This window comes from Vigna angularis, chromosome 11, assembly GCF_016808095.1.
Source record: "Vigna angularis cultivar LongXiaoDou No.4 chromosome 11, ASM1680809v1, whole genome shotgun sequence".
NCBI lineage: Eukaryota > Viridiplantae > Streptophyta > Magnoliopsida > Fabales > Fabaceae > Vigna > Vigna angularis.
In genome coordinates, this window is record NC_068980.1 from 19,748,748 (window position 1) to 19,820,836 (window position 72,089).

The 72,089-nt window shown below is 34.1% G+C and overlaps 5 protein-coding genes across 7 annotated transcripts; 2 read left to right on the plus strand and 3 right to left on the minus strand.

Moving 5' to 3' along the window:
- The first annotated feature begins 19,694 nt into the window (after positions 1-19,694).
- LOC108334165 (probable WRKY transcription factor 2) lies at positions 19,695-24,407 on the plus strand. The gene is made up of 6 exons (XM_017569853.2): positions 19,695-20,023; positions 20,618-21,094; positions 22,024-22,212; positions 22,455-23,326; positions 23,413-23,568; positions 23,652-24,407. Exons 2-6 carry the CDS (start codon positions 20,645-20,647, stop codon positions 24,223-24,225), a joined length of 2,241 nt encoding a protein of 746 aa, XP_017425342.1. The 5' UTR covers positions 19,695-20,023; positions 20,618-20,644; the 3' UTR covers positions 24,226-24,407.
- A 1,596-nt stretch (positions 24,408-26,003) lies between these two features.
- LOC128194836 (uncharacterized) lies at positions 26,004-36,208 on the minus strand. 3 transcript variants are annotated; one of them, XR_008246268.1, is made up of 3 exons: positions 36,051-36,186; positions 35,831-35,901; positions 26,004-26,244 (listed from the first exon to the last, which is right to left on the minus strand). XR_008246268.1 is itself a non-coding variant. In XM_052871252.1 (2 exons), exon 2 carries the CDS (start codon positions 32,996-32,998, stop codon positions 32,222-32,224), a length of 777 nt encoding a protein of 258 aa, XP_052727212.1. In that variant the 5' UTR covers positions 32,999-35,901; positions 36,051-36,208; the 3' UTR covers positions 30,576-32,221. The 3 variants fall into 3 exon arrangements, 1 of the variants encoding a protein (XP_052727212.1); XR_008246267.1 differs by lacking the exon at positions 26,004-26,244 and adding an exon at positions 33,627-33,981; XM_052871252.1 differs by lacking the exon at positions 26,004-26,244 and having other exon boundaries at positions 30,576-35,901; positions 36,051-36,208.
- LOC108334320 (nucleoid-associated protein At2g24020, chloroplastic) lies at positions 28,149-38,202 on the plus strand. Its single transcript, XM_017570094.2, has 7 exons — positions 28,149-28,392; positions 28,957-29,111; positions 36,463-36,563; positions 36,639-36,678; positions 37,174-37,245; positions 37,859-37,915; positions 38,003-38,202. The coding sequence occupies exons 1-7, from the start codon at positions 28,302-28,304 to the stop codon at positions 38,075-38,077; spliced, it is 591 nt and encodes a 196-aa protein (XP_017425583.1). The 5' UTR covers positions 28,149-28,301; the 3' UTR covers positions 38,078-38,202.
- Positions 38,203-38,820: 618 nt separating this feature from the next.
- Positions 38,821-40,927, minus strand: LOC108333069 (UDP-glycosyltransferase 88F5). Its single transcript, XM_017568399.2, has 2 exons — positions 40,055-40,927; positions 38,821-39,693 (listed from the first exon to the last, which is right to left on the minus strand). Exons 1-2 carry the CDS (start codon positions 40,845-40,847, stop codon positions 39,005-39,007), a joined length of 1,482 nt encoding a protein of 493 aa, XP_017423888.2. The 5' UTR covers positions 40,848-40,927; the 3' UTR covers positions 38,821-39,004.
- A 3,390-nt stretch (positions 40,928-44,317) lies between these two features.
- LOC108332538 (UDP-glycosyltransferase 88F5) lies at positions 44,318-47,753 on the minus strand. The gene is made up of 2 exons (XM_052871253.1): positions 46,976-47,753; positions 44,318-45,127 (listed from the first exon to the last, which is right to left on the minus strand). Exons 1-2 carry the CDS (start codon positions 47,730-47,732, stop codon positions 44,448-44,450), a joined length of 1,437 nt encoding a protein of 478 aa, XP_052727213.1. The 5' UTR covers positions 47,733-47,753; the 3' UTR covers positions 44,318-44,447.
- Positions 47,754-72,089: the final 24,336 nt, after the last annotated feature.

Here is a 72,089-nt window from a genome sequence, read left to right on the forward strand (position 1 = left end):
TCATAAGACAATAAAATTTGGGTCCAAGAGGCCCTTTTAATCTTCCATCTCTATCCGCTTTTTCTTTATCATGTCCTTTTCAGTAAAGCTTTCTCCATCACCCACCTCTATTGCTTGTTTAGTAAAAGCTAAACACACAAACTTTCATTATATTTCTAATTATAATCTTTGCTATTTATTAATAAATGTGCTTTTTTCTTAACAAAAATTATTACCTTAATTGGTATTTAGCATTTAATCATCAACTCAATAATAGAGTCACAACTTCAACTCTAACTTTCTCTTACAAATGAATCACCCCATTGAAAGAGGGATTCTACCTCTTCACTGTAAAAATAAAAAAGTATATATATATATATATATATATATATATATATATATATATATATATATATATATATATATATATATAAAGGTGGAAAGAAATATAAAAATCATGAGTTTCTTACATAACATACTGCTATTAAGATATGGATTCCTAATTTATGCATTTTTTGCTTTGATTTGATAGTTAATGTTGTTTCTAAATACACTCATCATCATGTGATTATATATTATTTGAAACTCTCATTTCTGTTTTTCTTAAATTAAATTTCTTTTTAATTTAACTTATATCTTTATTGTTTATCTTTCTCAATTTCTTATCTATTTTTAGATGAAAAAATACTATTAAAAAAAATATGTTTATATATTATGTATACATGTATGTATAGAGAAAGAGTATGGATTTTTAATTAGTCAAATTCATCATGGTATTATCTCTATCTTTATTATCTTTCACAGGTTTCTTAAATATAAAGAATAAATTATCATTGATTAAATAGATTTTTGTAATTGTTTTATAATTTAAAATGATTTCAATTTGGTTCATATTTTTTTTTAAATTCAATGTAATATTTTTTACTAAGATGACATGTGTGATTTATTACTTATGTTAATTAGTCAATTTTAACTCATAATATATTATTCATTATTCATTCTTGTATTGAACAAATTTGACATAAGATATTTTATGGATTCGTTTAAAAATAAAATTAAAAACAAATTAAAAATTAAAATAATAATACGAAAATGAAAAAATTATGATAATAGTAATAAAGAAAAAACTATTTAACGTGTTTCTCTATCCATACAACTTCTTAATTTTAAATATTTATTTATTTATTATCTCTTTTAATTTTTTATTGGTTCATCCGAATAACAATTCTTGTTTTTATACAAGTACAATAAATTAGTAATATTTTTATATATTAGATTGGAGTCCATTTAAAATAAAAAATTATAACAATAGTGTCACTACCTCTACGTTACTAAACAACATTAGACTGGAGAATAACTATCTCTATCTCTATAAATAAACATTGATAATATCATTAAAGGAAAATAGACACACTTTCTTATTAAGGCTTTTACTTCAACTTTAATAGGAACACTCATCTATACCTAACAACTTATCCCTTACTTACCTAAAGGTGTTCATAAATTTTTCAATAAAAACTATTAATAGGCAAAGTTAGGAAATTATCGTATCAAATCATCATCGTATTGTAAAAGAAAAAGCAACTGTATGAAAACCATAAGTTCTCCAATTAATAATTAATGAAAGACATGAAACCGAATTAAAGCTTTACTAATGAATTTTAATAAAGAATTAGTTGCTCTCTTTCTTATAGATATGTTTGTTCCAAACAGTCACTTTCCATTTATCCTTTTTTTTTTTTTTGTGAAACTTATTATTCAAACTCCTCCATTTATACATAATTATTATATATTCTTATAAATGTGAACTTAGTCAATATTTTATAGATTAGTCCTATTCTATCTTTTATTAACCTTTCTTCTAGGTAAGGGGATTAAAAAATAATTCTAATCTCTAAATGAGATGGACCAACCTATGTCATAGGTCGAGAGGAACTAATTAAAATCAAACGTTGAGACAGATTGGCCCAGGCCGAAGGTCGAGATATGTTGGCTCGAGTTAAAGGTCGAGAAAGGTCCATACAGACTAGCCTTGACCGAAGGTTTAGACAAACTGACCTAAGTAGAAGGTCGAGACGGGCTAATCTGGGTCGATGGTCGAGATAGGTTTGCCTGAGTCGATATGGTCTTGCTAGAGCAAATGTTGAGATAGGTCAGTTTAAGCAGAAAGATGACACAAGTCAGCCTAAGATGAAGGCCGAGATAGGTCAACCCGAATTAAAGGCCTTGACAAGCTCACATGAGCTGAAAGATGAGACGGGTCAGGTCGAGTTGATGGACGAGAGGGGTTGTTATGAACTGAAGATCAGGACGAGCCATCCCAAATCGAAGGTTAAGACAAGCAAGACCAAAGTTCGAGACGGGTCAGGTCGGGCCAAAGCTCGTGACAAGTTGGGTTAAGTCAAAGGTCGAAATAGGCCAAAGGTCCAAACAGACTAGCCTAGGAAAAAGGTCTAGACAGGTAGATTCTGGTTAAAGGACGAGATAGGTTGGCTTAGGTTGAAAGCTGAGATGACAATCCAAGTCGAAGGCCAATATGGGTCAGACCAAGCCAAAGGTCGAGACATGTTGGCTTGTGTCGAAGGTCAAGACAGTCGGGGCCGAAGACCGAGAAGGGTTGCCCCGAGCTAAAGATTAAGATAAGTTGACTTGGGATGAATGTCAACACAGGCCAGTTCGGGCTAAAGGTTGAGACAGACTAACATAAGTGAAAGGTGAAGACAAGTCAGTTCAGGTTGATGATTGAGACGAACTGATCCAGGCCAAAGATTGGGATGGGCCGACCTAGGCCGAAGGACAAGACGAGCTAGCTCAAATTGGAGGACGAAACGAGTCGGCGATAACCAAAGGACGAGACAGACTGGCTTGGATCAAATGACAAAACGAATTGACTCAAATCATAGGACGAGATGAACCGACCTAAGCCGAAAGTTGCCTGAGCTTAAGATCATTCTTGACAATTTAGATGAAAGTTAAAACAGGTTGACCTACACCAAAAATTTAATAATATACTTAAAAGTATAATGTATTTTTCAGGTTTAAAAAGAAACTCATACATTTGGCATATTGGTGGACTTTTTTTACCTAATGAACTTTTTTATCAAGAACATTTTTTGCTGTATGGATATTTTTGTCTCAATTTACATAGACTAGACAACTCTATATATTTTCTTCCTTCTCCTTTATATATATTTTTTATAATTTCAGTATTACAACATAAATATTATAATTTTATTATTTAGTTTTGTTATATAATATTATTGTAAAAAAAATTAATTTTCACCTAGGTAAAACTACCAATTATGTGAAAATGTATCACAAAGAAAAAGTTTTAAATATATATATATATATATATATATATATATATATATATATATATATCTTTTATTTTCATTTTTATGATATGTATTATCATTTAGTTAGAAATTTTATGAAATAATAAATGCATGAAAATTAAAAGGTTGATGTAAAATACATGAAAAAAAGATAATAAGATGAACAAAATGGCAACATTTAAATGATAAAATATACCATTAAAGTTAAACTTTCTCAAAGTACTTTAGGGAAAGAAAATTAAAAAAAAAATGTTAGAAACCATTTTATATTATCTACTTAAAAGATGACTTTAATCTGTGTACAAATTAATTTTAATTTATAAATAATTATTTTTTCTAAACGTGCTTATTATAACTATTTATATAAAAAAAAAAGGTTATGTGGTTATCATGAAAACATATCTTTTCGTGATGTGCAATTTAGTGTTGGGAACTCCGGAAATTTAGTATGTTAATTTGTCTTTATTCACAAACCCTTAAGATTACGAATGATTACTATTTAACTTAAATAAACTGTCTAACATTTCTTATTTTTAATAATTTTTAACTCTATCTTTACAAATAGAGTAGTCTGTAAAAGAAAATATAATGTTTAAGGATTAATATTAATAAAATTAAAAGTTTTACTTATTTATTTATAGCTATGATAAAACTTAAACATATATGGAAATTGCATTCAAATTTGAAGTATCTATTTAAAAATAAATTTAGGAAAGTTTACTACTGTGATGTTTATTATTAAAAGATGTAATGATTAATTTTTTCTATCTTTAACAACGTAATATATTAAATATTAAAAAATGGACTCAAGTGACATTTATAATTTTGGTCACACTATCTTTCTTGATAGATAATTTTGTTCGAATCACTGCTAAATTTAAAAAATATATATATATATACTACTTAAAATATGATTAAGATATACTCGGAATAAAATTAAAATAGTATAAAAATAATATGTTATTAATATAATTTATTGGACTGTAGATTTTAATGTATTATATTATCAGCATATTATATTAAAATTAGAAACTATGTCTAAATTATTTTTTATGACTTTGAATACTTTTTCCACACCAAATCAATTTATCAACTGCATAACTAAGCTTAAATACATTTGTTAGCACACCTTAACACTTTAGATTACTCTCATCCCATCTATTTTAAAATCTCACCATATAAAACATTAATTTGAACTAAAAACATTCAAGAACTCACTCTAAGATGACACCAACTACTCTATACCATATTTTTCTCATTTAATAACTTAGACAAGTCCTAATAAGTCTCATATCAACATCCCAACTATCCAAAACTGTTTACACTCATTACTTCAAAATCTCACTCCTCAAAACCCTCATTTTTACACTAAAAACACCTTAAAACTTCAACAAATCACTATGCCTTTTATTCCATAACAAATTTTAACCCACTAACACCTCTAACAAATCTTAAATTACTTCATATCAGCCCCAAGACATTAGTTCCCTCTCACCAACCCCTATTACTAAAACTCACCTATCAAAACCCCTCTTTTTGACCTTGACCAACTAATGATTTGATCGCTCTTTGCCCCAACCATTCTGAATTCAATTTCGAACATCAATATAACTTCATTACACACTAACATAACAATATCAACATAAATTTCACACAGTACCAAGCATTCAATCATCCATCAAACATTGATCATCATTCAAACTCAAATATTACTAGAATAATCACTTCAAACACATGCAATTCAACTTATTCTACATAAAGATACTAAATTCAAACCACTAAAACAATCTAAAATAAGATCTAGCTTCCCTTTCCTTACATCAACGATACAAAGCTCTAAGAACACCCCAATTACTTCTCGCACAACAAACTTCTAGAAACACCTACTAAACATCGAAAAGAGATCAAAGAGAGTCCTTAGGACCTCTGATCAACAATGAACTCAAAGTAAAGTTCATATTACACATGCGGTGGAAGATTCCATGCATGGAATCAAATAAAGAATGAAGAGCAAAAATAAGCTGAAATTTACTTGCTCTTTTGCAGAAATTGATTGGATGAATAGGTAGACCTTCATGCCGTGATCGTTTAGGTACCTCCGTATCGTCAAAGAGATGACTCGGGAGTTAGAACTCTTAGAGAATGTAGAGAACTATAGAAAAGTGATTTCTAGAGAGATGATAAGTTTTAAAATAATGAAACTTGTTTATAACAAAATTATTTATAATAAAACCATTTAATATTAAAATAACTGAGTTTTATTATTTTTAGACTATCACCATTTCTAAAATACCATTTTCTGAGGTTTTACATTCTCCCCCAACAAGAAAAAATTTCATCCTTGAAAGTTCTGATAGAAGGAACAACCTACTATCCTCACATGCTCTATTATAACCACCTATTTGACAAAGATACTACTCCCAAACAACTTTACTTGACATGAAAAATCTTGCATCTATGCTAAAATGATCTAGTGTTCAATAGTGTAGATTGATCTAGCCATTATTCTTTACATTAACCAACCATATTGTGTCTACCACACTGCCAAATCCTCATCTGAATTCCATTGCCTCTTGTGAAACTCTTCTAAACTTCTGCTAGCCTTGACTTCAAATCAACCCTTGATTGATCTCCTTTGACCTTCTCTTAATTCCCCTAAGAAACACCCTGCAACTTATTTGATTAATCACGACTTCAGATTTTCATTACCATCTATTAACACTTTTGATTACCTTTAAACAAACTCATTCTGATGACTTTACATTTAATGATCTTCACCATTGAGTAACATAGTTTCCAATTAAGTTCTCTTACTACTAAAGTAGAACTCTCTCATCCGTTGTAGCAACAAAACCAAATTAAACTCTCCATCTTCACTTCTTTAACTTGCCAACATGAACCATTTTTCTTTCTTGACCCACTAGCATATACCCACACTTAGCACTGTCTTATTCTCGACTTGAAATTCACTAGCTTGATCAGTATTTAGTCATCTTATAATACATCTCAAACTAGGATTGTCCAAACTGCTCTTTCTCAGCCATTTTGAGAAACTCATTAGTTATAGTACTTTAACTATGTTAATGAATTCTCCTTACCATATCCACTTCAGACCCAATCTTCATACTCTTGGATTAACTCTTACTCAATTCTTACCAACCAAGAACTTGAATCTCCTTTTTGTTCTCACTATATGTTATCACTTCCTTACCTCAAGATCAACATTATCACTTGAAACCATAGTTCAATTCATCTCATTCGTCCACTGACCCACTTTCTCTACTCAACGTCCATCAATACTTCCTTACTTCAAGGTTTACACTACAGCTTGAAACCGCAGGCTCGCTTTGTCTTTTCTGGCTATTACCTATTTCCTCCATATATAATCTCACGTTTGACTCTTGAAGATTACCAAAAACACTCTCAACTCAAAACAAACAACGACATCACTACCTTGTTGAAGAAACCCACTCTTAAAAAACCACCAACCCATGATTTTGAAAGTTCTTCGCGCACACCACTTATTGATAAGAACATGCCCATTATCATTTGTTGCGCTACTATGATTTCCCTACTTCCTTACTCATCGGTTTATTGAAAAGAACGCTTTCTTCCTGCCAATTGTAACCCAAAAACAATCACTATCGAAGAATCTTCTTCAAAAATGCGATTATTTTGCAAAAACCCTAAGAACTTTTCTCTTTCGTGATAACCTTGACATTCTGTTTCCTCAAAATTGTTTTTATTCCTTAAAAACAGACATTCTAAAACTACTCTCTGTTGCTAGCACTTATACCCGGATGTTCCAAACCATTACTTTTTCCTTCAAACCATCACATGCCTCTTGTACTTTACACCCTCCACAAGAATTATCCAAAAAGGTGTTATTACTATTAGTTATGTTTCAAACACCAACCTAAAACCCTTACACTACAAGGAACTGATATTCTCTTCTTCACATATCCATGTGAACCTCTTTAAATTCTCACAACCATTTTTCTTAACTTCCTACTTGATCCACAACTGATGTATAACTACTGACTTTCCTTCTTGAAACACAAAGCTTCTCTTGAAGACCAAAACCCATTAGATCAAGGTTGATAGACGAACCATTCTCTTATAAGGTGTTTCTTTCATCCTGCCAAGAAGTCACTTCATATAAACTTCAAACCTGAGCCCTTTGAACGGATCCATAAACGCCACATCACTTAGAAATCTTCATGTACTCGCCACTACTAGCTTAACTTAAAAACCTTTTTCAAGAATTACCCTCTTCAACTCAGAATTTTCAGTAATACAGACCTTGCTGCTAAACCTCTGAACCTCAACCAACCTAAACTCTCTGATTATCCCGATAACCACTTTAATCGATTATACTATAAAAACCCTTTTTCATCCATTTGCAAAACTTGCCTTCTCTTTCCTTGATTCATCGTGCTCTTAATTCTCTAGCCTTACCTTTCCTTACCAAACTGATGTTCTGATGTGCTTCTTTATTGGGTTAAATATGTTTTTCGTCCCTTAAGTATCACACGATTTTGGTTTTAGTCCCTACTCAAAACTTTAATGGTTTTTAGTTCTCGTAGTTTTGAAACTCTTAGTATTAGTCCTTAAAAATGGATGACGTTAAGTTTTAGTAGATGTGGCAAACAGCGAGGCCAGATTTGATGCCAGCTATCGTGCCACGTTGATTGTTTCATTTTTCAAGTTGAACCTAACTTCGTCCTCTACCACGACCCAGAAGCTTCCCGTCTCTGCCCCTCGCCCTCCACCGTGGAAGAATATGATGACAGAAACAACCTCAGAGCTCACAGGTTTCTCAAGCTCAAGAATGCTTACTGGACGCTCCTCTCCCTCAGCAGGACGATAGATTCGCGTAAGGAGATTGGTTTCACGGTCAACAATGACATCAAAAGAGAACACTCCATCCATGGGGTTCGCATTTGCCGGAACTTTCCGATCAAGGAACTCTGCCAAGTCCCGGTTGAAAGTGCCATCAGGACGACGAAGAAGATTGTATGCCAACTTGAAATTTGAGATCAAAACCCACATATTCAGCGGAACCACCATCTACACCAATTTTATTTTCATTTTAAAAAAATAAAAGAAAAGGATAATAATAATAATAATAATAGGAAGAAGAAAATAATTTAAACCGAGGATAATTAGAAACGGAGAATAAATCCAATAAACCCCATAATTTTGGGAAAACCGATGAATCCAACTTCCCAAATCAGCACATTGAATGACAAACCCTAAACAGTGAAACCGCGTTAGGTGGAACAAGGAACTGATCCAACCAAAACCGGAAATTATTTCACAAACAGAGGGCGTGGAGGGCGAGGGGCAAAGACGGAAAGCTTCTGGGTCGTGGTAGAGGACGAAGTTAGGTTCAACTTGAAAAATGAAACAATCAACGTGGCACGACAGCTGGCATCAAATCTGGCCTCGCCGTTTGCCACATCTACTAAAACTTAACGTCATCCATTTTTAAGGACTAATACTAAGAGTTTCAAAACTACGAGGACTAAAAACCATCAAAGTTTTGAGTAGGGACTAAAACCAAAATCGTGTGATACTTAAGGGACGAAAAACATATTTAACCCTTCTTTATTTGACGCTTGAAATCTTTCACCTCAGTCCAAGGTCAACCTTCCTTATATGGAAATCACTAAATCTTGAAACATCCTTCTAAACTTGACTCTGATGCATCCGCTTGCTGAAAAGATCTAACCATCTTATAACTATTTTACTTAGCTTACGACCAATACAATACTCCATTCTCTTTAAAACTTCCTTCTCTCCAACTTAGTAAAACTCTGCATTACACAAATTCTCCTAAAACTCTCCTTTACATTATACATCTTTTCTAAAGATTGATGCCTCCTAGTCTATTTCAGAATTCATATTTCCTTCTTAACTTTAACCTCAAACCTTACATCACTTTTCTTCTTCAGATTTTAGACATCACTGATATGCATAACCATGTTGTTTTCTCGAACTTTACCATGCCAGTGCGCACCAGATGCCTTTCTTTCTTTTGACTTATGACACCACTGATATACAAAACCATATTGATTTCTCACCTTACTACATCAATGCTTACCCAAAACTCCTTTTATACTATGTAGAACTTATGATTTCTACTCCTTTAACTCTGTTATTAAAACTCCTTCAAAGAAAACGTAGCTTCTGGACTTCAACATATTTCTCCATCCTTTGCAAACAAATCACTCTAGTCTTCTAACTCCAGAGCACCAACACATCACATCATCTTATCTTTGAGGCAAAACTTGTCTCAAAGGCTATAACCAATACTAATGAAGATATACAAATCAAGTTATCCTCGAATCTGCATTCTTCTACCAGTATAGAGCATAAAACACTACCACAAAGGCAAGAACAAGACAAGAATCACTATAAACAACAACATAAGAACCACAACTCTTTCTTTTCCCAAACCTTCAGAATTATGAAAGGAAAATCATCTCTGGTAAAAGTCACGAGTGTGCACCCTCATTACTCTTATCAAGACATTTTATGTTCTCACAACTTTCTTTTAGATACATAACTCTACTCTCTAGACTTGGAGGAAATGGTAAACCATACCATTTAGACTCAACTCTTCACAAGGAAGACACGACAAACCCACAACTTGCAAGTCATCCTAAGGACGAACTGCTCTGATTCGTTAATGTAACATCCCATTTTTAATAGTAAAATACTACTAAAAATAAAATATTACATATATGATAATGGAACCACTATAAGATAACACTTGTAGAATCATCTGACTTGACAATTGTTTCACCCTCACCTTTTACTGCAACAACTGAAAAAACTGTATCTCAAAGTTCACATCATTAAGGTGATCATCGCAAAGAGAAAACAACACACAACAGACAACACAAAAGCAAGGGTAGGATAATGGTAAAACAGTTCATCATAAATATAACAAAAATCCAATCATACATTCTATTACACACATGATAAAGCATACATCCCAAATCATATCATAACCTTATATTTGAATCATCCGGATATAATATGAATGTCAAACTATTGGTAGTCTGTGCAGTTGTAATGGTAATATAATTGGCTGAAACCAAGCTACCATACAATGTTAATCCATTTCAGTTGCCTAGGGCCATGATCAAAGCCTATAGACAAGAACCTCTCACTACTCTCACCACATGACTCACCCATCTCTCCTTGAGAATGAATGATCATTAGAGTGTCGAAATAGACCATCAATCCAAAGCTCCATACATTCATACAACAACAATAACAACATGCACGACCATGTAACCTCTCCACGAGTCATGGAATTACGTCCATCAATAATATTTGCACAATAAACTACATATTCATCATCAACATATCCCTCTCATAATCATATATATATATATATATATATATATATATATACACACACACACACACACACATTTCACACAAATATTGCATACTAACATAAAAATATTGATGATAACATTGTTTAGGATCATAAAAGAACAATGAAAAACATAAATCATGAGTTCTAGGGAATTTGGTTTAGATTAATCAAAATTTCACTTTACTGGTAGAAATAATCGATTTGATTGATAATCTAATTTGTTACGACAGGTCAAAATTCTCATAAAACAAAACAGGGTAAAATTGCCTATTTTAATTTGTTATGTTATTAACATAATCTATTATACTGTAGCTTATGTTTTAACCTATTATATTATGAACACAATCTATAAGAATGTAGCCTATGTTTTAATCTGTTATGTTATTAACATAATCTATTAGACTATAGCTTCTCTTTTAATCTATTATGTTATCAGTATATTCTATTAAAACTAGAAACTATGACCAAATCACTTTTCATGACTTTGAACAATTTTCCCACACCCAAATCAGTTCACATACTGCATAACTAAGCTTAAATAAACTTGTTAGCACACCTCAACACCTTAGATTACTCTCAGCCCTTATATTTCAAAATCTCACCATGTAAAACCTCAATTTGGACTAAAAATATCCAAGAACTCACCGCAATATGACAACAACTGCTCTACACCAGATTTTTCTCATTTAACAACTTAGACAAGTCCTAATAAGTCTCATATCAACATCCTAACTGCCCATAACTGTTTACACTTATTACTTCAAAATCTTACTATTCAAAACCCATATTTTTTCACTAAAAACACCCTAAAACTTCAACAAATCACTATCCCTTTTATTCCATAGCAGATTTTAACCCACTAAAATCTCTAACAAGTCTTAAATTACATCATATCAACCCCAAGACATTAGTTCCCTCTCACCAGTCCCTATTACTCAAATTCACCCATAAAAACCCCTCTTGTTGACCTTAACCAACTAATGATTTGATCACTTTTTGCCCCAACCATTTTGAATTCAATTTTGAACATCAATATAACTTCATTACACACTAACATAATAGTATCAACATAAATTTCACACAATACCAAGCATTCAATCATCCATCAAACATTAATCATCATCCAAACTCAAACATTACTAGAACAATCACTTCAAACACATGCAATTCAACTTATTCTACATAAAGATGCTAAATTCAAACCACTAAAACAATATAAAACAATCTCTTTCACTTGTATTGGTTCAAACGTCGTTCCCTCATCTGCTCCCGTATAACATATACTTTATACGATCATCGCAAAAATAAGATTTTCCGGCAAAACAAACAAGTAAGGGTGAGCTACCATGCAAAATTTCAAGAGAGGCATAACATTATTATTAGACATAATACATTCACTATAAATTCTTGTAAGATGCAATTATTATACTAGACTCTATTATCCGGATATAATGTTGATGGAAGTCTCGGGTGGTCATGCACTTGTGGTGACTTCTACTTCTCTCACAACATAATCTTGGCCAAATACAATATATCATATCATCCACAAGGTTAGTCCGTTAACATCTATGACCAAAATTGAACATAGACTAGGATCTCCTACCACTCTCACCACATAACACATCGTTCTCTATTTGAGACTGGATAATTATTAGAGTATTAGGATAACCACCAACGATAGGACCCTCGACATCAACATATACACTAATACCATACCATTATAGAGTCTCTCCCCGAGACTCATACTATATTCCAATGCATAATTTCATATTAAACATCATAAAATACATTCATGATAGAAATCATACAAAATGAATATATCACAAAAAAAAAATAACAATAATAAAATATTACTATAAATGGTCACCGGAGAAGAATCAAATGTTTGAGGAATCAAACTCACCATAAACGCTAGTACATATGACTAGTCACAACTTACTGGATCAGACTAGGGCTGCTCTATGATCAGGGATTTACTAACTCCGGTTTTTAAGATTCCTCTATCCTACTATAAAAAATAACCTTAATATAAACGTTTTGGGGAACTAAGAAGTTGAATATGGCATAGCCGGTTAGACATCTTCTTATCCTTCCAGAAAGATGCAATAAAAATATATAAGAACAATAAAAATTCTAGGGAAACAAGAAGTTGAATCTGGCATAGCCGGTTAGACAACTTCTCATCCTTCCAAAAAGATGCAATAAAAATAAATAAAACAATAAAAGTTCTGGGGAAACAAGAAGTTGAATCTGGCAGAGTCAGTTAGTCAACTTCTCATCCTTCCAAAAAGATGAAATAAAAAGAGATAAAAACAATAAAAATTGTGGGAAACAAGAAGTTGAATCTGGCAAAGCCGGTTAGACAACTTCCCATCCTTCCAGAGAAAGCAATATAAATAGATAAAAAAACAATAAAAGTTCTGGGGAAAGAAGAAGTTGAATCTGGCAAAGCCGGTTAGACAACTTCTCATCCTTCCAAAAAGGTGTAAAATAAACAATTAAACGTTTTGAGAAACAATAATGTAAACACAGCAAAATAGAATTAAAATCACGTTTTACAACCATCAATAAACTTGGATCTCATCACAGAAACATGTTCATATTCAAAATTTAAGATCATACAAAAACAAAATACTCCATATTCAAGATTTAAGATCAGACAAAAGAAAAATATTGCATATTCAAGACTCAAGATAATTCAAGACAAAAGACTCAAGAGTAGCTCCCCTTACCTCTATTCCAAACTTAATCTTCTGCTTAGAAATTGTTTCCTGAAAACTTTCAAAATTTCCCCTCTTGCAACTAGAATTTCCTCCAACTCTCTCTTCTCTCAAAATCTCTCAATATTTTGTGCAATTTCAGCCTTCCCCTTTGCTTGCTATTTATAGGCTAAGATTTGACACTATTTAGATTTTTTTAATAATATTTTATTAAAAATACTTTTATTAAAAATAATATTTTGAGTTCACCAAAAGTGTCTTGCTCACCATTCCACTTCTGAAAGATTCTTTGTCATTTTGCAATCATTTAACTTTTTTTTTATTTTTTTTTAATCTTTTTTTTACAAAACCTTCTAAAATAAAATTTTCAAAATTTTGAATTCCTTCTTCTAAAATTACTATGATCCTTTTATTTTTTTCTTATCATAATTTTCTTATTAATTATATTTTCCACCTTTAAAATTATTACTACTAACAAAGAAAAATTGATACTATTTAAAATAAATAAATTTTCATGGACTTTATACAAAACACTAAGAACACCCCGATTACTTCTCGTACAAAGAACTTCTGGAAACACCGGAAAGAGTTTAAAGAGAGTCCTTAGGACCTCTGATCAATAATGAACTCAAAGGAAAGTTCAGATTACACATGCGATGAAATATTCCATTCATGGACTCAAATAAAGAATGAAGAGGAAAAAAGAGTTGAAACTTACTTGCTCTTTTTGCATAAATTGATCTTATGGATAGGTAGATCTTACCACCATGATCATTTAGGTACTTTCGATTGTCAAAGATATGACTCTGGGGTTATAATTGTTAGAGAGAATGTAGAGAACTCTAGAAAAGTGATTTCTAGAGAGATGATAAGTTTTAAAATAATGAAACTTGTTTATAACAAAACTATTTATAGTAAAACTATTTAATATTAAAATAACCGAGTTTCACTATTTTTATACTACTATCACTTTTAAAATACCATTTTCTGAAATTTTACATTACTAATAGTAAAATAAATTTGAAGTAAAGTCTTATTTAACTGTTACCATTATAATTATTAGAAAAATTAATTATATACAACCTTTTAGGAAAATTTTAAAAATATAATCATGTTTTTTCTTCTTTATACACACAATGCCTATCATTTAAAAAGAACATAAAATTTTACCTAATTAGGAGAGACTCGTTCAATTACCAATCTTATGAGTTCTTAAGCTTTTTACAAAATTAAATTAAATTTTGTTCGGCGAGATATTGACTTACTCAGCAAACTAAATACTAAAAGTTCAATTTAAAAGTTCGACAAATAAATTTTGGCTCACCCTTTTTTTTTTCTTCTTTTTTTCTTTTCTTCTTGTTTATTTTCCTTTACCTCCTAAATACTATTGATAAAAATTTTTAATACATTTTAATTTATCAACAATTTTTTTTATTTGATAACATTTATAAGTAAATATTATTTTAGTGATGGATTATTTTCCATTGATAAATATATTCTTATAGTATATAACTAACAAAACTGAGAAGTTTTTTTCTCATTATATTAAAATCAAAATATATGAATAGTTATTATACAAGTCTAATATTTATATGATTTAATTTATTAATTGAATATGTCATGATGGATACATTATGTGAGGAAGTTGATTTATATTGATAAAGTAACAAATACTTTAAAAATAAAAATATAATCATGTTCTAAAATCTTTGAAATAACTAATGTAGTTGGAATAATAATTTTTCTTATCTTTCAAATTTCCAAATTAAAGACTAATAGTTTATACTTTGATAAATTTTCTTAATAATAAAAATCAAACGATGAAACAAGATTTATCATTACAAAAATCATTACAAATAGTAGCTTCTTTGAGTGGCCCAGAAAAAAATAATGAAAATAATGAAAATCCATATATGATATGAACAATAATAACGTTAATGTGGTACCACATTATGTCATTCTTACTTAAGCAAAATCATTGGAAAACAAGTGACATTTCACCTATTTTAACTGTTACTGAAAAAAAAGCTTCTGTCATGTAAAATTAAGCAGCACTATTAATAGGGTAATTAGTAATTACATAAATTAATTATGCAACATGAGTATTAACTAACTCCACTAAACACCAAGATCTTTTATCGAACAACATGGTTTCTCATTTCTCAAAATTAATGACTACAAGGCCAGCTGTTGGCAGTGAAAGTGACAAAAATTGGAACTACCAACCAAATCCCTAAGTCAAAACAAACACCACCAATGACCACCATTTTAAATTTTAAATTTTATAAATTTATTAGGATTCATTTTTTGTGAAATGTTTTTAATTTATTTATTCATTTCACATGCTTTACAAAAATATTTAAAGATGTTTTTTTTAATATTTATTGTAAAAATACATGAATTTGTAACTACATCAAACTTGATTCGATATTAATAAGAGAAATACCTCAATTAATAGGACATAAATACTAATAAGAATGTAAATACTAGTCTTCTATCCTAATTAATATGAAACTCTCTTAATTTATTTTTATTTGTAACTTTATTTTTAATTTTATCTAATTATAATATTTTCACTATTATTTGGTATTGAAAGAAAACAAGTTACTATTTCTACATTAATTTTTTTTGTAATATTGCTTTTACTTTCTTTTCTTTTGACTTATTTTTTTATAAAAATATGTTTAATAAATATTTAATATATAAGTTCTAAAGATATAGAAAATAATTTAATATCAATAGTGGTTTTAATAACGACACTCAATAATTTTATATATAAAAATTTAATTGTTGAATAATTTAATTATAAATATATTCTAACGTATCAAGTTTTATTTTATAAAAATCACCATTTTTATATTTAATATTTCTTTTATAGAATTTTCTTTATTTTTTTTCTAATTTTCTAAACTTGTCTTTTATCTGTTTAACAATCAATATAAAGGGATTAACTTTAAATCTATTTAAACTTTACAAAATGGATTTATAAGGTAAAGTTTGCACTCACTTGTATATTGTAATTTTGTTTTATCTCTAGTTCATGTAAGATTTTCAACACACCCCTTACGCTAAGGCATATACATCTCGAGTTTAAGACTAGACATTAATGGGTGGTCCGATAATGGATGACACGATAGGTCCAACAAATAACAAGTCTTGCTAAAATAAACTCAAACTCATATCTCTGCTACCATGTTAAGAAGTGAATTTTAAGTCTAACTTAAAATGATCGTTTGTGGTTAATAATACTCCAATGCTTTCATTTATCCCAGATGGTGGTGGTGCAAGACTTTTTTTCCTACGTAAAATAAAATTCAATGTTATGAACAACATTCCATACCCCTAATTAAACCACTTTGGATTCTTCAAGGAAAAACCTAATCAAACCCTAACAAATACAATATTTTGTTTATCGACAATGTTAATTGTTAATATTATGTTAGTGAAGGGAGTTGAACCTACAACCTCTCTCACATTTCTTTCCAACCCACCAAACCAACCTTATAACTCCAAAGTGTTAATAGGAAAGTTGAATTCATAACATCTCTTACTCTCACTTCTAATTTTACCATCAACCTCAACCTTATAACTATAAAAAATGCAATGCATGAGCATAAATGTATAATATATATACTCCAAAACTATGTGTTTTCAATTTAGTTAGAAAATTGGACAACATTTATCCTACAAATGTTTATCATTGAAATTGAGAGATATATAAGACAACAATGGTTGAGGTTGAAAGGTTCCTCGATATGATAAAAATACAAAGAAGCCATATAAATTGTTAGAATGAAAAAAATAGCAAATAAATAATGGATGGAAACAAAACTTGAGTCATCACTATCATGTTGGATTAAAAAATGGAAGTGTTGGATTAAAAAATCATATAGTTAAGCTAAATATTTCGATAAAAATACTTACTATCATGTTTTTTATTAAACAAGTCTTTTCAAATTTATAAATTTATAGGTAAACTAATGAGTCATCACTATCATTATCATAATTGTTGATATCAAATATAGAATATTGTCCCAATCGATATTGGACCTAAGGTAGTACAAATCAATGCAATGGATGATAATTTTTTTTTGTTTTCCTCATACTCCAAGAAACTTCTCTTTAAGTGTCTTTATCAACCTTGTGGTTATTGTGATTCTATTTTTTTTTCTTTCTAGAAAGTGATTTTCAAAGTGCATGCATAGGCTCTAAGAAACTTCTCTTTTAAGTGTCTAATTAGCCTTTCTGGTTATTTGATTCTTTTTTTTCCTAGAAATTGATTGTGAAAGTGCATACAAAGACTCTAAGAAACTTCTCATTAAGTGTTTGATGAGCCTTATGGTTGTTGTGATTATTTTATTTTCCTAGAAATTGATTGTGAAAGTGCATGTATAGGTGCATCCAATACTATTGCATTGTTATAAATCTTGGTGAAATTCAAGAAAGACTGTAAATACATATTATATGTTTATGTGTTTAGTTTATTAATTAATACATAAATAGTAATAGTTCAATTAGTAGTGTAAATCTACTAAATTGGGATGTCACATGAGTAGTGATGCAAATATATTTATTATCCCACAAAAATGAGATACTTAATCAGTGCAAAAAATGCTTTCAAAATTACCTAATATGCTTCGATTTCAAGAAAACGAAGTCTTCCAAAACACAGTGATATTTTTGAAAATTTTTGCACAATTATAGGCTTCAGTTCTAAAATGGTCGAAGTATATACTCGTATATGCTTCAATTATTTAAATAATCGAAACATAAACTAGTATAGGCTTTATTTTTTTAAAGAACTAAAATCTATTTGTCTGCTCGGATTAAAATTTCACAAATTTTGCATTCTCACTAAAGCTTTTTCATTTGTGTCGCTACAACACTCCTCAACTACAAGAGCTACTTTCCTCCCTTCCTTGTTGTCAAATGCAAACCACGTCATTGCTTTCTCTACTACTCTTCCACTCTCCTCCCTTCCCTTCCTTGTCGCCAATGCGAACTATGTCGTTGCATCATCACTATGAGTCTCCTCCCATTTCGAAAGTGGTGAGAGGTTTGTTCTTTCATCTTGCATTTTTTTTTCTATTTCATAATCTTTTCTTCATAATGTAGGTATTTCTTAATGATTTTTATTCAGTATAGGGTGAGAAGGGTGGTAGTGACTCTGTTTGTTGGTAAGAAACATAGTGATCCTACTGTGATTTTGGGATGAGAAATATTGAAAAGATGAGAAAAAATTAAATTAATAATTTATTTTTATAAAAAAGTAAAAATATGTTTTCAAAACATAAAGTAAAAAATAAGCTTCGATTATAAAACCTAAAATTATATATTTTTTTACCTTAAATATGTTTTGATAAGTTAAGGTAGAATTTCTAAAATAACCAATGTCATTAGTCACATTTTATATAAAAAAATTAATATAGATGAAAACAAATACTAACTTTTTTTCTAAAACCCTAAAATATAATTAAATTCACATCTGATCCCGTACATAATTATTTATAATTAAATGGTCGAATAGATTTTACATGAGTATACTTACAAATTTTCATTCAACAAAATAATATCTATGATGTAATAGAAGATAATTGTCATAAAACTAAACAAATTATCATGCATTATTTGTAACTTAAAAAACGTGTAAAAAATTATGTTCAATTATTGTAAAGAGACAATAACACACTTTTTGATATATATATATATATATATATATTATTGAAGATGTTTGTCTAATAACTGATGAAAGTTTATTAAAAGGTATAAAATGAGAAAAGAAAAACATTAAATAAGACATGAAACTAATGGAATGTGGTAATCTATAATTAATATTAATTTATGGAAGAGAATATATTAAAAAATGTGTTAACATCCTCCATGATTGCAACATAGCTCCTAAAAGAAAACAAAAACAAGAATTTGGGTGTGTTATTATTGATTAAAATAAAAATGAAAAAGAAAGAATTGAAAGGGAATGAATAAGTGTCTGAAAAGAGAATTAAAGATAGGATATGTTTGTGTGTCAAAGATTCCTTTGATTTTTGAGGTCCACCACCATTTCTCAATCATCTCTCTTTTCTCTTCCACCTTCCCCACAAAGTCCTTATACCCTTTTGCTTTAACAACAGTGCTAATCATTTTTCATTTTCCAAATTAACAACAATGCCATAATTAATTAATTTTTTTCAAAAATTATTTATTTTTTTATTTATGCAATAAAAAATATGGCTCTTTTTGTAACTATTCTCCTTCCTCTTCTTCCTCTTTTTCCTCCTTCAACAGCACAATCATTTCATTTCATTTCTATATTTTGAGACAATTATTTCTAAACACACAACACAGCCAGAGAGACAACAAACAACTGATAGAAACAACAACATCAGCATGGTGAGAAAACATAGTTGGATCAAATTCCATTAACCGAGGAAAAAAAAAGAGAACCAACAAAAACCCAGATAACTGGTTGTGTCGGGTTCGGGTTTATCGGATCCGTTTCTCTGGTTCCAACCGTTGATGTTGTTGCTGTCGCGGTGATTATAGTGCTCGTGGTTGTTCTCTTTCAGGAATCTCAATAATTCATTGTTTTTTAGGTAAACTCATGCATCATTCTCTCTCTTTTGTCTCTTTCTCTCTCTCTCTCTCTCTCTCTCTCTCTCTCTCTCTCTCTCTCTCTCTCTCTCTCTCTCTCTCTCTCTCTTTCCCTCTGTTTTTTTTCCTCTATTTTTTGTTGTTGTGTTTTTACCTTGTTTGTTTGATGATTTAAACGATTCTGAAACAATGTTGTTGTTCGTTGCGTTTGATGAATTGGGTCGTGTTTTCTGTGTTCGGATTGGGTTCCTTTTTGTCCCATTTGAGGTTTATATTATTTTCTTGTTGCGAGGAGCGGATAGAAGAAAAAAAAAAGGATCTTTTTTTAATCTATAACTCTGAGACTTTGTCAAATGGTGAATGAGAAAAGTGGGGGACATGGATTTTTGAAATTTTTATTGTTGAAAGCGTTGTCCTTGGTGATTCATGTTGGCAGGGTTGTCCTTTATTTTGTCAGCCAATTAGGCAAATTGCATATATGTCTGTAAACAAAATCATTTGCTTTTTCTTTTGAGTAGTTGTCATTTTGTGTTGCAGGAGCTGAAGGTGGGGTTTCTATGTTTTTGCCTTATTTTCAGAAAATTTTCTGTTTTCAGGTTAGGTGTTCTTGGGGTGAGGTCTGAATGGCTGGGATTGATGATAATGTTGCCCTTTCTGGCGATTGGGGTCTTGCTAGCCCAAGTCCAAGAACATTTTTCTCTAGAATGTTAGAGGAAGAAAATGTAACAAGATCAGTCTCAGAGCATTCTGGAAGTGGTAGAACTGGGGAATTCTTTTCAGGACCACATGAGCCTAGTGAGACAGGGAAGAGAAACATGCAGGATGCAACACAAGATGGAGATTCTGTAGCCCAATTGAGTTTTCAGACCGAGCAAAAGCCTAACTCCAGAGGTGGTCTTGTGGAAAGAATGGCTGCTAGAGCTGGGTTTAATGCTCCTAGGTTGAACACTGAAGGCATTAGATCTACTGATCTTTCACTCAATTCTGACATTCAGTCTCCTTACTTGACCATCCCACCAGGTCTCAGTCCTACTACACTTTTAGATTCTCCAGTGTTCCTTGCAAATTCACTGGTGAGCTCTGGTTTATTTGTGCTCTGTGGTTTGTTTATCAAATTTGTTTTTTATTCCTTCAAACCCCAAGAATATAGGATAGATCCTAGATTTGGCTGTTAACATGCTACGCCACACTACAAAGCACGCACTGTTATTTCTTCTGATGTCTGTGTCTGATATGATAGACAACAGTTTGCATGACTGTGTATTTAATTCTTCCATGTAGTATTTTTGTCTTAGTTTGGACAATCTGAGGATTCATTCCAGGTCATTTCTTCAACTTGTACAATGGTTTTGTTATGGGATCTCAAGGTTTCCTAAGAATGACCCTTTCTGTTTCACTTCCTGGTTTCACGCTTTCATTTTCTTCCTTAGGTTTCTTTTCTGTCCTTTCTTAAACTCCTGAAATTTCATTAGCGGCATGCTGTTTGGTTAATATGGTAAATCTTTTCTGACATCATAATTTTGAAGTATACTCTAGAACAGCTTGAAAGAAATCATGTCCCATTGTGACTTTTTCCATTTTCAATGTACTTTTTGTGCAGTAGTTGGTGCATTCAGACATAGAATTATATCTAAATATATGTTGGTACTTTCTACTTTGAAAAAAATGATAGGTAGGACCCTGTTGTCTTGGTAATGGTATGTGACTGTGCTTATAATTCTATTTGATTTTCATTTTATAGTGTTACTCACATTTTCTAACATGGAAACTATAAGTTGCTTAGATTCTTACTGCTCTGCATGCTGTGCAATGAGGCACCTTTATTATGCTCTTTCTAGACATCTGGTGTCAAATTTAGATTTTAGAGTCTTAAATTATCTCTTTTTGTTTTACTTTCTGCCAGATGCATCAATAGTGGTTATCTTCTGTTGTAGGAAATTGATACCTGATTCTGTTGACATTGTTCTGTCTCTTATTGAGCTATGAATTTATCTAATTTCAGGCACAGCCATCTCCAACAACTGGAAAGTTTCTGTTTATGTCAAATGGCAACATGCGGCACCCTGAATTATCATCTGATGCTCCAGAAAAATGTAAAGATAATGGCTTTGATGATATCTATACATCATCCTTTGCTTTCAAGCCTGCAACAGACTCAGGCTCCTCTTTCTATCATGGTGCTGGAAGAAAAGTAAGCACATTCTAATAATTTTTTTATTACCAAAATGTAGATACTAGTTTTTTGACAAAATTACTTTTCAGTCAACATCCCATGTCATTAGCACACATTTTTGTGCAATTATTGATATTTAGATTCAAATTAGATATACTAAGGATTTGTATGGAGTTAGTTGACACTTGACAGTATGTGTTGGCAATGATATTTAGATCTGTTTTTCCTTTTTGGTCATTTAGTCTGTCCTCTGTTTGCAGATAAATCCAACTACATTTCCTCAACAATCCCATCCTGGTATTGAGGTTTCGGCTCAGTCAGAAAATTCTTTTCATTCCCAAAGTGTTGATGCTGCCAAAGTTCAAACTGAGAACAAAAATGGTCTTCATCTTCAGGCAGACTTTGCCGAATCGCCTCCTGAAAAGGATATTAAAATGTTTCCAGCTGATCAAAGGGCTTTTGATGCTGTTGGTGGTGGCATTGAACATTCTACACCAGTTGAAGAGCATGGAGATGAAGAAGGAGATCAAAGAGCCAATGGAGATTCAGTGACTGGTGGTGTTGGGGGCGCACCATCTGATGATGGATATAACTGGAGAAAATATGGCCAAAAACAAGTGAAAGGCAGTGAGTACCCTCGAAGTTACTACAAGTGTACCCATCCAAACTGTCAGGTCAAGAAGAAAGTAGAACGATCCCACGAAGGCCACATAACTGAGATCATCTACAAGGGAACGCACAACCATCCAAAACCTCCTCCTAGTCGCCGATCAGGCATAGGTTCAGTTAACCCTCACACTGACATGCAAGTTGACAACCCTGAACATGTTGAATTACACAATGGTGGTGATGGTGACATCGGCTGGGGTAATGTACAAAAGGGAAATATATCTGGAGCTGCTAACTGGAAGCACGAAAACCTTGAAGCAACATCATCAGCATCTATTGGCCCTGAGTACTGCAACCAGTCCAATTTGCAGACGCAAAATGGTGGTACTCTTATTGATTCAGGAGAGGCAGTTGATGCCTCGTCTACTTTCTCTAACGAAGAAGATGAAGACGATCAAGGCACTCATGGTAGTGTATCATTAGGTTATGATGGGGAAGGAGATGAATCAGAGTCCAAGAGAAGGTACTTACATACCATTAGCTTTTATTTTTCATGCAAAACTGATATTTATCTGTCTTACATATTGAAATCAATGATCTATTTTCCAGGAAACTGGAATCATATGCAGACCTGAGTGGAGCTACTAGAGCCATCCGTGAGCCTAGAGTTGTTGTACAAACTACCAGTGAGGTAGATATCCTTGATGATGGTTATCGGTGGCGCAAGTATGGACAAAAAGTTGTCAAAGGAAATCCCAACCCAAGGTGGTCATTCTACCACATAAATTATAGTAACAATACATCATTTCTTTTGTGGTAAAAATCTGACTGTAGTTGTTTTGCTGCAGGAGTTACTACAAGTGCACAAATGCAGGCTGCACAGTAAGGAAACATGTGGAGAGAGCATCACATGACCTTAAATCTGTGATCACCACTTATGAGGGAAAGCACAACCATGATGTTCCTGCTGCTCGTGCCAGTAGCCATGTCAATGCTAACGCGTCAAATGCCAACCAAGCTTCTGGTGTTCTTCATAGCCATGTTCATAGACCGGAACCATCTCAAGTACATAATGGCATGGGAAGGCTTGAGAGGCCATCCCTCGGCTCGTTCAACCTACCTGGAAGACAGCAGCTAGCACATTCCCACGGCTTCTCCTTTGGCATGAACCAACAAATGCTATCGAATCTGGCAATGTCAGGGTTAGGCCACATGCAAGCCAAGCTCCCTGTCATGCCTGTTCATCCATTCTTGGCACAGCAACAACAGCAAAGTCCTTCAAACGATTTTGGTTTCATGATGCCAAAGGGAGAGCCAAATGTAGAGGCTATTCCTGAACGTGGTGGTGGCCTTAACCTGCCAAATGGCTCATCAGTGTACCAAGAAATCATGAGTCGCATGCCCCTTGGACCTCACATGTAAAATTTCATTCCCTGATTCTTTCTTCAAAGAAAACACTAATGTTTTTACATCTTATAACATACATATATATAATATATACATGTGTAATGCTCGGGCATACATAGGTGAACTTTTTCATTATTAGACTGTCATTGTAATGTTTGACATTCATCATCACATGAGCAAAGGTATATGTTGTTTTATTTTGCTGATTTATTGCATTCAACAAATCCAGGTCAATTTCAGAAACAGTGGCTATGACACTGATAGATTGTGTTTAATTTAGAATTATTCTCCATTGAAACTATGCTTATTAGATTCAACATTGACCTATGTTTTGCAATATCTTTGACAAATGATAACAACATTTGCTTCACTGACATCACACTCATTTGTCTAACAAGCGAGAAAAAAAGTCTACATTATTACGACTTGTTTTGCATTTTGTTTACTAATAGAATAGTTTGACCTGAAAATGGAAAAAAATTATTGAGATTCATAGTGTTGTTGAATATTTTGGTTTTAAATATTTGAACATAATTAGTTTATATTGTTTTTAATCAAAATTCAATTACAAAACGAGGGTCAATAGCATATGTTTCCACTGAACATTTTTTAAGGCAAGTTTTGTCAAACAAAATCTAACTTTCACCCATCGAATGTCCACAAAGGTATTTTAGTTTTCCTACCATACAATTGTGCTAAATTTCATTTTGATAATTCTGCAATGACTAGAATTAATTTTGAAATATTTTCCACTTAAAGGGCATTGATTGATGTCAGGAATATATAAAAGTCAATATTATATATGGTAAAATGTAAACCAATCTTACACAGTCAAAGTATAACTTATTTTTTACTATTTATTTTTTGAAAGAACAAACGTTGAAATTATGCAGAACTTGGTAGAATCATTTTCCAATCTTCATCCTAAAATTCTGATTAAAGAATTCAAAATTCCCCACTAATGTGAACATACACAAACAATCACAGGAACTGTGAGCAGTTTAGATACAAATTGAAAAACAAGAACAAGAAGCAACAAGAGAACAGAAACTGATAAAATCATGAAAAGCGTGAGTGTGAATCAGGTAGAGTTGTGGTCCATCCATTCATATAAAGTGCATCATCATTGATTCCCCTCCCTATGAAAACTTCCAACTCCAACACTCCTCAACAAATTCTTACATCATGTCTGAATGCACCCACAATATTTGTAACAACATTCAATCAATGCAAGATCATCTTTCCAAAGTTGCTCAAAACAAAGTCTGAACCTCAAGTGTAAGATCATGGAAAAGAATGCCACAAGTGTAAGATCATGGAAAAGAATGCCTAAAGTTCAGCTTGCAGATTGTTCAATTACTTGTGCCTTTCAAAAATACCAGATAAACCATGCATCCATTTCTAGCAGGCTACAAGCTCCAACAATCTTACCTTGTTTCACATTTTCAAATAAAATGCAAGTTTTACCTCAACTTAATGTACTTTTAAATTGAACCTGTGAGAACATGTACAAGAAAGAGGAGTTGGGAGTCCAAATTTTCTATCTTTTCTAACAAATGCATATTTACCTTACATAACTGAAGCAAGGACCTAAGAACAATTTTAAAAGGAGCTGCATACCTTATTTTGCTGTTATGCAGTTTTATCTTAATCACAGTTTCTCATAAAACTGCATTTTCTTATATCAACCATGGTTTTATTAGGAATTCATATATATCTAACAAATTCTTATGCAAAACATCAAACTTTTTCTGTTGAACTTGAAATTAGTTAATCTAACACAGTAGATTGAAATTTCTGGTAAAATAATACAGGAGACTGTTTTTTAAAATATGTATGACTATTATATCATCAAATGTGATGAAGATGATCACAAAGATAATGCAAAACAGTTCAATCAGTTTTACAACACTACTAATCAAATGATCAACCACAAGTTTGACAATGGTGCTAGGAAGTGAATGAAGTCCATGAGTCAACCAAGTTGGCAATAGCATTGGGGCTGTTTCTTCCTGTACCTCATCAACATTTTTCCTGCATATCATCAACCGGATTTTACTTTCCGGAACATATTAGATCAATTTCAGTAATATCTTCCAGGAAGACACTCTTCCCACCCTTATTCCAGATCAAACTTTCCGGAAACCTGTGATGGGGGTGCAGGAAGAAGGTCTGGTTATCTTACAAAATGTGAATATGATATTTATCAACTAGATTAACCCTTAAAGGATAATAAGTATAACTAGCATGAAACCAATAATAAGAATTTAGCTATTTTGTAACAACATTAACATAATTTTCTTGAAATATATAAAACTTGTTTGAATAAAAATATAAGAGGGTTGAGAAGTTTAAAGTCTAACAAATATGGAAAAGCCAAAAAGGAACTCTAAAAATGTAATAAAATATTGATGATGATATTTATCAATAGATTAAAATTTTTGAAATTGATGTTTATAAACATTTGAAAAAATTGAAAAAGATATAGCATAAAAAATGATTTTACAAGTAAATACATATATATATATATGTATGTGTGTGTGTGTTTTCATATTTATTAATATATTGAAAAGTTTTAAAATAATTTTTATAAATATATAAAACGTTGAAATCGATAAAACTAAAAAAAAATGATATTGGTAATAAAATAGAATGTGAGAATCTAACGCTTAAAACAATATAAATTGTTTTTGAAGATAAAAGGCTGAAAAGTAAAGTTTAAAAAAAGAAATTGAAAGCATGAAAAAAAATGTAGTAATTAACATAAAATGCTTTAATATGTAAAAACCAAAGTTTGAAAAGAAATAAAAGATTTGAGAAGGCTAAAATATTAAAAACATGGAAAAGGTGAAAACTACTATTGTAAAGTTGCAAAAGGTTCAGATTAATATTATTGACAGTATGAATATATTTATTAATAAACTGAAATATTTCAAAACAATATTTATGTGTATAAAAAGTTTTAACTAATGCAAATAAAAATAAAATAAAAATAAAGTTATTTAATGCTCAATAAATTTATATGTTCTAATTAAGTTTTTTTTTTAGTTTTTTTTTATTAACTAGATATGATCGTAGCATAATTTTATCCCGTCACCTTGTCGTAAAATATAATTTTATAATATAAAATTAAGTTTTTAATGTAAAAATTTTAATTTTATTAATTTTGTTTGAACTTCAATAATTAAAATTAAATATTTTGTAATTGTCAACATTAACACATTAACTTCAAAACTTCTAAAAATTTTAAATTTACAAAGTAAAAGGTAAAAACAATAAAAACTTGTTCACATATTAATTACACATTAAAATTAATTACATGGTAATTACTATTTGTGTTCAATTATTTAATTATTAATAAAGTTTAAATAAAATTGATGAAATAAAAACTTTATATCAAAATTATACTTTTTTTTTCATTATATTAAAAATAAAATATATTAAAACTTATTGGATTCATTATCAATATTTATAAATAAAAAAGTGATTAAATGTTTATAAATATTTAATAATAATTTGAAATTTTTTAAATTAGAAGCAAGTAGAAATGTGCGAATGTTAATATTTAAAACAATATAAAATATCTAAAAAATTATAAGGTTGAAAAATATAAAAGAATAGAAAATAAACCTTTAAAATTATAAACAGTGATTTAGTCAACATAGAGCTAAGATAGATGGTTGTCCACATGTAATGTTTAAAATGTCTCGAAAATATAAATTTTTTAATGTAATCTTCAAAAGTATATACCAAAATGTTTAAAACTATATCATATAAAGTGTTATCTTTGTTACTCTTGAAATCTTTGAACTGTAAGAAGTTAATTTGAACACAAAAATTGAAATTGTCTTCATTTTAAATATTGAAAAATAAATAAAATTAAAAAAATTATGAAAACAAAGATATTAAAGATGGAAGTTTTGATTTGAATGCCTATGCAAACGTGGGACACAACAAAATCATAATCACCGCTGAACCTTGTTTCACTTTTATCCAATATCATACCACACTTTCCATTTCAATCTCATCCTTCTTCTCTGCACACTTCAAAAACCCAAATTCCAACCTCTTCTTTCCTCCTCTGCAAGTCAATGGCAACCACGCCTTCTCTCACTGGTGCCTTGTCAAACTCTGTCGGACTCCGTGACTGGAGAAAGCATGCCCCTTTGTCAACCTCTCTTTGTGAGTCTCTCTGTTCATTTATTTTCATTTGGGTCATCTCAAGATTCGTAAAGATTGCAACTTTTTTGCCGTGTCTGGGCCAGTGTCTTTGTTTTTATCATGCTTGGGTTTTGGGGTTTCAATTAGTTTGTCTAAATTGTTGTGTTCTTTTCTTTGCTTATTTTTAATTTTCATGGGGTTTATCTATTTGTGGCTTTTTGGGTTGTTGGGGGAGGGGATCTTTTTTGTATTGATGCGGATATGATGGACAGTGGGATGATGTAAGTCTCTGTTTAAGTCCCCCTTTTTTTGTTCAGAGTGAAACTAACATCAAATTGTGAAAATGAACTGGAGTTATTGAGAGTTTGGTAGGGTTTTTGTTCACAGAGTTGTCTTTTGAATCAGAATGCAGTTTAGGCTTGATTTAAAATTTGCCCTTCTTGATTGAGAATATGTTTACTTATATGATATAGTGATGAACTTGAACATTATAAGAGTTTATGTAAGGTGAGTCCATGGTTGCTTTTGATTCACAAAATTGAATTGTTATCCAAAAGTTACTCATAGTTGGCTGTTGTTAAATAGGTAAACTAAGCTCCTGTTCAAATATAGTTGATTTAAAGATAATATCTCGATGTGGTTGTCGGAAAGTTGGTCATGGCCAAAGAGGTTTCCAATTATATGCTTTATTTGGAGGGAAGAAAGACAATAATGGAAAAAGTGACGATACTCCTTCTAAGGTTAGTGTTTTAGGGCAGTCAATGTCATGTTTATACTCACGGGATCACATATTTGCTTCTGTATACATCTTTCTCCTTGGATTACTTATTTCATTCACATTCAAGGTAATGGTTATTGAACATAATTTTTATGCTATTTGAACTAAGCATTATGATCATTACAGTCACACCATTTTGATGCTGTGTCCACGTCTTGGACACATCACTCTCTTGCAAGAGGTAATATTTGTGAAATGTAGAAATACTTTTGTCTAGGATACTCCCTACACAAACATGCTCCTTTAATAAGAAACAAGTAATCCAAGTCTAAGAAACACCTCTATAGTGCCTACTAGCAACTACAGAAGCCCCTAAACAACTGTCTATCTTGATTAACTTCCATGCTATACATTTTTAAATGCATTGGATACTATGTACATTGGTTATAACACGACATCATCCCATAACATACTCAATTATCCAAAATGATTTAAAATATATATAATTTCTCAATTAGGAGGATGATAATATGTAATAGGGGTAGAAGGAGGGAAATGGGGAATCACAAGACCAGATTTCCCATTCTTGGAAATCTTGGTCATTCCCTCTTATGGATCACCCTGAATGCTGTCCATGTATCTAGAACACCATGGTACATGGAAATAGAAATGGGGTGAGATTTAACGATTCTCAGTAATATAGTGCAAGAAAAATGGTTTCTCACTTGATTCATTCTAGGGTGTTCAAGGTTTGAAGAACAAAGATAAAACAAGTGGTTATAAGTTTGCAAAAAGATACATTTCCTTGATGCTGAAGATAGTTTTGAAAACATGAAATCATCAACTATTATAACTTTTTAATCATGAACTTGGATTTGACTTGACTCCTACACTACATTAACTAGCAGTTAGCAGTAAGCCAGTCATAACTTGACAATAATAACAATTTATACTTCATAATGGTAAGAGAGAGAGATCAGGTAATCAATCACATCCAAATGAAATATATGATTAAATGTACTAATACAAACAGTATTTGGCTAAAAGATGTTGATGGTAAACAATACTTGTTGGAAAAATGTCGGCAGTAAACAATATTTGTTGGAAAACATCAACGGTAAACAATATTTGTTGGAAAACATCAACGGTAAACCATATTTGTTGGAAAAACATCAATGGTGAACAATACTCAGTAGAAAAATGTTAGGAAACCACAGGACAAGTAATAAAATAAGAGGAAAAGAGAATATAGAAAGGATCACAGATCCTGTTTCATTGAAATCAAGGCAAAAACAGAAGGAATAACCTACTGCCCAGAGCTAGGCTCCTTAAGAGACCAAAACGGTACTCTCCACTCTAATTTTGTTCAAAAACAGAATGCTCACCCCTACACTCTCCCTTGCACTATAAAGGTAATAACGAAAAAGGAAATCTTCTAGGATCCTCCAATTCTCTCTCTCTAACTAATTCTGTCCACCTCAGCCCCTTTATTTTTTTCTCCTGCTATAAACTTGTCCCCATTTCCTTTGCTCTTTTGTTTCTTTGTCCAATATATTGTTTGGCTCAACAGATATTTGGGCTGTATCAATACCGCCCTCTTGAAAGATAGTCTTGTCCTCAAGACTAAAAGTTGGAAATTGGACCTTCATTGACATCTCATCCTCCCACGTTGCTTCTTCTGCTGTTTTTCCCATCCAATGCACTAACCATTGGTTAACCCTTTCTCCCTCCTTGAGTATGCTTCTAGTAGCCAACACGTTCTGGGGTAACCACATCTCTGATTGGTCCTCTTCTAGTCCTGTTGGCAGTCCTTCTGCTGTTTTATACTCCCCAATGGCCTTCTTGAGCAACGAAACATGAAACACAGGGTGTATTTTTGAATTGGGTGGTAACTGCAACCGATAAGCTACTTCTCCAACCCTTTCAATGACTTCAAAAGGTCCGTAGTACGTTGCACTAAGCTTAGGACTGATGCGCGAAATAACAGAGTGTTTCCTGTGAGGTTTCAGTTTAAGAAACACCATGCGCCACTACCAACAATGAATGAACCTGATTCTCTATCTCATTTTTCTGGGGAAACGGATACCGATAAGGCCTCACGTTAACTGGTGCACTTTCGGGGAGCAAGTTGATACAATGCTCCTTTTGGTGTTTTGGAGGTAGACCTTCTGGGTCCTTGAACACATCTCCATATTGACCCAACGTTTGTTTTAATTTTTCCAACAAAGCTTGATTTGTTTCTTCTTCTTTCTTAGCCTCCCCTTCGATTTCAAACTTGCAAAGACTAGAACTCAAGGATTCACTTTGCTCTGTCCCTCTAAGCACTTTAATCCCTTGGGCTAAATTAAGCTTCATGATTTGCTTCTTCCAATCTACCCACATCTCTCCCAATGACTCCAGCCATGCCATGCCAAGGATAAGATCAATATCATCGAGTTTGAATAAAAACGCATCCACTACGAACTCCCCTGTCTCAAGAACAATCTTCAACCCCCGACAAACCCTGGCTGTTTCTGTTTGATGCCCATCTCGCATCAATATACGCATCCTCCGCGTATTTTTCCACTCCCATTCCATTGCTTTCACTAACCTTCTCGAAATGAAGTTGTGAGACGCTCCGGAATCTATCAAAATGAGAAGAGGTACTCCTTTGATCATTCCTTTTAGTTTCATCGTTCTGGGTGCATCTCGAGTCTCTTTCTCCAGCACGAAGAAATTGATGGCACTACAAACTCCATCGACTTCCTCCGTTTCACCCTTGTCGTCACTTTTTAGGGTTCCTTCTTCATATTCAAACTCAACCTGAATCTCATTTTCGGCCACTATGGCCCTTAATTGTTTAATGGGGCATTGATGATTTGGCCCATACGGCCCACCACACTTGAAACACAACCCTTTCTTTTTCCTATCCACCAAATCCTGATAAGATAAGTGACGCACGCCCCTCTCACGTGCTCCCCCTGACCCCTTATCATTTGCACCACCCTTCCAGTTTGGGCCTGACCCATTACTCCAGCCATTAGCTCCATACCCTTTTTGACCCACTCGTCCTATTATGTTGGATCCGGTTTTGTGACCCAAATTTTCACCTCCTATTGCCTGTGCCTCGTTCCGCCTATGCCACCCTCTGTTTCATCCAGACACCTCCAGGTCAACAGCAAGAGCAACATTCATCAAACGTCCCCAGGTTAGAGGGTTTGCGATATGTAAGCTTCGCACCTTAGCTCGGACCTCCTCCCTTAGCCCATGGGTAAAATATGAGAAATATTGCTCATCATGGAGTTTAGGAATTTGGGCGATCAAGCATTCAAATCGTCCAATATATTCATCCATGCTCCCTGTTTGATTCAGCGTTGTCAATTGATCATATACACTCCCTTCCCTCATTCCTCCGTAACGTTCAAGCAACTCCTTCTTCAAATTATCCCATGACAACACCTCATAATCGTTTAACAACGAGTTGAAAAAGTGGATTGTCCCTCCTTCCATGCACAAATGAGCCAGATTTACTTTCACCATCTCGCTGGTCTCCTGAACCTTGAAGTAAATCTCCGCTTTTGAAATCCATCCCGCAGGGTCATTGCCATTGAATGTTGGTAACTCAATCCTTTTTACTGATTGTGGAAACTCCGCCAGAGGATCCCCTTCTAGGGCTGTCAGACTCGCTCCAACCTTGGTGTTTTCCTTAGTCTTTGTTTTTTTGTTTCCCACCGAACCTTCACCCTCTTCATTAATCCTCTTTTCAAAACTCCTCGTCATCAACTCCATCATTTTTGTTTGATTTTCTGCAACTTCTTTTCTCATCTCTTCTAGTGCTGAATGATTCTGAGATGCTTGCAGACGCAACTCTTCCATTATCGCTTTCATTCGAATAACTTCTTCTTCAACATACCCTACCCTATCCTCCATTGTTCCCGAAACCACTGGTTCCTATTGTTTTTTGCTGTCTGCTCGAGTGTTAACCATTCACCCTCTAATGAAGTTATCCGGCAGGTCGGACCAGAAATGTTAGGAAACCACAAGACAAGTAATAAAATAAGAGGAAAAGAGAATATAGAAAGGATCACAGATCCTGTTTCATTGAAATCAAGGCAAAAACAGAAGGAATAACCTACTGCCCAGAGCTAGGCTCCTTAAGAGACCAAAACGGTACTCTTCACTCTATTTTTGTTCAAAAACAGAATGTTCACCCCCACACACTCCCCTGACACTATAAAGGTAATAACGAAAAAGGAAATCTTTTAGGATCCTCCAATTCTCTCTCTCTAACTAATTCTGTCCACCTCAACCCCTTTATTTTTTTCTCCTGCTATAAACTTGTCCCCATTTCCTTTGCTCTTTTGTTTCTTTGTCCAATATATTGTTTGGCCCAATAGATATTTGGGCTGTATCAAAAAACATCAACAATAAACCATACTCATGGAGAACTGTGATGAACAACAACACCAACTGGAAAAGACTTCATGAAAAAATAAACTCATCGGAAAAATGTTGGCGGTGGATAGTACAAACTCATTGTGAATAGTCATATGAATGATGAACAACAACTTCATAAGTGGAAAATTAGCTAGTGGGGAACAACAGTGCTGACGGTAAATGTAACATCCCAAAAATATAGCTTTAAACTGTACTTAAGGGTTCTTACATTTACAATAAAATAGAACAGTTACAAGGAAAAATAAAGTTAATTTACAGTTATCCTAAAATAACCATAAATTAAAAACTTTAAAGAAACAATACTAATACACCAAAAGAGCTTACCGATCGGTCATACAAGGAGTGTATTGACCGAATGGTCCTACACAATTACAACAGGAGTACAAGACCGAACAATCTTGCTCTTAAACTACCTTCTTCTCCTAGCACTTGCTCTAGAAAGTCATCTGCACCTTCTGCTCACACCCACCGGGTGATCATTGCAAAGACAAGGACGACCGAATGGACCACATGACAAGACAGGAAAATAAGGGTAAGCTAGTGTAATTTAATTAATTCAGTACAACATATAATACACACAAATTTGAGATAAATCAATAGGTCAATCATGTAACAGCCAATCATACATTTCCAACCATAACCATACAGTAATACATGCAATGACCGACTACTTTCTCTGACTGTCCGAACTGTATGAATTCTGTGTAGCTACGACGTTTTTGCACCCGGGTGATGTAATAGCTGGGATGCCCTCAACAGCTGTCACCCGAGGTTAGTCCGTTCCGCCCAAGTTCACCTTATGGTCTAGGACCTCCTGCCATTCCCACACATGAGTTACTCTTCTCTACGTGAGAATGAGCAATCACAGAATATCAGGATAAACGCCAGCTAAGCTTTGTCCACATTCATACTTTACCATTCCAATAACCAACCATGAGATATTCCTCCGTGGAATACTCTTTCATATCCATATTATAAGTATCTCATCATACCTTCACATTACATTATAATTATCACACCATACTTCAATACCAACATACTTCCTCATCCATCACATTTAAGTATAATCAAACTGATCAGTAAAATAACCATCATTCTTGAACACGACCGAACGAAAAAGATCAACTTAACCTAGTTAACAAGACCGAATGAAAAATATCAATTTAACCTAGTTAACAAGACCGAATGGGAGAAACTCTCCCTACATACTAACATGATCGAACGGTCATTTAAGAGTAAGACTCAAGCATGAGCCGAACACAGTTTTAGGGCCGAATACTAGAACAACCGAAAACTAGAGTTAAATCGAATACTAAGAACTTAGACCGAACACTTAGTAAGACTGAGCGGTCTTTCACTATCCACTGAATAGGACCGAACGGTTCATAACAGCTAAGACTGAAGGAGTGGCCGTACACTATTTAAGACCGACCACTAAGAGAGATCTCATTAACAGGTAAGGCCCATCAGAGGCCGAACTAGTTAAGACCGAACACCAATACCAAACCGAGTACCAGTGCAAGATCGAGCGCTATCACTAGCCTAACGGCTAGTACAAGACCGAGCGCTATCACTAGCCTAACGGCTAGTACAAGACCGAGCTCTATCACTAGCCTAACGGCTAGTACAAGACCGAGCGCTACTAAAGCCGAATGGTCATGAACTGGGAGGACTTCAAAGACATCGAACCCAATTAATAACCGAACGTAGAAGAAGACCTAATGGCCAAATCAGAGCATGGCCGAGCGGTCAACCACGAACCCTCAGTTCTGCAGAATTATGAACACATCAAATTTTACCAAAACTAAACATTTTTACAAACTTCTAATCCTCCAAACATGAATCATACACATTTCTAAACTAAACTAAGAATACCTAAACCTTTCTAACATCATTTATAGAGTTTCATCTCAAATTTGAGAGTCAATTATGCAGAATCATCAACTCAAAGACCAAAAATCAGATTTCCTAACTTTATTACAGTTTTAAGTAATTCAATGGTTCTAACAAGTCTTATACCATTTACCCAGATTCTCTATACCGACCACATTCACAACGAACATCATTTCTCAAATTTTACTATCCACTTCTTCACAATGCACTCGGCAATGAACCAGAAACTCAACATAATTACAATCATCATGAACATAGTCATTTAACAGTCCACACCAATTCAGCCGAGCAAAAATCATTCAATTTTACATTTATACAAAATCATCCAAATCAATTTCATACACATGCTTAATCATCAAATAATATATTCATACATCAAACCAAGTAATTAAATTAGTTAGCTTCCCTTACCTCTTGACCGAACCGAACAACGATTATTCTTTTCCAGACTTTGCTTCCTCCCTAGAAAATCCCAAGAACACCTATATTTCACCGATTGGTGAGGAAAGACCAACCCAAATTACTAGAAAAGTGATCAGAACTAAGAAGAAGAAGCGGATGAACACATGCAACCAGAAACTTGGCTTGCATGTGCCCGAAAATAGAATTTCTAAAAAGAGGATGAACTTACCAACTCTAAGCTTGATTTTTGATTGGTGGAAAAGAAACTCTTGACTCCCAAAATTTCTTAGACTGTGGCTGGTTGAAGAAAAGATGAAAGGAGATGAAGAATTTCTAGAGAGAAGGAGGAGAAAAGAAGAGGTTTGAGTTTTAGAGAGATACAACTTTAGAGAAAAAAAATGAGATGAGCTGAAGTATTGGAAAATTCTATAAAATGCTCAATTTCTTTTAGTTGAGACATCTGTCCTTCCCTTCCAGGTGTAAATTTTAAGGGTTTGACACTAAACAATAATGCCGACTATGAACAATGACACTTGGGAATGTGAATACAGGAATATAAAATTCCTATGTATTTTTGTTGTGAGTCCTAAAAATTATTCTGGATAGTTGACAAATGACATTTTATTGTGGAATCGTTCTAGGCAGGAATTCTTGGAAACATGCAAAATCTTTACGAGACTGTGAAGAAGGCACAAATGGTTGTCCAAGTTGAAGCAGTGCGGGTGCAGAAAGAACTTGCAGCGTATGGCTTTCTTATTATACAATTTTAGCTTTGCTTGTTTTCTTTTTATAAACAAGCGTTTGTTCTATTATGCAGAGCAGAGTTTGATGGTTATTGTGATGGTGAGTTAGTGAAGGTATAGTTTTTTCTGCAGAATCATTTACTCTTTGATCTCCCTTTAATTTGATGGCTAAGGCATCGTGCCAAGGAGCACATAGTCAATTGAAAACTGAGTCTACAATACAAACCATAGATTTCAAGGGGTTGCCCTCTTTATACTCTTTTCTACCCGGATCGGTCTTTGATGGAAATACGTGGAGGTTGACTCAGCACCAGGAACATTACCAATTTTCAATATTTAGTTTTCCTTCTAAAAGTTAAAACTTGGAATTTTATTTTGTACAATCAGTGACAGTATTTTATATACCCTATAGCTATAACTATACATTAGATGAGGTTTTTCCAAGAACAATGTCATTCATTATTTTTGCCAAATGTAGTTTTTCCAACTGATATGTTTTTCTATCCTTATTCATGATCATGATTTTTGCATTAAATTATCAATAATTTTATATTAATTTGTAAATATAATTATCTTTGATCACTTACTTTTGGTTATGTATAATTTTAGGTAACGCTGTCAGGGAACCAGCAACCTGTAAGAACCGAAATTACTGAGGCAGCTATGGAATTGGGACCTGAAGTAAGTAAATAATTCATGTGATGTTGTGTTTATATTCTCTTTTTTCTGTTTTACCAATTATGCACACTCGTCAGGTGAAACTAGACTGAGCGTGTAAATTGTCATATTCAAAGATAACAAAAAACCATTGGAGTATAATGGCTTAAGTACTAGGTCCTTTCATTATTATAGTTTCTTTCTTTCATTCATGTCAATTGTGAAGAATAATGTTTTGGTTTGGAAATATTTGCTAAAATCCTAAAAATTACTGTTCCTCTCATTTTCCCTGATCCTCAAGGGCCCATAATAATGCTAAATCTGGACTTTGTTTGAATAAAATTTTCCATATACATTTATATGAAAAGAAAATGCATTGAACTTGTCTCTGTAAATTAAAACACTTTTGCATTTCAACTTTTGGACTTGTTAAATAAACTAGTTCTATAGAAGTTTGAAGGGAAGTAGTTGGTTTTGACTAAGATGTTTAATTCGTTTAATCTTTTCATTCTTTTTCCTTATGTATATGTGAAGAAACTTTTCCATATATGACCCTTTATTTATAAAAATATCCTGATGTGGTGTTTAATGCCAATAACAAAACTATTATTTATTATTAAACATTTGTGGGTTGCAGAAACTCTCCCTATTAATCACTGAGGCATACAAGGATGCACACCAGAAGAGTGTCCTGGTAAAAATCCTTATTTTCAAGAGGAAGAACAAATATTCATTTGCATCTGAGTTTATTTAAAGAGAATGTTATTGCTTATGTTTGTAGGCCATGAAGGAAAGGATGAATGATCTTGCACAGAGCTTAGGAATGCCACCGGGTCTTAGTGAAGGATTGAAGTGATGTATACTTTAAATTCTAGACTTTCAACATTGCCTCAATTTTGCACAAACATGTTCATTTACTATGGCCGTGAATTTGTACTCTTGCTTATTCAGAAAGAAATGTAATCCTGGAATTATTTGAAATTTCTGTTTTTCACATTTTACTCGCATCATTTTTGCTGGAATGGTGAAATTTTCCTCAGTGTCCTGTTATCCTAGTCTTTATTCACATAGAAAACCTCTGCATGGTTATTAGATTTGTTGTCTTGCTATAGTACGAGAAACTGAGACATGAATGGAGTTCTGTAGACACAGGGTCTGGAATTTGAAAGAAAATGACCAATTTCTTGTGAAAAGTTTTTCATTTAGAAAAAACAAAAAAGAAGAGAAAATGGTGGAGATTTTCACATTTTCACTGGTTACAGGTTTACATGAATAGTAGTTTTGTTAACTTTAATAGCAACCATAAAATTATGTGTTATGATGGTTTACACCAGCTCATATTCTAGTTCTTTTTCCAAGCTTGTGTAGGATATAGTGAAAACTCAAAATAATAAAGTTATTTTCCATACAAATTTTGCAAATATTGTGATATGTTAATTAAAAGTATAAGTGTAGAATGTTTCATAACAATCAATTCATAAAAGTCACTCCTGAATTATATATTCTGCATGATAGGTGGAATCTTAACACCAGTTTCTAATAACTGCATTTTCTTAGACCAACTATAATTTTATTAGGAATTCATGTGCAGCAAACAAATTCTTGCGCAAATCATCGAACTTTTCTGTTGGACAGGAAATTGGTTAACACAGTAAATTGAAATTTATGGTAAAATAATACAGGAGACTGGTTATTAAGATAAACATATATGGCTATTATATCAGATATGATAAAGATTATCACAAAGATAATACAGAACAATTAAACCAAATCTACAACACTTCTATGAAGCGAATGAAGTCCATGAATGAAGTAAGTTGGCAAGTGCTGTTGTGGAAGATCCAAATTGTGCAACAGCAGCCATAGCCATTTGTTTGAGCTTGAAGCTTCTCTCTCTGATCTCTTTTGTCTCCATCACTTCCCTCACTCTCTTCTCTATTTCCTCTGCACTCACAAACCCATCTTCTACCCTCTGATTCACGCCAACAGCCACCTTCATCTCTCCCACCATCACCTCCCTGTTCACGTGCTGCTCTGCGTACAGTGGCCATGCAACCATCGGCACCCCCGCCACCACCCCTTCCAATACCGAGTTCCACCCGCAGTGACTCACAAACCCCCCCACCGACTCGTGACTCAGTACCTCCACTTGTGGTGCCCAGGCCTCCACCACCATTCCTCGATCCTTGGTCCTCTCCAGAAACCCATCTGGCAACACCGAAGCCAAGTCGAATGCATCCCCTGGCTTTGCTGCTTCCTTATTCTGCTTTGCTCCCTCCTCTTCTAATGGCCTTTTCACTACCCATAAGAATCTCTTCCCACTCTTCTCTAACCCTTTCGCTATCTCTTTCAACTGTGACACCGAGAACGATCCTCTGCTTCCGAAACACAGATACACCACGCTTCTGCTCGGTTGTTCCTCCAGCCATCGCAGACATTCCTTGCTGTCACTTCCTTTACTTCCTTTAGCATCTGATTTCGTACAAACCAAAACAATAAAAGTTCACACTCACTGACAGAAATTCATGTTGTACCAAAAGATTACTAAGAGCTCTTGACAAGACATAAGATTCCGCCTCTCAAACAAGACATTGCATTTATATGTTTTTATTTTCAATTATGTTATATTTTTCTGTAGATAAAGCTACACTGATGATGCACGTTAGAACAACTACTAGTCTCGAGAAGAGTCAACCATGGCATTCGTGGTGGGTGTGTGTGAGTAAAACGTAACAAGAAAAAATGAATTTGTAATGAATCTTAAGATAGATGAAAGAATCTCGAAGCAAGTGGAAAAATTATTATTAAAAAAACATCATCCACGTGACTAAACCTGATTGTTGAGCTTCCGCTATAAGTGGTCCGATATAGTAAACGTGAGGTCCACTTTCGGCGTTTGGAAAACACGCGCCCTCCGCCACGGCGTTAACTGCCAGAGGCTCGAGCTCTGGAAATGAGTTCACTATAATCCCACGCGCCTTGGGAAGGCTCGAGCAGAAGTAGAGCATGTCCCAGTAGGCAGGATCGCCCCTATCTAACAGGGGTTCCGGCATGTTCACCGCCGTCAGAGGCGCGTTGCCCGGCACGCGCAGTTCCACCCCGATCATATCCTTAAACGACTCGCTCCTCTGTTCGTGGAGTTTCGGAAAGTACGAGAAGAGCGCGAGAACGGCGGAGCCGGAAGTGAAAAAGTAGTAGACTGGGATTCCCATGGAAGAAGCTGATTCCATGGTGGAAGTGCAGAAGAGGTCGATAACGAAGGCTTTGACGGCGGAGGTTTGGGAGATTTGGGAGAGGGAGGTGGCCACGCTGGAAGCATTTGCTTTGATGAAGCCGAAGGCTCTGGCGGCGAGGCTTACGGAGGTTGAGGCGGAGAGTGGGATATGGGGTAGGCGGAGGAAGGAGATGGAGGGATGGGCGGCGGTGATGCGGCGGATATAGACTTCGATGGCGGGGTGGTCGAGGAGGCCCGTGGTGAGGATGATGGTGATGTTGAAACGGTGCGTTTGGATGAGCTTGGCAAGCTCAACCATGGCTACAATGTGGCCTATGCCTGGTGCTGGATACATTACAATTGTGTCCTTTTCCATTTTGGTTGGTTTGGTTGGTGAAACCTTCGATGACATGTGAGAATGTTTTGTGGGTTAACAAGGAGCTGCATTTATATCAGAAAAAGGAGATGATTGAAGAAGAGAAAAATAAAAGAAAATAAAACTTACAAAAAGAAGTATACAGATGATAGTGAGTATCTATATGTATCTGTTTAATCTCCGTATGATATTCGTATATATTTTAAATTATTAAAATATTTCTAATTTATTAAATAAAATCAGTCACTATTTATATGGATCTTTTAATTTTATTTAAACAAATTTTATTTTATTGCATAACTTTTATTTTTCCTCTCATTTGTTTATTTTTGCGATATCCAGCACATATTTTTAAGATAATTTTCCTTCTTCAATTTTGTAAAATTAAGTTGTTTTTCGAAACACACGTTTTACATTATTTTCTTTTTTAATATTTTTATTTATTTATTTCTTGTAAAAAGATATTTGACTATTTATTTTGAATGTTTAATCATATTTAACTCTTAGTTTAAACCATATGAAAAACTCATCTTCTTTTTCCTTTTTATTCTTAATTTCTTTTTATTTGAATATCATTCCTTTACTAAATAAATTTCCATTATCTCAATGATTAAACTCATTCTCATTCGATATCTATCCAATTTATTTAAATTCCTAAGATACTTTCTTGTTCAACGTTTAGAAAAATAATAAACATTATATTTATCATGAAATTTCAATTACGTGTAATTATTATTTTTATAATTATTTTATAGTTAACGTAATTATTATTTAGTAATATATTGTAGTATTGATGTAATTATAAACATTAAAAAAATGCAAATGTGTGTTGAATCTTTTGTAATATTACATTTTCTTTATTATGTTTTTTGTGAAACCCAAAAAATGGTATTTTTAGAAGTGGTGGTAGTATAAAAACAGTGAGACTCGATTATTTTAATATTAAACGGTTTTATTATAAATAGTTTTGTTATAAACGAGTTTCATTATTTTAAAACGTACTATCTCTTTAGAAATCACTTTTCTAGAGTTCTCTACCTTCTCTCTAAGAATTATAACTCCTGAGTCATCTCTTTGACGATCAGGAGGTACCTAATCGACTACAAATCTAACCCATATCAGTTTCTTCAATAGAGCAAAGTTCTAAGGACTCTGTACGTTTTCAATTTGGTGTTTTATAGGTTCGTCTAGGTATATTCCTTGCGGTTCAAGTAATCGATGAAGCGTTCTGAGAAGTTTGACAATTAGTTTAGAGGTAAGGGAAGCTAGAACTTTTGTTATAAATAGTGATTATGTTGGGAGAAATGTTATATGTATGTGCTGTGATTAAGTATTTGGAAATGTAAATGCTTGGTTGGATGAGAAAGTGGAGAGTTTGATTATGTCTTATTGTGAAGATGAGATTGGATGATTTAGATAGGTATAACTGGTTTGATTATGTGTTTTGCAGTTATTTTGAATGATAAATGTGGTTTGATAGATAAAAATTTGTTATGGAATAGGTAAGAGGGGTTGGTGTTGATGTTAGGTTAAGCTCTTTTGGTTTCTAGTTGAATTTAGATTTGTTGCATAGTGAAATTTTGAGTTTGTGGTTTTGTGCATAAAGAGTATATTTTTAAGGATTGGGTAAGTCAGTTGTAACTCTTTGAACGCACTAACTGGTCCAAAAGTGAGCTATAAGTGGTAGAATTCCATTTGGGTCTATAAGTTGAGATTTTGTAAGTTTTTGGTTGAAATCTTGGAGTCATATGTTTATAATGAGATTAGGATGGGTTAAACACAATTGGTTTAGTATAATTGAGTGTATAACACGATCTAGGAGGAGTAGAAGTTGGGAAAAATATATTCAACTGGTCAAGAGTGGTTTGGGGTAATAATTCTGTAGTTTTCGTGCTACAGAATTATGCAAACTCGCTGAGCGACTCCACTCGCTCAACGAGAGGTCAAGGGGTTTGGCTCACTGTCTCAGGATTCGCTTAGCGAGTTGAGTCGTTGAGCGAGTTGAGTCGTTGAGCGAGTGGTTGAGGGGTCTGGATCACTGTCTCTGGATTTGCCTAGCGAGTAGAGTCGCTGAGCGAGTGGGGTCGCTTAGCGAGAGGTTGAAGTTTGGGAGTACTGTTTCTGGATTCGCTCAGCGACTAGTCCAAGGGGGTGCTTTATTCTTTTCATTCTTATTTCTTTATAGGGTGAAGTTACGTTTTGACTCATTGTGAATGATATGAAAGTGTTTATAAGGTTATGTGATTATTAATGTTATGTATGTTGGTTTCAAAGAGAAAGTACATGGTTTCACGGTTGGTAACATGGGTTCCACGGGGAACTCCTTCGGAATGGGTTCAAGTGTTTTAGAATGAATACAGAGAGCTCAACATTGGGGGTTATCCTAACACTCTAATGATCTTTCATTCTCAAATAGAGAGGATTGATACATATGGTGAGAGTAGTAGGAGGTCCTAGCGTAGGCGCTACCTGGAGACCTATTGCGCGATAACAGACTAACCTTGTGTGGGTGGTAGGGTGAAACCCATTGACAATGGCTTTGCAAAGCAGTGAGGCCACCACAAGTGCACAACCCGCCATAGCTCAGTATTCATTATAAGTCTGGGCAATTGGTTTAGGTCTTTACATGTTAAGATGTTTGGATTGGATTAAATTACATATTATTCTTATATGAAATGCTTTAAACTTATGATGTATTGTTTTGTATCTAGTTTACCATTTTTTTTCTGTTGTTTGTCTTTGTATGTTGTTTTTCTTTTGTGATGATCACCTAATGGTGTGAGCTTAGGGATTCACCTTTTCAATTGTTCTAGCTAGAGGTGAGGAAGAAGCAAATGAGTTGTTAGATAGATCTACAGAAGTAGACCTCTTCTTTGAGGGAGACTTGTTTTACCTAGTTATTCTTTTAGCATCTATGTAACGCTTCATTTTGGTAGTTTTATACTATTAAAATGGGATGTTACATTTTTTATTTTTTGGCTTAATACTATTTATGGTCCCAATTTTTGTCAGCTTTGTTCGAAATGGTCCTAATTTTTCTTTTATGTTTAATGTAGTCCTAAAGATAGTAATTTGTGTTCAATTTAGTCCTTTTTGCAAACCTCGTTTAAATCGTTTAAAACTACATTGAACATAAAAAAAAATTAGGACCATTTCGAACAAAGCTAACAAAAATTGGGACCATAAGTGGTATTAAGCCTTATTTTTTAAACAAAATCTGATTAATTTTGAAAGAGACACATTATTCAATGATAGTTAAAACAAAATACAAATTTCATACTCTATAAGAATACAAATATAGATAATTATAAATTATTTTTACTTAAAAAGAAAAAAGACTTGCATTTATCCAACCCAAATACCGTTTCTATTTGAAATCAAATTTACTTTATGAGATCAAATTTATTTCAATTTACATTAAAACGGGTTATTTTTCTCACGGTTGAAAAGAGAATCTTCTCCTTTTTGTCTCATAAGATATCAATGTACTTAAACCTGTAAAACCCTTTTAATTATAAATATGTTTTATTAAAAGAACAAAAGCTAGTTATTCAAAGAGTTAAAAACACATAATCTAGCATTTTCTTAGGCACATTCTTTCCACACCCATCATCTTCTTCATAGTCTACAACACTACTATGAAGTGAATGAAATCCACGAATGGAGTAAGTTTGCAAGTGCCGTCGTGGAAGATCCAAATTGTGCAACAGCAGCCATAGCCATTTGTTTGAGCTTGAAGCTTCTCTCTCTGATCTCTTTTGTCTCCATCACTTCCCTCACTCTCTTCTCTACTTCCTCTGCACTCACAAACCCATCTTCTACCCTCTGATTCACGCCAACAGCCACCTTCATCTCTCCCACCATCACCTCCCTGTTCACGTGCTGCTCTGCGTACAGTGGCCATGCAACCATCGGCACCCCCGCCACCACCCCTTCCAACACCGAGTTCCACCCGCAGTGACTCACAAACCCCCCCACCGATTCACGACTCAGCACCTCCACTTGCGGTGCCCAGGCCTTGACCACCATGCCTCGATCCTTGGTCCTCTCCAGAAACCCGTCTGGCAACACTGGATTCAAGTCGAACTGATCTCCCCGTTTTGCTGCGTCCTCATCATGCTTTGCTCCCTCCTCTTCTAATGGCCTCTTCACTACCCATAAGAATCTCTTCCCACTCTTCTCTAACCCTTTCGCTATCTCTTTCAACTGTGACACCGAGAACGATCCTCTGCTTCCAAAACACAGAAACACCACGCTTCTGCTCGGTTGTTCCTCCAGCCATTGCAGACATTCCTTGCTATCACTTCCTTCTGCATCTGATTTCGTACAAACCAAAACAATAAAAGTTCACACTCACTGTATCACACAGAAATTCATGTTGTATCAAAACATACTAAGAGCTCTTGACAACACATTAGATTCTGCCTCCCAAACAAGACATTGTCATTCTTATTTCAACCTCAACTTTCCAAATACTTTTATACTACACTTAAATTTTGATTTTTCATTTTATTATAAATAAGATAAAAAGTTTTCATCTAACTTAATGAAATAAAGTAGTTTACGTTTACTTGTCTTATGTTATTTCTTGGCCAATTTGAAAAATGAAAGGAATAATAAATAATTTTATGTTGTGTAGTCATTTATGTTTTAACGAACCAAACACACCCTTAAATATGTGAAATAAGTAATGAAATCTATTTAAGAATTTGTTTCATATTAAAGCATTTGAGTAAAATATTAATTAAGTTATTTAACTAATAGAAGTAAAGCTTATAGTTTCTAAATAAATAAATAAATATGATTTTATTAATTAACTGTGTTATGTTTTTTTGTCACACAATGTTTTAGAATAAATTTAAACTATTTATCCTCTTAAACTTTAAATGTTAAACTAAAATATCGTTTAACACAAAAAAATTGATATTTTTATATTAAAAGGATTATGTTTATTTATATTTTTAAAATTTAAATAGTAAAATATATCAAAATTTAAAATAAAAAAAAATTTCGTTTTTACTTTCCAAATTTAAAAACTAAGAATATATTTAATTCCAAATTTGTCACATCTCACTAGATAATGAAAGATATGAAAATATCTGTTAATCGTGAAAATTGCCCACACTCTTTGAAAAGTAAACGAAACGACAAACAAATATATTTCCTATATTTTGGAATGATTAAAATATGTTATTTGAGATTTGGTCAACAAAATGCATCTTAATAATTAGATCTTTAATATTTGTTTAAGAAATAATGTGATAATTATTTATGTTTGACAACATATTTAGCATCTCATCTTCAATTTTGTTAGTTTTAAGAATTAATGTGTAAATGTTACACTTTGAAATGCCAAAGAATATCATCCATGATTTTAGTGATTAATATCATAAAATAGGAAAAATCATTATAATAGACATTAAACTATCATAAAATTATATGCAAAGCAGTTAAGGTTAAAACCACGTTGACCGAATCCTAATAAAACGTTGTCAACCAAATACCTAACACCAATATATATATATATATATATATATATATATATATATATATATATATATATATATATATATATATATATATATTATTACCTTATCATTATTAAAAGGTGGGAAGAAATTCTAATGATTAATTATTAAAATATAATGACAACATATTTTATTATTCAGTAATTATCATTATTTAATAAATTTTATTATTTATATACTCACATGTTTATTATTACACGTTTCTAATATATTGAATATGTGTTGATGTTTACTGATTTTATATAGACAAAGTTAAGTTTTATAACTCACTACTATTTTCAATAACTTTTAGTTCAATAATTTTATTACCAATGTTAGTATTGAAAGAAAAATTATGTTTTAAAAATTTTAGAAAATTATTTGATATTCATTTAATATCTTATCAAGATTAATAAAATATAATTTTTAAATATATAAATATAAATTATTCAATTATTCTTTAAAATATATTATTTTATTAGTAAAATATAGTTTTTAAATATATAGATGTAATTATTCAACTATTTGTAAAAATAAAATATAATTTATCCCCGTAAATTAAAAAAATAGAATAATTAACTTCAAATTTACCATTTAAGGATAAATGGATTGAAATTATGAAAACTTAAAGTCAACTAAAACTTAAAAAAAGCCAACCTGATTGTTGGGGCTCCGCGATGAGTGGTCCGATGTAGTAAAGACGAGGCGCATGGGTTGCGTCTGGGAAACACGAGCCCTGCGCGACGGCGTTAACTGCCGCAGGCTCAAGCTCTTCAAACGAGTTAACTATAATCCCACGCGCCTTCGGTAGGAGCGTGCAAAAGTCCAGCATGTCCCAGTACGCAAGGTCGTCCCTGTCCAAGATGGGTTGCGGCAGTTCCACCGCCTTCAGCGGCGCGTTTCCCGGCACTCGCAGTTCCACCCCGACCATATCCTTAAACGACACGCTGCACTCTTGGTGGAGTTTCGGAAAGTAGGAATATAGAGCGAGAATTGCGGCGCCGGAAGTGAAGAAGAAGTACACTGGGATTCCCATTGAAGAGGCTGATTCCATGGTGGGGGCGCAGAAGAGGTCGATTACAAAGGCTTTGACGATGGCGGTTTTGGAGATTTGAGTGAGGGTGGTGGCTACGTGGGGGGCGTTTCTTTTGAGGAAGCTGAAGCCTTTGGCGCCGAAGCTAACAGCGGTTGTAAAGGTGGCGGGGGTGGTGGGAGGGAGGCGGAGGAAGGAGATGGAGGAGTGGAGGGCGGAGATTCGGCGGATGTAGTCGTCGATGGAGGGGTGGTCGTAGAAGCCGGTGGTGAGGAGGACTGTGATGGAGAAACGGGGCGGTTGGATGAGCTTGGCAAGTTCAACCATGCCTACGATGTGCCCTATGCCTGCTGCTGGAAACATTACTATTGTTTCTTCCATTTTTTAAGGTTGTGTGTGTCTGTGTGTGAGAGACCCTTCATTCAATGGTTTTTATAGCATAATTTATTTTAATTTTCTTTATTTTAAGCATTTAAAAAACAAGTTAATATAAATATAATTTTTTTTCTCATAAATTAATGATAATAACTAGCAGATGACATAAATAAATAATTCTTCAGATCTAACACACAGTGATGAAGAAAAAAAAAATGAGTTGTTGTAGTAATGGCACGTCAATGGTCAAATTCGATATTAAATCATTTTAAAATTAAACTTTTAATAAAAAATAAATTATTTAACTCATTGTATGCGTCTTTTTCCCATTCTAGAATTATTTGATAGTATAGTAGGTTGGAGGTGTTTATGCATACCATTTGTCCATTTTCAGCCACTCGCAAACATTATTATTTATTATTTATGATAAGGTACTATATTATTTTTATTACTCTATATGTCTTTATTTTATTGATATTATTTAATATTATATTATAAATTTTATAACATTTTTATTATAAAGATCGTAATGTTTAAAGGTCCTGAAATACATTGGTACTTTTAGAAAATAGGCACTTTCGGTCATATTCATTATGTTATTGTAAAGATTCAAACATTGTTTCTTCTTTCAAGTGGTTTCCGAAACCAGACATATCCAGCCGAGACAAAAAGGGTAGTTTTTTTGTCTCAGTTCGGAACCAAGGCATAAAAGTGAAGGATTTTACCTTGGTTCAAAGCTAACCGAAGAAATAGGTTTTTTTTTTAATTTTTTTTGCAGGACTTTATGTCTCGCTTCTCTTTGAACCGAGACAGTATTCCAACTCTACTGCTTCGGTTCGGACCTGAACCGAGGCAATAAGGTCTTCTTTTATTTTTTTTCTTCTTTCGCAAGCCTTTATGTCTCAGTTGGGGCCTGAACCGATGCCATAGGTGGTTTTCTCCCTCGGTTATGGTCACACCTGAGGCATATTCCCCTATTTTTTTTTAAGAACAGGGTTGTTTCTCCAACAATTCCAACTACAAAAACAGACCTGCATATAATTTTACAGTTAAAACAGTCCAGAACAATCTAGAAGCATATGTTTTGAATAAAAATTATATTAAAACATAAATACATTCAATGTAATCATAAATCAACTTCTTAAAGCATAAATCAATCCAATTTACAAAGTTAAACTAATAATAATGTACAAAAGCATAAAACAACTTAGAAGCATAAACTTAGAACTTACTATATCCTAATATCTACTACATACTATTATATAAGTGAATTATATATTTAGCCAGTGCTTTCCTCACGAGTTTAAGTGACTTCTTTGGAATTGGAGCAGTCATATTGAATCTCTGCATAAAAAACAATGATTTCAATTAGTGTATATGAAATCTAAACTATAGAGAAAATAAAATTCAAACCTAAATATTATCGTTTGCAATCCATTGGTGTAATGTGCACGAATAGTGGTCATCATCCATAACATGACGTAATAACCACATTCATACGACCCTGTTTGTCTATTACACTACAATATATCATCATAATTATAAAATCTTAAGTAACATCATTGGAATGATACAAAATGTAACAAAGTATGGACTAAAATACCAAACCTTAAGGAAAACCCATGCAAGCTTTTTAGCTGTAGCAGTAGATCTCCCAAATAACATCATATGTGGTGCAAGGGAACTATTAAAAAAATTGTTTTAGCATACATTTATATAACAAAGAAAGTTGAAACATTGAGGTTCTTACCAGTCTACTACATGTCTAAGAGGGTTGAGAGGAGACTTGTGCAATAAACAAAACCAGACAGTAGTGTTCTCTGGTATGGAGATCACAAGTAGCTGCCAATGACGCCTGAAATTGGTAATAACTTAATTGTCATATACCAAAATTAATAAATGAAACTTTAAAGTTAACAAACTTCACTTACCCAAGTATATAAGGGAGAAAATATATCTCCTTCCCCGTTGCAAAGCAGGTGGTGATGTATGTTTGGATATCATCAAATTTATTTCTTTCATGAGTCGTAGAGGGGTCAATGAACCCATTTACATCATTGAACCCCTTCTTGGTACTGACATCAAACATATACCTAAAATGAAGAAATAATCTGATATAAGTAACTTGATAAAAAAGTTATTACTCTTCTTAAATTGTCCAACCGGACAATTCAAAATTCAATACTTGTAAATTATTATTACCATCTCCTCTCTTTTCATTTGTAAAAAATACATTTGTTCAAAAAAATATGGAGATAGTAAATAATTTTTGTATTGAATCTCAAACGGGAAACTAAGGCTAATTCACAAAAATAATATATATTCAAGCAAACAAATAATTACATATGCAACACGTAATATATTCAAACAAAAAATATATTGAAGCAAACAAGTTCATATTAAAAGGAAAATTTTAAGAATAGGAACCTAGGAGCGTGAAAGCCGGTCAACTATCGAGAATGTCCATGTATAAAACCTCAGCACAACAATACAATATCTAGACAAAAACAAACAACACATTAGTTAGTTTCATGATTTCTAACCTTAAAATTTATTTCATCACTAAATCAACCAATTTAATCCAAACAATTCAAAATTATATTCCTTAATTTCTATACTCTAATTCAAAATTATATATCAATTTTCATCATCATCCAATTCAATCCTAACAATTCAAAATTATATAAACCTAATTCAAAATTTTATAAACCTAAAAATTATATAAACCAATTAATACAAATTATATAACAAATTATAATTAAAAAAACTTACCAGGAAGAAGAAGACGCCACGACAAAAACGAACGTCGTGGAGGAAGGGGGAGGAGCAGCGGGACGTCGTGCAGCGGAGGCGGAGCAGCAAGGGCGGTGTAGCCAGGGGGCGATTCATTAGGGGCGGCGCAACGGGCAACATGGGCTGGTGCAGCGACGAAATGGAGGCCGAGGCTTCCCACCAGGTGCGAGAATGGCGGCATCGATGCGAGGGAGGCACCAACTAAACCAGAAGCGAGGGAGTGAGAGCGAGAACAATGGTGAAAACTCTTTTGCGCGAGAGAGGAAGAACATTTTTTTCTCGAGGAAGAAGGAAATGAAACACTGTAGGTTAAGTTTTTTGACGCAACGAGGTTAAGAGGTAAGCAATACTACCTCGGTTCTACGCTCAGCTGAAGCAATACACACATATATGTCTCGATTCTACTCTCCACCGAGGCATATAGTCCTCAGAAAAAAAATATGAAATGGTTATACGCCTCGATTCCCGCCTAAACCGAGGCATAAACATGCTTTCGCACCGGATCTGAATGAACCGAAGCCATAGGCTTTGGGCAGACTTCAAATTTCAGACCTGTCAGGTGGACAAGTGGGCTTTTAGGCATCGGTTGTAGTACCAACCAAGGTATACACACTGTTTCGCACCGGTTCTGAATGAACCGAAGCCACAGGCTCTGCACATACTTCAAATTTCAGATCTGTCAGGTGGACAAGTGGGCTTTTAGGCATCAACTATATTATCAACCGAGGTAATATGCCTTATATGCTTCGGTTCCCCTTGAATCGAGGCGTATAAGTTCGCTTAAACTACCACTAGTGCAGCGAAGGAAAACGACCACGGTTGCTTTTGAATATACGCTTCGGTTTTAGAGTCGTGGCATATACAGACGAGGTAAAAAGGTTTGACACTTTAGGCCATGGTTCCAACCACGGTAATACCTTGAAGGCTACTGCCTCAGTTCTTTAGAAACCGAAGTAGTAAAGAAGAGAAAAAAAAAGGCGGAGGGGGGAGGGGTTATTACCTCGGTTGAACCGAGGTAATAACCTGGGGATATGACAGCGGTTCTTGCTTGAACTGCGACCAAAACCCTGTTTTTTTTTAAAAAAATTTGTTTCGGTTTTTCCACAGCCGAGACATATTCTCCTGCAATTTTTTTTAATAGTAGGTTTGTTTTTGTGATATCCACTATCACAAAAATAGACCTGCATATCAAACAATATCATAACAACACATATTCAACATATTCAACACAATAGTCAATATTTACATCACATAATGTACAAAGTCTAATAACTATAAATCAACATGTTCTAATGTATTTTAAATCTAATAACTATGAACTATTATATAATCTAACTAAATGTTTTGCAATTTCTTTCCTTAGGAATGTTAGTGGCTTCTCAGGAATTAGAGTAGGAGTCTAGAATCTCTGCACAAGACACATGATATTAATTAGTGTATAAGAATTCCAAATGACAGAGAAAAACAAAATTCATTAAATCTAAATATTACCATTTCCCATCCTCTTGTGATATGGGCACAGATAATGTGTGACATCCAATACATTACGTAGTATCCGCACTCATATGACCCACTTTGTCTGTTACACTATAATATATCATCATAGTTGTAAATAGTTAGTGAAAATCATTAAAACAAAACAACTATAAGAAAGTATGGCTTTAACATATGTCAAACCTCGAGAGCAATCCATGCAAGCTTTCTACTATTAGCAATTGATCTCCCAACCAACATCATACTTGCTGAAATAGAACTATATATAATAAAAAAGGTTTTAGCATTCATTTATATAACAAAGAAAGTCCAAACATTGAGGTTCTTACCAATCAACTGCTTGTCTGAGATGTTTGGGAGGAGACTTGTGCAATGAGCAGAACCATAAAGCATAGCTCTCTTGTACAAAAATAACAAGTAGCTGCCAATGGCGCCTGAAATTCATAATAACTTAATTATTATATATTAAAATCACATATGGAACTTTATTATGTTAACAAAGTTCACTTACCCATATATATAAGGAATAAAATGTATGTTCTTCTCGCTTGCAAATCTGCTTGTGAGATATGTTGTGATCTCATCAAAATCATTTGTTTCGTGAATGACTTGGGGATCAATGAACCCATAGACATCATTGTACCCCAAGTTGTTACTGACACCAAACATATACCTGAAATCAAAAATTACCTTTGATATAAGTATACTTGATATATAAATCAATTTTATATAAATAATTGCTCACAGACTTACATCATCCATAGCTGAACTAATGTAATATACAACTCTTCTGTTTCCGACGCAAGCTCTCTGACATCTTGGCTATGCAGGTATATTGGGACCTCAGAGCCTCTCCCAAATACATTAGCATCATATGCAACCTTCAAAGGCTTATTTGCAATGATGTCAGCAAGTTGTTGCAATGCACTAAGAGGATCGTCCTCAGATAAACAAATCTTCTTATGTGCATGCGTTTGTGTTTACATGGAAAAATAAGATAAGTTTTGACATCAATAACATGTAAACTTTAAAATTGAGAAGTGTAAAGTAGAATTCCATACCGGGGGGTCAGAAACTGAACCAACCAAGTGTTTAGGCCAAGCGATAAAAGACTGGAATGCTTGTGCCACAGTGAAAATCTCATTTGTAGGCAAAGGAACTGAGGCATCTGGTATGATAATGTCGTCTGCTGAGACCTTCACCTCATCCTCTAATAGCTCCATACCATGAACAACAATCGCTGCCTGAAACACTGTTCCATGAGCTACCAACATCGTCCCGGTACCATCTAAAATGTATACCAAACATGGACTAGCATCGTCCATGTCATCTCGTGGGACGGTTGGTGCTGAACAACTTCCTTTCCCGCTTCTCCCTGTCAGATTAAATGTTAGATTATACAAAACATAGAAATTATTGAACATAAATGTTTATTAATTTTATTGTGGGAGGCACAATATGTTCTTGTCCTATACAGGAGATGGCAGCGGACACATGCCATAACTCTCAAACAGCTGCTGGAACTGGCGCAAAACTCTATTAGTCACTTCTGTAGTGACCTCATTATACAATTCCTCCCTAAGCTATGTCCTAAGCTCCGTCCTAAGCTCCTCCCTAAGGTCCGCTCGAAGCTTTTTTGTGATCCTCTATGTCAGCCTTTGTTCTTGTGCTTCGTTGTATGCATATGAAGTCTGACGAGAAGAACTCCCAAAATAATCTTGAATGCCTACTCCAGTTCCAGCAGCATGCACACGTCTAGGGTGCTCAGGTCGTCCAATTGTAGTGGTAAGAATATCCTAGCGACCCTTTGGAGTGAATTGACCTTAGGAGCTCTACTCAACCAAGGAGTCCTGTAACATAACAAAACACCATTATTCTTAAAAAAGTTCAAGGTAGTATGTATAATGAAATTATTATTATTTTAGGAATAGTGATAACTTACAATTCTTTCAGATATTTCCCGTGCAGTGTCAGAAGAGTAGGCGCCCGATGATCTTAAACGAGCCAACTTCCATTTCTCATGCCGAGAAGGTGGAGAAGGAGGCTGGGGGATACCAGATGATGGTCTAGCTTCTGCCTTTTGCTTGAGGATTTTCTCCTCAAGCTTCTTATACCCACCACGAGATAATAGTTGGGGTTTTTTATTTTGAGCACTTATTCCTTGTGCTTTGCTCCTTTTTGCCTGTCACATATGTTTAATTAATTAGTTCATATGATACATATTTGTTAATGATGAATTTAATAATATCAACTATACTAACCTGCCATTTCTCTGATGTCCGACTCTGTACAAAAAGGCGCCAAGTCTCCTCATCAATGGCCTTATATGTTTGACATGGAGACTTATTTTTTTTGCTTCCAAATATATATCTCGAGGTCAACTTACTCTTAAAACCCCGAAAGTTTTCAGCAATAGTTGATAAACACTTATTTTTAAGTGTTGCGACATTTGGAATGTCAAATGTCATATGAAATAAACATAATAAAGTTGTATCAGTACAAAATTATCAATATAAACAAACTGTAATTCAAATAATATTAATTAACTTACCAATATATCGTTCCATATAATCTTCTGATCAACCTCGGACACATGGTCAAAAGATGGAGTAAGAATACTAATTCTATCACGCGCCACTACTCCAAGGTATGATCGGAAGTCATCTGCATTTGGGCCAGATGCCACACCCGTGATCACATTAACATTCACGGGTGTTCTTTCACCACTATTTTTTCTGACCAAAAGTTGTTTCATTCTGGTGGGTCCTCTAGTAAGTCTGGATGGGGGAGCCTCATCCCGTGATGAATGTGGATGATCAGCCATATATCTGTCAAAATAAATAACATGTAATACTAATAAAAGACTTATGTAATATCATATAATTTAACAAAACATGTAATAGTAGTCATAGGAAATATTAATAAAAGACTTATATAATATTAATAAAAAACTTATACACAAATTTGAAATTCATACATAAAGATATGGATTCATCATATGTATATTCCCTCATTATGATTTGACCGAATTGCATGTACATCGTCAACTAGAGGTTGGTCATCCAAATTTGTCGTAGTTTGAAATGAATGGTTGTCAGCAATATGAATATTAATCAGATTGTCTTCGTTAACTTCAATTTGTTTTTTGCCTTGAAGAGTGACATATCAATGGTCAGACGCATGATCTTTGACATAAAAAACCTGAGATGCTTGATGTACTCTGATAAACGGTTCGTCTCGATAACCCACCTTTCGAAAATCAACTATTGTCATACCCGATTCATCTATTTTCACACCACTCTTATTGTCAAACCACTTACATTTGAACAATAGAACAAAAAACTTGGTGTAATCAACCTCCTATATCTCTTCTATTATACCATAACATCTCATTGATCCAAGTATAGGAGATTGATCTTTTGATGTGGAAAATTGAAGCGACTCAGCTTCTAAACTGACTCCACTATTTTGTAATGTGCTTTTATCATCCAAAGTCTTCGTATAGAATGTGCAATTATTGACTTCATAACCTGTATAACATACGACATCAAACTTTAAACCATTTGCAAGCCACAAAAAAGTGTGAGAAGAATGTGGCTCTTTGTCAATTTCATATTTGAACCAAGACATAAATGTTTTGTTATGCTCCATCAACTGTCATTTATCTGATTGTCTTGGATTTTTATTCTTCACAATGGCTTTGTGTGCTTGCAAAAAAGGGATCACCTCATCTGTGTTGTTCAATATATAAAGATGTGCTTGCAACAATTCTTCGCGATCTTTTTTCACCACATTCACACCTCGGATGCTTTTACTTGTAGAACATTTATTCAACCATGATGTGCGAGGAACTTCTATTGGATTTGTTGATGTCATGTAATCTGAACAAAACTCGATACTTTCTTCAGCAATATACCTTTCAATCATTGAACCTTCGGGACGATATGGATTTTTAACGTACCCTTTCAAAATCTTCATATAACGCTCAATATGATACATCCATCTTAAGTATACCGGTCCGCACAACTTGATTTCTCTAACCAAATGAACAAGTAAATGTACCATGATGTCAAAAAAAGATGGAGGGAAAACCATCTGTAGTTGACACAAGATGATAACAATCTCGCCGTGAAGTTCATTTAACTTTGTAGGATTGATGGCTTTACTACAAATTGACGAGAAAAATGAACACAACCTGTTTATGGTCTGCCTAACATTTTTGGGCAAAATTCCACGAATAGCCACCGGTAAAAATTGTTGCATTAAGACGTGGCAATCGTGAGACTTCATGCCAACAAGCTTTAAGTCCTGCATCGACACTAAACTCTTCATATTTGAAGAGTATCCTTGTGGTACTTTGATACTCTTTAAACAAAGGCAAAAACTTATCTTTTCTTGTCTAGACATTATGTAACATGTAGGGGGAAAATAAGTATGTTTACCAATCTCCCTAGGTGCCAACTCTTCTCGGATATTCATGTCAACCAAATCCAAACGAGCATTCACTCCATCTTTTGTCTTTCCCTGAATGTTGAGTAGTGTACCAATCAAGCTATCACACACATTCTTCTCTACATGCATCACATTTATGAAATGTCTAACATCTAACTTTGACCAGTATGAAAGATCAAAGAATATTGATTTCTTCTTCCAAGGGGTCGTTACAGATGACTTCTTGGATGTCTTCCCAAATACATGATGTATTTTATTAATTTTTTCAAGAATTTGAAGGCTAGTAAGTGGATTTGGTGCTTCGTCCCTCTCTTGATATCCATTGAATGCTTTTTTTTAACCTTAGATGTGGATGATTACATTTTAGAAATCTCCGATGACGCATATACACCGTCTTTCTTCCGTGTTTCAATTGATGAGCTGCAGTGTTTTCTTCACATATAGGACATGCTTTATGACCCTTGACACTGTATCCTGACAAATTACCATAAGCTGGAAAGTCATTAATGGTGCAAAATAACATTGCACACATCACAAAAGTTTCAGAAGCGAATGCATCAAATATTTCAACCCGATCAACCCACAACAACTTCAAGTCTTCAACTAGTGGGCTTAGATAAACATCTATGTCATTTCCAGGCTGCTTTGGACCAGATATCATCATAGACAACATCATGTACTTCCTCTTCATGCACAATGCAGGAGATAAGTTGTAAATTATCAATATAACTGGCCAACAACTGTGATTGGTACTTAGATTACCAAATGGGTTCATTCCATCAGTGGCTAAACCAAGCCTAAGATTTCTACACTCTTTACCAAATTGGGGGAATTGTTGATCAATATTTTTCCATTGCTTTGAATCAGTTGGATGACGAAGCAGCTCGTCAATTTTTCTCTCATCTACATGCCATCTAAGGTTTTTAGCATCTTTGGGATTCGCAAACAAACGCTTAAGTCTGGGCACAATTGGAAGGTACCAAACTACTTTCAAAGCAGATCCATTTTTTTCTATCTAACCAATATCTTCACTATTGTTTTTTGACTTGTATCGTGATAACCCATATTTTGGACACTTTGTCAAAAATTCAAACTCTTTCCTATATAAAATGCAGTCATTGGGACAAACATGTATCCTTTTATACTCCATAGCCATTGGACAAAGAATTTTCTTCGCATCATAATTACGAGTGGGTAGTGTATTTCCATTTGGCAGCATTTCATTCAACAACGTCAACAATTCTGTGAAACTCTTATCAGTCCATCCATTGGTCGCCTTCAAATTCATGAGCCTTAACACCGCTGACAAACGTGTGAACTTTGTTGAACCGACATACAAAGGTGTTTCCACATCAGTTGACATCGTCTCATACACATGAGCTTTGGCAAAAATTTTTGCGCCAACATTGCAGATCATGTCCTCTAATTTTTCTTCATCCAGTCGATCTTCTTCCATGGTGGAATCAATAATATTTTCAATTTGGGAGTTAGTCGAAAAGTGTGTTTCTTCGCCGTGCCATATCCATGTTGTATAGTATCTTATGAAACCATCACAAATAAGACGTTCTCTAATTTGGGTTGCGTTCAACTTTCTCACATTCAAACAATTCACACAAGGACATCTAAACTTCACTTCATCATCACTTGTACCCTCATTACGTTGTGCAAATTGTATAAACTCCTCTACCTATCTCTCGTACTCAGCACTAATGCGTGGTAAATTAATCCAATTTCGATCCATTCCTAAATATTACAAAATTACAATTATACAATTTTACATATTAATCAATTCAATCATACAATCAATTCAATCATATGATCATACAATTAATAAGCATTCAAATGATCAATTCAAACATTCAATCACACATAATTATATATATTCAACATACAAAAAATAAAAAATTTACAAAAAATGATTAATAAACACAATAATAGGAACCTAAGAGCATGAAAAAGGAGCCAACGACTACCCAAGTTTTGGAACGCAGCAAAATCACAATACTTGCACACAAATATAACAAAACGTAAGTCTCGTCATCCATAATAATAAAAAATGCAAGAAAATAATCAAAATAACCACGACGACAACACAATAATGCTTCAAAACTAATTTTGATCAGTGTAAATGCTTCCAAAATGATCACGAAGGCAACAATGACAATCAAAATCAAGGTTGATCGATGAGAATGCAATGAAAACAGCGAGAATGGGCGCGGTGGAGGAGAGCTTTTCAAAGAGTTTGAACAGTTTCAGAGAGTTCGTGAGGAAGACGGAACTGTTCACTCTCTGTAATATTTTTTTAACCTAATCAAATGTTACTACCTCGGTTCATTAGAAAACCGCGGTAATAGAGGGGATACGGCCTCGTTTCCCAACTTAACCGAGGCCTATTCTCTTAAAAAAATTTAAAATTGATCTGAAATGACAATTTTGAAATTTTTTTCAACCTTTATGCCGCGGTTCCCCGCCTAACCAAAGTCTGTTCTCTTAAATATTTAAAATTTGTTAAGATCAGGGAATAGGCCACGGTTTCCCTAAGAACTGAGGCCTATTCCCTGACGGTCTGACTCTAAATTTATTTCAGGACTGTCTTGGGGGGAATGTCAGAATTTTGCAGGGACAATAGGTCGCGGTTCCCCCCAAAACCGAGGCCTGTTCCTTGACGGTCTAACTCCAAATTTATTTCAGGACTGCCTTGGAAGGAATGCCATAATTTTGCAGGGACAATAGGTCGCGGTTCCCCCCAAAACCAAAGCGTATTCCCTGACGGTTTAACTCTAAATTTATTTTAAGACTGACTTGGCGGGAATGTCAGCATTTTGCAGGGACAATAGGCTGCGGTTCCCCTCAGAACCGAGGCCTATTCCCCTGCAAATTTATTTCAGGACTCCCTTAGGGGGAATGTCAGAATTTTGCAGGGACAATAGGCCACGGTTCCCCTCAGAACCGAGGCCGAAAGGCATATACTGTCGCGGTTCTGTTCTAACCGAGGCCTATACTGTCGATATAATTTCAAAAATGTCACTGCGCAATATTATGCTTCGGGTTCTGGTGAATCGATGCATAATGTGCGCGGTAATAAATCATTTTTTTACTAGTGTACAAAAATGTCACCGCATTTTGATAGGCTTCGGTTTCACCTAAACCGAAGCCTATAGGCTGAGTTAAAAAGAAGTTTTTTTACTAGTGAGTCTTTTGCCCCTATATTCAAGTTTTCAAGAAATACGCAATAAGTTCCTCAGTTTACTCATATTCTGTCACCTATAATAAGATCCACTCAAATGCGATAAAGAATAATTCATATATACTCAATAAATATTAGTACCTAATTTAGATTTTAAAAAAATAAATAAAGATTATAAATTTATAAAATATATTAATAAAAAGAAAACAAAAAAATTATTCAAAAGGTATTTATTATTGTTCATTTACAATTTCGTTGAAACTAATGAAATTTATCATAATTATTGTTAATACATGAATATTTTATACAGTAAATATATTTTTTTACTATTTCAAGATAAGATTTAATAAATTTTGTTAAATTGTATTTTTTAATAAATATATTGAGTCAAATAATTAAATAAAAAATTTTCTCATATAAAAAGTTTTCTATATTGTAGGCAAATTTGCCTTTTTTTTTAGCTATCATGTAGAAAAATACTATTAGGTAGAATAAATTATATCATCTGACATGTTAGAAAATAAAAATATTCTTATAGAAGTAATCTTAACAAGTAGTATGTCGGAGAATATATAAAAATATTCTGATAGGACGAGTTTTGTATGATTTTTGGGTTTTGACTAGTGAAATTCTAAAATATAAGGTCTACGATGAAAATGAGGGTTTGAGGTATGTTATTAGGCTTATTGTGACTTGTTTCAGACCCTTAGTTTATAAAATTCTGGTTTAGAATGTGTAAAAGTGATTTAAAGTGCTTTTGAGTTATTGAATTAGTCTTGTGCATCTAGTTTCTACCAAATGAGCAAGGTGGTACTTTATTTTCATCTATAAATATATTTTCGTATCAAACTTAGTGTTAAAGATCTCAAAATTTGTCACTGGATAGGTTGAAGGTGCACCAAAACCAGAAAATTTAGTTTGTTGTCAAAAATTAACAAGAATAATCTATTATCTCACTTGATAATCAATTATTCCAGTCAGAAGGTCATTATTTCCTCAAAGCTGTCGGAAATAATCGATTACCACATATGATAATCGATTATTACAGTTCGAAAATTATTTTTGCATGAATTCTCTCTAGAATAATCGATTATCAGGTGTGATAATCGATTATCTCTAAAAAAACTTAAAATTTAGTTTTTGTTGGGGCGTCCTGTATGCAGATTGGTTTCTTATGTTTTATACTTTATTTGTTTCTTATGGATGAAAATATAATGATAATGTAAAGGTTGTATAGTAATATCAATGAAAATTTTATAAGATTTTATGCATGAAGTTATGTATGTTTCCAAGTATGGTTTGGAAAGAGTTTCTAGGGTGAAATTCTTAATGGTTGCTTCAAGTATTGTATATACATATGAATGTATGGAGCTAAGTATTGGGGTTTATTCTGACACTCTAATGATCATTAATTCTCAAGTAAAGAGGGATGACGCATGTGGTGAGAGTAGTTGGACATCCTAACCTAGGGGCTTTACCTTGGCCAAAGATAATTGTAAAGGACCAACTTTGAGTGACAACTTGAGATGGGCCAGCAGTATTATCACTACAAGTGCATAAACTACCATAGTTCGACATTCATACTATATCCGGATGAGTCAAGTCTAGGTTGATTAAATGTATAGCATGTGTGAGTATTTTGACTTGGAATTTACGATTGGTGTTGATGTATTCATTATTATAGGATAATTTTGTTTGCACTAGCTTACCCTTTTGTTTGTATTTTGTTGTATGTTTTTGTGTTTTGTGGTCTTTGCTATGATCATCTGGTGGGTATGAGTAGAAGGTGACGATGTCCTGATTAAGCAAGCTTTCGATGGTGATATGGCAGAAGTTTAGTTCTTTTTAGAATAGTTGTTTTGTATATAATTTTGGTTTAGGAGTTTGTATATAAAGTTGATTTTATAGTTAGGTATTAATAATTGTAATGAAACTTTATATTTATTGCTTGTTAACTGTTCTACTTTATTGATTATGTAATAGTTCCCTTATAATATTAATACTATTTAAATGGGATGTTAATGTAACAAGTCAACCAAGGTTAAGAAGAAGTCAACCAAAACAAAAAACAAGTTGACCATAATGAAAGCGAAGTACAAGTCTGCTAAATTGAATAACCTGACTATTAATGAAAGGAGCAAACTCGGTGTGGGATGAATATGACAAAGTCTGAATGTAGGAAAGAAGGATGAAATACAAAATAAGCATTTAAGTTTACGAGGAGATTTTGTTGATAAACTTAAATATGGATAGTTGCAAGTTGTTATATTAATTGTCTTAGAAGATTGCAAAGGTTAACAAGATAGTAGATGCTTCCTTGTAGGTGCGAGGTTCAGTGGTAGATGAAATGGAGAGGAAGGTGTGCTTGAAATCAGAGGATAGCCTGTCATAAGAAAGAAAATTAGTAATAGGATATGTAGTGATGTTATTAGTTTGGAATATGTAGGAAGACATTTGGGCCGAGTGGAACGCCTTATGGTGTCAGCATGCTCAGTTATATTAGGGACATCATCATTGGAGGCGTTAGTTAGGGGAGGGTCAGCAGTGTTTGGGATGCCAGTGGTGTCATTTGTACTGGTGACAATATCACTAGCAACATCAGTATCAGTGACAGTAGGCAAAAACACATTATTATTAGGAATATTAATATCATCATAATTATGACTATAATTGTGAGGAATAGGCAAAGAAAGAGAGTTAGAATCAGAATTATTGTGTGAATGATAAGTATATGGAAAGTAATTTTCATGAAACAACAAATGGCGAGATATATCAATCTTATTTGTAAGTTAAGGAACTGATAACCTTTGGTGTGCTATTGGAAACCAAGGAAAATGCCAGGAACAACCCTTGCATCAAATTTTTTCCTATGAGCAGTCAAAGTGCTAATATAGCATAAACAGCCAAAAACACGCAAAGTAGAAATATCATACAATTTCCCATATAATTTTTCATATGGAGTAGCATCATCAAGTAAGGGTGTAGGCATGCAATTAATCAGTAAAGCAGCATGTTCAACAGCAAAGCACCAAAAAATAGTAGGCAAATTAGCTTGAAACAAGAGGGACCGAGTAAAATTTAACAAATGTTGGTGTTTAAACTCAATATGCCATTTTGTTGAGGGGTTTCATTACATGTGGTTTGATGGTTAATAAGGGAGAAAAAACTATGCATAGCAAATTCAATGCCATTATCAGTGTGGATGGTTTTGATAGTAGTAAAAAACTTGTTTTCTATGTTTGTTATAAAATCAGTGATAATTATTTTAACAACAGATTTTTCAGTCATTGGTATTAGACAAGTATAACAAGAAAAATCATCCATAATGGTGAGGAATATTAATATCATCATAATTATGACTATAATTGTGAGGAATAGGCAAAGAAAGAGAGTTAGAATCAGAATTATTGTGTGAATGATAAGTATATGGAAAGTAATTTTCATGAAACAACAAATGGCGAGATATATCAATCTTATTTGTAAGTTAAGGAACTGATAACCTTTGGTGTGCTATTGGAAACCAAGGAAAATGCCAGGAACAACCCTTGCATCAAATTTTTTCCTATGAGCAGTCAAAGTGCTAATATAGCATAAACAGCCAAAAACACGCAAAGTAGAAATATCATACAATTTCCCATATAATTTTTCATATGGAGTAGCATCATCAAGTAAGGGTGTAGGCATGCAATTAATCAGTAAAGCAGCATGTTCAACAGCAAAGCACCAAAAAATAGTAGGCAAATTAGCTTGAAACAAGAGGGACCGAGTAAAATTTAACAAATGTTGGTGTTTAAACTCAATATGCCATTTTGTTGAGGGGTTTCATTACATGTGGTTTGATGGTTAATAAGGGAGAAAAAACTATGCATAGCAAATTCAATGCCATTATCAGTGTGGATGGTTTTGATAGTAGTAAAAAACTTGTTTTCTATGTTTGTTATAAAATCAGTGATAATTATTTTAACAACAGATTTTTCAGTCATTGGTATTAGACAAGTATAACAAGAAAAATCATCCATAATGGTGAGAAATATTTGAAACCATGCATGGAAAGAATATTATAGGGACCCCATATATCAATGTGAATAAGATCAAAGATTTGCATGGTTTTAGAAGTATTATTAGAGAAAGTTAACTTTCTTTGTTTAGCATGACGGAAAGCATCACATATGTATGTGGGATTATGAACAATGAATGAGTATTTGAGTTTCAAACTATTCAGTCTAATATCGAAAGGATGTTCTAATCTAAGAGGCCATAGGCTAGTATTGTTTACAACATTGTTGGAAAAATTTGCAATAGAAGTATGTTCAAAAAAGAATCTAAGATGTACTAGCCACCAATGAGTTTAGTTATAGAAATCTTCTCTTTGGTTTGAATGTCTTGTATAGTACAACCATGAAAGGAAAAAGTTAGTTCATAGTTCAATTGAGATATGGAGATAAGATTAAAAGAGAATTGTGAAACATAAAGGACATTTGAGAGTTAGATCTTATTGTTAAGAATAACAGTGCCAGAATACTCAAAGTAAACAATAGTACCATTAGGTAAAGCAATTTGAATATGTTTGATTCTTTTATAGGATGAAACGTTTCGTAGAGAAATACTTATATGGTCTGTTGTTCCAGAATCAAGGATCCATTTTGGTTTTAGGGTATTTGGAAGTAAGAGTAGGGAACATATTACCTAAAAGAGGTTGGTTTGCCGAAGCAGATCCAATCTGGTAAATTTGAGCAGAAGTGGAAGCATGATTCAGATTGTGGCCTTTGAAGAGCTCTGCAAGAACTTGAAATTATTATGGTGTGAGGCGTATGTGATCAGCACTGTTAGAATTGTTATCTTTGGCATTCTCATTCTCTTCTTGGATAGAGGTATGGTGAATCTAGGTAGGCTTATTATAGAACTTATGCCTTAGAGGATAACCATGCTTCTTATAGCAAACCTCCACTGTATGACTGCTTTTGTTGCAATGAGTGCAATGTTTTTTGCCAGTCAGTGCGCTTTGGAAGCCTTTATCTTGATTAGGGAAGCCATTCTTGCAGTAGCAGACAACTTCACTGTGCCCATATTTTCCACAATAATTACAAGCAGTGAAAGAAGTGCAAGCGGTGGCAGTACCAGTATCATGAGTCTTAGCCGCAACAATCAAATCTCCACTAGACAATTGTCTTTCTTGTTGTGCCATCAATGAGAAAACCTTGGTGATGTCTGGAATCGGGTCCAAGAGAAGCACATGCGAGGTAACATTAGTAAATTGATCATTTAATCCTCGTAAAAATATTGTAACTTGGTCTTATTGCTTTCTTTGTTTCACAACAGTCAAGACTTGACAACCACAATTGGGTTTACAGATGCAAAGAGGTTCTGGGGAGAAATTTTTGATCTCATCCCAAAGAATGCGAAGTTTAGTGAAATACTCAGAAATGGTAAGGTCACCTTGATGTAGAGTAGCAATGTCAAGTTGAAGGCTAGAAATGCGAGAGAGACTTCCTTGAGAAAATTTGTTCTTTAGGTCATTCCAGATCTCCAATGTTTTGTTCATCCATATGGGGCTTTGTTTAATGGATGTGGAAATAGAGTGAACAATCCATGAGACAACCATCTTGTTTCCATGATTCCAAACAGCATGTTCTGGCATGTCCTTTTCAGGTGGACGGACATTGCCAAGCACGAATTCTATCTTGGTTTTGGCTCTCAGAGAAGTTAACATGGAGTGACTCCAAGAATGATAATTTGTATCATCGAGAACCGGTGAAACAAAAGCAGCGGCTGGATTCTCGGTGGGATGAAGGTATACATAATTGTTGACAAAGTTGTCTTCTTCCATGACTGAAGCAAGAATAAGAAAGAAAGAGCCACGAGAAAGGGAGAATAGGAAGCAGAGTTACGCAGTATAGCTCTTCAAAAGAAGAGATCTAATACCATAACAAGATAATAAATGAAATCCATAGCGCAAAGAACATTCAAGAAAGGTTTAATGTCTCTTTAGGTCCCTATTTTCTCCCAGAATCTTAAATATGTCTCTTTCTTTTTCAGCGTTTCAATTGGGTCCTTATTTTTGTAAAATTGAATCAAATAAAGGCTTTCCGTCAAATTGATCAAACGCCGTTAAGGAGGGTGTGACGTGGCATGCTGACAGTGTAATTTTTTATTACGTTGGCATGCTCATGTGGCATGCTGACACCTTGGTGGTCAGCCACTCGGCCTGGTGGTCGACCACCCACCAGGCCGACAGATCACCAAACCGAGTGGCTCACCGACCACCAAACCGAGTGGCCGACCACCAGGCCAACCGACCCACCAGGCCGACCACTCGTGTCAGCATGCTTGTCAACTTCCCTTACACATGTATACTGTCAACATGCCACGTAACACCTTCCTTAACGGCGTCTTTTCAATTTGACGGCAAGCCTCTATTTGATTCAATTTTACAAAAATAAAGACCTAATTGAGACATCGAAAAAGAAAGGAACCTATTTGAGATTTTGGACAAAAATAGGAACCTAAAGAGACATTAAACCTTCAAGAAATTAACAATGCAAATCATAGAGTAAAGAAGCGAGAAACCATACCAAAGGAGGAAACCCAGCGAACAAACCCTAAGCACAATGGAGCAATAACAGAGAAAAGTGTTTGATGTGAAAAAATAGAAGCATCCATAGAGACATAGTATTGAAAAGTAAAAGTGATACAGAATAAGGTTTCAATCTCTGGCCATTAACAATCCAGCTTCTATTTGAATTCTCAGAATTTGGATCCATTAGTTCAATAGCACCATAAGGCTTGACTGCCTTTATCACAAAGGGACCAGACCATTTAGATTTCAACTTACCTGGAAACAGTTTGAATCTGGAATTAAACAACAATACCTGTTGTCCAAGTTGAAAATCTCTCTTGATCAGCTTTTTGTCATGGTACACCTTGATCTTTTCTTTGTATTTTCTTGATGAATCATAGGCAGTCGACCGCATCTCCTCCAGCTCTTGCAATTGAAGCTTTCTTTTACCTGCACACAGAGAAGCATCAAAGTTAAGAAATTTTAAAGCCCAGTATGCTTTATGTTCCATCTCAACAGGGAGATGGCATGACTTGCCATAGACTAATTGGTAGGGTGTTAGCCCTACAGGAGTCTTCAAGGCAGTCCTATAAGCCCACAGGACATCATCTAATTTTGCTGCCCAATCCTTTCTTGAAGATGATACTGTCTTTTCCAGGATTCTTTTTATCTCCCTGTTAGAGACTTCAGCTTGACCATTGGTCTGTGGATGATACGGTGAAGCAATTCTATGCCTCACATCATAGTGTTTCAAGACCTTGGCCAACTGGGAGTTACAGAAATGTGATCCTCCATCACTTATGAGGATCCTAGGTACACCAAATCTACAGAAGATTTGCCTCTTGAGAAATTTGACAACAGTCTTGGCATCATTCTTCTGGCATGCTGCAGCTTCCACCCACTTACTGACATAATCCACTGCTACTAAAATATATTCGTTGTTGTAAGAAGAAGGTAGTGGTCCCATAAAATCCATTCCCCAACAATCAAATATTTCAACTTCTAAAATTGCCTGCAGTGGCATCTCATGTCTCTTTGATATGCTTCCTGTTCTTTGGCATCTGTCACACCCTCTAGCATGAGCATGTGCATCTTTGAACAAGGTAGGCCAAAAGAAACCAGATTGAAGCACTTTGGCGGCGGTCCTTTCTCCATTAAAGTGACCTCCATATGGCGAATTATGACAATGCCATAGGATTCCAGCAGCTTCCTCTGCTGTAACACACCGCCTAAGTAAGTGGTCAGCACCCAGTTTGAAGAGATAAGGATCATCCCAAAGATATTCTTTGGAATCATGAATAAACTTTTTCTTCTGCTGCCAAGTCAAGTCATCAGGGAGAATTCCTGCAGCCTTAAAATTAGCCATATCTGCAAACTATGGCCTCTGTTGAATGAGCATCAGATGCTCATCAATGAACTCTCCCTTTATTTCTCCCTCTTTATCAGTCACCTCAGAGTTAAGAAGGCGAGACAAATGATCAGCAATCACATTCTCACTCCCCTTCTTATCTTTGATTTCCAAATCAAATTCCTGTAACAATAAAACCCATCTTATGAGACGTGGCTTTGAGTCAGATTTTGCCAGTAAATATTTGATGGCTGAATGGTCAGTGTATATGATAACTTTAGACCCTATCAAATAAGGTCTAAACTTTTCAAGAGCATACACAATTGCCAAAAATTCCTTTTCAGTGGTGGCATAATTTAATTGTGCCCCATTCAGAACTTTGCTGGCACAATGAATAACATGAAAAATCTTGCCACGTCTCTGCCCCAAAACAACCCCAATAGCATAATCACTAGCATCGCACATTAACTCAAAATTTTGAGTCCAGTTTGGTGCGACTACAACAGGGGCTGATATCAACTTCTCTTTCAAAACTTCAAAAGCTTTCTGACACTCCCCATCAAATTCAAATGGTGTGTCCTTCACAAGCAAATTACAAAGGGGTTTAGCTATCTTGGAGAAATCTTTTATGAATCGCCTGTAAAAACCAACATGTCCAAGAAAGCTCCTTACCCCTTTGACATTCATAGGAGGTGGTAACTTTTTTATCACATCAACTTTTGCTTGATCCACACCTATTCCCCTGGATGAGATCTTATGTCCTAAGACAATTCCCTCACGAACCATAAAGTGACATTTTTCCCAATTTAGAACAAGGTTCGTGGAAATGCATCTCTTCAAAACTACATCCAGGTTCTCTAGGCATAAGTCATATGATTTTCCAAAAACTGAGAAATCATCCATGAAGACTTCAATGCAATTCTCTACCAAATCAGAAACGATGGCTAGCATGCAACGTTGGAATGTAGCAGGAGCATTACAGAGACCAAAAGGCATCCTTCGGTATGCGAACACACCAAAGGGACAAGTGAAAGCGGTCTTTTCTTGGTCCTCTGGATTCACTACTATTTGATTGTATCCTGAATAGCCATCCAGGAAACAATAATAAGCTTGTCCTGCTAGCCTTTCCAACATTTGATCCATGAAAGGGAGAGGAAAATGGTCTTTCCTGGTGGCTTGATTTAATTTTCTATAATCAATGCACATTCGCCACCCTATGACTGTTCTTGTAGGAATTAATTCATTTTTCTCATTCTGAACAACAGTCATACCTCCTTTCTTTGGAACAACATGCACAGGACTCACCCAAGCACTATCTGAGATAGGATAAATCATTCCTGCTTCAAGCAATTTAAGCACTTCCTTTCTCACCACCTCTTTCAAAGTAGGATTCAACCTTCTCTGTGGTTGTGCTATGGGCTTATAATCCTGTTCCATCATGATCTTATGCATGCAGTAGGTTGGACTTATGCCTTTCAAATCAGAGATGTGCCAACCTATTGCCTTTTTATTCTCTTTCAAGATTTTCACTAATTTTTTCTCCTCACTGTTTGATAGAGAATTGCTTATGATCACAGGCTTCTTAGAATTTTCTTCTAAAAACACATACTTGAGATGATCAGGTAGCACTTTTAATTCCATTTTTTCCTGATCATCCAAGTCAGCCTTTTCCAATTTTTCCACTCTCACATCAGTGGAATTCTCTTCTTTCAATTTTTCTAGATGTTGTGAAATCTCCTCCACTTCAGATTCTTCTTCAACAGTCAGCTCTTCACAAGCATCAACCAATACACGCTCTAAAGGAGATTTCACATACATCTGATTTTTTACAGTCTCAATTACATCATCCAGTACTTCAACTTTGAAACAGTTCCCTTTATCTTTTGAATGTTGCATAGCCTCCACAACATTAAAAGTTACTGTTTCATCATGTAGCCTCACCTTCAAATGACCATCATCAACATCAATTATGACTCTTGCAGTTTTCATGAAAGGTCTACCCAATATAAGGGGGACTTCAGTATCCTCCTCCATGTCAAGAATAACAAAATCTACTGGAAAAGTAAACTTATCAACTTTCACCAGTACATCTTCAATAACTCCATATGGGTATTTTAAAGACCTATCTGCCAATTGTAGAGTCATCCTTGTTGGTTTTACTTCCATGTCTCCTATTTTCTTTAACATAGATAAAGGCATCAAATTAATGCTTGCCCCTAAGTCTATCAATGCTTTTCCAATAGGGAGTTTTCCAATTGTACATGGAATAGTAAAGCTTCCAGGGTCTTTGAATTTTGGTGGTAGAAGTTTTTGGATGATGGCACTACAGTTCCCTTGCACCTCTATTGTTTCTTCCTCAATATACTTTCTCTTCTTGGTCAACAGATCTTTCATGAATCTAGCATAAGAGGGCATTTGTTGAAGTGCTTCAGAAAAGGGAATTGTAATTTCCAGCTTGTTGAAGAGAGCCATAAATCTAGAAAATTGACTTTCTTTTTCCTTTCTAGAATATGTCTTTGGGTACGGTAAAGGATTCACAATCTGTTTTCCTTTTTGGCTCTCTTCACTTTTTTTATTTTTATCTTTCTGCTCTTCCACTTCTTCTTCTTTATCTTTCTGTACCTCTTTTAACTTTTCCTCCTGATCCTCTTTCCTCACAACTACACTTTCTAACACTTTACCACTCCTTGTTGTTATAGCTTTACAGTGCTCTTTTGGATTTGGTTCAGTGTTAGCTCCAAATGTATTTACAGGCTTCTCTTCCAGTTTCTTGGCCAATTGACCCATTTGAACTTCTAAATTTCTTAGAGATGCATCTGTGCTCTTTTGATTTGATATGGACATCTGCATAAATTGTTGAAGAGTTTCTTCCAGTTTTGATGTCCTATCAGAAAGAGTGGGTTGTTGTTGAAACTGTGGAGGTGGTCTTCTGGAACTAGCCTGACCCATACTAGGATGAGGTCTCCATCCTTGATTATAATTTCCATAATTACCAGAACGGCCTTGATTTCCCATGTAATTGACCTCTTCCTTAGCATTGGTAAGAATAGCACACTGTCCATTTTGGTGCTCTCCACCACACAGTTCACACCCTTGCACAGTATGTTGTGCCTGTGATACATTTTGAATCTGTAATTGTGATACCTTTTTCTTCAGAGACTCAAGCTGTTGAGTCATAATTTTATTTTGGGCTAATAAGGCATCTTGGGATTGCAACTCAAACATTCCCTTCTTTTGATTTTGTCCTCTCTCACCCTGAACATCATTGTCGCTTGATGCCATATTTTCAATAATTTCATGAGCTTCATCAGGTGTCTTCCACCTAATGTTACCTCCTGCTGAGGCATCTAGCATCAATTTTGTGTGAGATTTTAAACCTCCTAAGAACAGGTTCAATTGAGTGGGGACATCAAATCCATGTATGGGAGTCTTTCTTAACAATCCCTTAAACCTATCCCATGTCTGACTCAAAGTTTCTTCAGGTTCCTGTTGGAAAGAGGATATCTCTTGCTTACCTTTGTTTATTTTTGATTGAGGGAAATACTTCTGCAAAAACTTTGACACAACGTCATCCCAACCTGTCAGACTTCTCTCAGGAAAAGAATTTAACCATTTCTTGGCATTGCCTGCCAAGGAAAATGGAAAAAGACTAAGTCTGATTGCTTCCTCTGACACATTCAACATTTTCACAGTGTTACAATATTCATTAAAAGTTGCCAGATGATCATAGGGATTTTCGTGTGACAATCCTGAAAACTGATTACTTTGAACAAGATGTATCAATGCTGGCTTCATTTCCATGTTAGCCGCAATTATCACAGGTTTGGCTATACTGTTGAAAGATGTAGGTATAGTAACTGAAGCATAATCTTCCAACGTACGCCTTCTTTGTTCATTTTCCCCGTTTTCCTCCATCTTTTTACCCTCTTGGTCAGATGAAAAACAAGCGTTTGAGGATAAGCTGGATTCTCTAGCTTCTTTTTTTCGATTTTCTTTTCTACGCCTACTATTATTTCTACGGGCTGTCCTTTCAATCTCAGAATCAAACAATAAATTCTCAGACTTTGTTCTGCGTGGCATACAGAACAAAAATCTCCAATGACCAATCCAAGAAATAACAACAGGAACAAAACACAATATATACAGATACACAGAAAACTAAAACAATGAATTTACGGAGATGGGAACATAATTGAAATTGATAAACAACTAATTAAAATAACAAAACAATCAAATTCCCCGGCAACGGCGCCAAAAACTTGATAACTTTTTGGCAAGTATACCAAATCGTTACAAGTAATACAGTGATAAGTAAAGTATCGTTCTCCTCAGGGAATTTGTGTTACGTTATTAATTTAAAATTTATTTATCAAAATCAATTGAACAGCAAATTATAAGTGAATTACTAGTCTCAAAGTAGATGACAATTTAAAATTGAAATTAAAATTTAAAGAAAGCTTCATTGGAATTGACTTCATGACCACATTACAGTAACTATTCTGAGCAATATAACTTGCGTTCAAACATCAACAT

Coding starts and splice junctions, on each gene's coding strand:
- LOC108333069 (XM_017568399.2), bottom strand. CDS start 40,847: ATGTCATCGAAGGTTTCACCAACCAAACCAACCAAAATGGAAAAGGAC. Junction 39,694..40,054: donor AGCGGAAGCTCAACAATCAG/GTTTAGTCACGT, acceptor GTACGAAATCAG/ATGCTAAAGGAAGTAAAGGA.
- LOC108334320 (XM_017570094.2), top strand. CDS start 28,302: ATGGCAACCACGCCTTCTCTCACTGGTGCCTTGTCAAACTCTGTCGGA. Junction 28,393..28,956: donor CCCTTTGTCAACCTCTCTTT/GTGAGTCTCTCT, acceptor GTTGTTAAATAG/GTAAACTAAGCTCCTGTTCA. Junction 29,112..36,462: donor GTGACGATACTCCTTCTAAG/GTTAGTGTTTTA, acceptor GAATCGTTCTAG/GCAGGAATTCTTGGAAACAT.
- LOC128194836 (XM_052871252.1), bottom strand. CDS start 32,998: ATGGAGGATAGGGTAGGGTATGTTGAAGAAGAAGTTATTCGAATGAAA.
- LOC108334165 (XM_017569853.2), top strand. CDS start 20,645: ATGGCTGGGATTGATGATAATGTTGCCCTTTCTGGCGATTGGGGTCTT. Junction 21,095..22,023: donor TGTTCCTTGCAAATTCACTG/GTGAGCTCTGGT, acceptor ATCTAATTTCAG/GCACAGCCATCTCCAACAAC. Junction 23,327..23,412: donor GAATCAGAGTCCAAGAGAAG/GTACTTACATAC, acceptor TCTATTTTCCAG/GAAACTGGAATCATATGCAG.
- LOC108332538 (XM_052871253.1), bottom strand. CDS start 47,732: ATGGAAGAAACAATAGTAATGTTTCCAGCAGCAGGCATAGGGCACATC. Junction 45,128..46,975: donor CGCGGAGCCCCAACAATCAG/GTTGGCTTTTTT, acceptor GTACGAAATCAG/ATGCAGAAGGAAGTGATAGC.